Raw genomic sequence first — 72,089 nt, 5'->3', positions numbered from 1 at the left:
AACATGAAGGTGGACCCTGGGACCCAGACCTTGAGCTGTGTAAAGGGCCCCCAAAAAATGGAGCTGCTTCCCGTTCTCCCAGAACATTGTTTTTTGTGACCACAGTTACAAACAGCCTCCAGAGAGCCTGTTCTACACCAGACCAGTGGAGCCAGACTGCAGCTAGAGCCCATCATCATCCTTTTCTGGTTGTAAGTAGGCAATCTAGTATATTATTCGTGGCACTAATCTCTAATTTACCTCACATTAAAGAAACAATATAGTCCCCAGAAGCACTGCAGCTTAATGTAGTGGTTCTGGTGTCTATAGCCTGTCCCTGCAGGCCTTTTAATGTAAACACGGCGGCACTCCAGCACTGGCGTTAGTTAACATGGCAGAAAAATAATTGGAAAGGATTAGGGGGGCTACTAATATGGATAGGGGGAGAGGGGTAGGTAGAAAAATAATTGGAAGGGTTTAGGGGGGCTACTAATATGGATGGGAGGAGGGGGAGGTAGAAAAATTATTGGAAGCGGTTAGGGGGTACTAATATGAATGGAAGGGGTAGGGTGGGTTCTAATATGCATGGAAGGGGTTAGGGGGTACTAATATGAATGGAAGGGGTAGGGTGGGTTCTAATATGCATGGAAGGGGTTAGGGGGTACTAATATGAATGGAAGGGGTAGGGGATTAAAATGCGTGGAAGGGGTAGGTGGGGTTCTTTTGTGCATGGAAGGGGTAGGGGTGGTTCTAATATTCATGGGAAGGGTAGTTCTAATCAGGAGGATCCCGGCGCTGTATCCGGGTAAGTAAAACCCCTTCCTTGTAGTGACCCTTTAATGTTATTATTTAATCATTTATATAGCGACTGCAAATTCCGTAGCGCTGTACAATGGGATAAACAACTCCTAGTTTACGGAATAAGAATATACCCGGCGAGTAAAAATGCTATCCCCCCCAGATTTTTTTTGGTTCCTACGCCCATGATAGATAGTGGACTTGAATAAGTGTGAAAGGCTGATGCTGGTAAGTGAGAACGGAGTGTTCAATTACAAGGCCGAATTGCGTATGATGATTAGCAAGAAAAAACAACTTCCACTCTGATCGGTTACGCTGAACAAGGCTTTCACAAGGAGTGTTGCACTTCCTGCTTTAAATACGCTTCGGTACCAAAGTATGGTCATCATGGATTCCTTAAAGATGATACAAAAGTATGTATGTGTTAGGACGAATCCGTGTCACTGGCTGATCGTTCATTTTTATGAACGTTCATCTTCTTTAAAATGAAATTAAAGGGACACTATAGTAACCAGAACAACTACAGCTTAATGTAGTTGTTCTGGTGAGTATAATCATTGCCTTCAGACATCTTAATGCAAACATGGCCTTTTCATAGAAATATTGCCCCCTAGGGACACCTCCAAGTGGCCACTCCTCAGATGGTCACTGAAGATGCTTCATGGGGCAGTGCTGCACATGTTCAGCGTCTCCACGCTCTGCATGGGGACGCTGAATTTTGCTGATTGCCTAAAACAGCATTTGGCCGTGCCCCCGCCCCCTTGCCAATTTCAGCCAATCCAATGCTTTCCCTAAGGAAATAAGGTGAGTTTTCACTTTTTCTACAGTGGAGCAAGCCCAATTACCAATTCACTTACAGTTGTAGTCAAAATTATTCAACCCCCATTAAAAATCAGGTTTATTGTCAAAATTTACAGATTTTCAGCTGTATGCAATGAACAAATCAAACAAAAGCAATTGAAATAGCTCAACACAACAAATTATTCAAGTGGTATCCCCTAATTCAACTGAAAATGCAACGTATAATGACTTCTCCAGCCTCAAAATTATTCAACCCCCTGAATAGAATCCCTTATAAACAGCACAAATATGCAAAACAGGTGTTGTCTCAATCACACTTGATGCAACTAATCAAGGGCTTTATTAGTTGCATAGGTGTGCTTGAGCTGGAACACTTGAAATACTTGAACTGGCTATGAGTTTGTTGAGTGTTACACAGTGCCATACACACGATCCATGAGGCCCCGGTGCGAAAATTGATCTGTGCCCCCCCACGCGCTTACTCTGCGTGGGCCGGGGCTGCAACACATGGCGGCAGGCACCTGGTCGCAGGGCTGCGACCCCTGCGATCGCAGTATGTGCGCCACTGCATGCAGATACAAACACTTAAAGGACCACTATAGGCACTCAGATCACTCACTCCGCTCAATTAAGTGGTCTGGGTGCCAGGTCCCTCTAGTTTTAACCCTGCAGCTGAAAACACAGCAGTTTCAGAGGAACTGCTATGTTTCACTGAGGGTTAATCCAGCCTCTAGTAGCTGTCTCACTGACAGCCGCTAGAGGCGCTTCACAGTGAGAAGACGCTGGACGTCCATAGGAAAGCATTGAGTAATGCTTTCCTATGGACGGTTTTAATGCGCGCCGGCTCTAGCCGCGCATGCGCATTCGGAGCTGAGAGGCATATCAGGGCGGAGAGATCCCCAGCGCCAAGGGAGCCCAGCGTTGGAGGAAGGTAACTGCTGAAGGGGTTTTAACCACACACACTCTCACGAACAGATGCATACATACTAGCTAACAGACACACAGATTTACTGACAGACACACACTCACTGACAGACAGACTTACACACTCACTTACAAAACATACACTCTCACTGACAAACACACACTTACTAACAGACACCAAACAGACTCACTAACAGACACACACACTGACACACAAAAATTAACACACACACACACTAACACACATATACACACATTTTTTTTTATTTAATCCCCTGCCTCCCTACCTTTGGGAGTGCTGAGGGGATTCCCTGGGTTCCAGTGGGGCTGCTGGCTGGCCGGCCGGTCATATGCCGGCTACAGCATCACTGCGGTGCATGCGAGGGAGCTGGGCAGAGAGTGCTCAGGGGAGAATGCTCCCTTGTGCGCCCGCCATTTAACGCCACTGCCAGCCTTGGGGGGGCCTGAGGTGGCCAGCTCCTGGGCCCCCTAGGAGAAGAGGCTGGCAAACTGGTGTACATACCCGGTCGCAGGGCGGCCGGGCCCCCTGGTGGGCTGGGCCCGGTCACAGCTGCGACCCCTGCGACCCTGGTATGTACGCCAGTGGTGTCACAGTTGACTGCATGTAAGAAATATGGCTAAGTCAAAAGAATGGTCCACAAAGTTAAGAGAAGAGATCATTGCCCTCCACAACAAGTAACAGGATACAAAAAGATAGCGAAGGCACTGAATATTCCTACAGACATCGTTGGAAGCATAGTTTGCAAGTTCAAGTGGAAGGAACAGTGGTTACACTACCTGGACAGGGCAGAAAATGGAAGCTATCATTGGCTGCAACCAGATTTCTGAGAAGGCAGGCTGTGAAAACCCTTTAGTGACTGCAAAAGATCTGCAGCAAGATTTGGCACACAAGGTTTCGATGAGCACATTAATGCGCATACTAAACACAGAAGGTTTCCATGCCAGAACAAGATGTACACTACTGCTGACCCAAAAGTACAAGAAAAGTCAGCTCCAATATGCTCAAAATCATATAAATAAGCCACAGATGTTTTGGGATTCTGTTCTGTGAAGTGATGAAACAAAACTGGAACTTTTCGTCCCAGTGGGTCAGTGGTATGTCTGGAGGAAGAAGAATGAAGCATGTTCTAAAAAGAACACAGTTAAGCGTGGTGGTGGCTCGTGATGCTCAGGGGAAGCTTTACATACTCTGGCACTGGAAAGCTGCAGAGTGTGGAAGGCAAGATGGATTCATTGCAGGGGCGGACTGAGAACCCTCAGGGCCCCCGGGCAAAATAAATCAAGGGCCCCCTTACAGGCCCCACCCATACTCCGCAGCAAGCGCCACCCATGTCCCGCCTCCATGCACCGCCTCCAGCCACACCCTACACAATCTTTAGACACAAGGAACAAAAGTGCAATAATCCCTTCAAGGCCCCAGTAGAGACTACAATTGAGGGCTAATGGGCCATGGAGGGGGGTCTTTCTAGCAGAAGCTATCTCAGTGTCCTTTAGAGAGTGTGTTAGAAAGAATCCCCTCCAGGCCCTATTAGATACTACAATGGAGTCTAACAGGCTTGGAAGGGGGTCTTTCTAACAGAGGCCATCTCAGTGTCCCTGCTGGAAACAGTCGCCTCCAGGCCCCAGTAGAGACTACAATTGAGGGCTAATGGGCCATGGAGGGGGGGAGCATTCTAGCAGAGGCTATCTCAGTGTCCTTTAGAGAGTGTGTTAGAAAGAATTTCCTCCAGGTCCCATTAGAGACTACAATGGAGTCTAATGGGGCCTGGAGGGGGTCTCTCCAACACTCTGGTTCCTATTCACAATATAGCAACACAACATAGCTGATACCTAGGCCAAGTTGGCTCCTCTTACCTTAATTACTGTTGCTGGCTGGCAGTCTGTGGGCTTGCTGGAAGGCTGTGGGCTTACTGGCTGCGGCTGGCAGGCTGTGGGCTTGCTGGCAGGCTGTGGGCTTGCTGGCTACTGCCGGCAGGCTGTGGGCTTGCTGGCTGCGGCTGGCAGGCTGTGGGCTTGCTGGAAGGCTGTGGGCTTACTGGCTGCGGCTGGCAGGCTGTGGGCTTGCTGGCAGGCTGTGGGCTTACTGGCTACTGCCGGCAGGCTGTGGGCTTACTGGCTACTGCCGGCAGGCTGTGGGCTTGCTGGCTGCGGCTGGCAGGCTGTGGGCTTGCTGGCTGCGGCTGGCAGGCTGTGGCTTGCTGGCTGGCAGGCTGTGGCTTGCTGGCTGCGGTTGGCAGGCTGTGGGGTTGCTGGCTTTAAGCCTAACTGGTGGCCTGTAGACTGGCTGGCTGTCTACTGGCCAGCCTGTGGGCTGGCTGGCCTGTGGGTTGGCTGGCTTGCTGGCTACTGGGGCACTCGTAGATTATTTAAAGAAATAATCCATGCACAATAACCACTACTACTCTGTGTAGTCGTTATGGTGCCAGGAGGGCCGGGCCCCCCTCCCAGAGTAAGTAGTCAAACCGTTTAAGAACAGTTTGACAACTTACCTGGGGTCTGCTGGGATATGAGGCTGTAGTAGGGTATAGGAGCAGTGGTGCAATGTGTAAGGGGTGCAGTCTGTGTGAAAGGTTCAGTGTGTGTGAGGGGGTGTAGTGTGTGAATGTGTAGGGTGTGTGGGGCAATGTGTGTACGAGGGGGCTGTGTATGTGTGTGGCAATGTTAGTATGGGGGGCTGTGTGTGTATGGGTGGGCAGTGTATGTGTGTGTGTGTGAGGCAATGTGTGTAAATGTGTATGGTGTGTGTGGGGGCAGTGTGTGTGTATGGTGTGTGTGGGGGCAGTGTGTGTGTATGGGGGGCAGTGTGTGAATGTGTATGGTGTGGGGGCAGTGTGTTTATGGGGCTAAAGTTCACTCTCACCACTGCGACCACCAGGAATACCTGGTGATCACAGTGTTGAGAGTGAACTCTAGCCCGTAGCTCCAGGGCTAGAGTTTACTCTTGCAAGAGCCGTAACGTTGCCGTGGTAACCGCGGCAACGATCTGTGCTCGCGCAAGAAGGACCCAGAGGAGCTGCAGGCTGAGCTCCCGGGTCCTCTCTTCCACCCTCCCCTGCCGGCTGCCTGCACGGTGCCTGCGGACAGGGGAGGGGGCAATTGCCCTCCTCTTACTCCTCCCTCCCCCTCTTCTTACCCCCTTCTTACTCCCACTCTCTTCTTACCCCCATTCTTACTCTCCCCTCTTCTTACTCCCCCCTCCCCCTCTCCTTACCCCCCCTTCTTACTCTCCCCATCTTCTTACTCCCCCTCCCCCTCTTCTTACTCCCACCTCTTCTTACTCCTCCCTCTTCTTACTCCTCCCTCTTCTTACTCCCCCCTCTTCTTACCCCCCTCCCCCCTCTTCTTACTCCCCCTTCCTCTTTTTACTCCCCCCTCCCCTCTTCTTACCCCCTTTACTCCCCCCTCTCTTCTTAATCTCCCCCCTTCTTACCCCCTCCCCCCTCTTCTTACTCTCCCCTCTTCTTACTCCCCCCTTCCTCTTTTACTCCCCCTCCCCCTCTTCTTACTCCCCCCTCCCTTCTTACCCCCTCTCTCTTCTTACCCCCTCCCTCTTCTTACCCCCCCTCCCTCTTCTTACCCCCCTCTCTTCTTACCCCCTCCCTCTCTCTTCTTACCCCCCTCCCTCTCTCTTTTTACCCCCCCTACTCCCCTCTCTCTTTTTACCCCCCTCCCTCTCTCTTTTTACCCTCCCTCTCTCTTTTTACCCCCTCCCTCTCTCTTTTAACCCCCCCTCTCTCTTTTAACCTCCCCTCCCTCTCTCTTTTAACCCCCCTCCCTCTTTTAACCCCCCCTCCCTCTCTCTTTTAAACCCCCCTCCCTCTCTCTTTTAACCCATCTCTTTTAACAACCCCCCACCTTTTAACCCCCCCCCTCTCTCTTTTTACCCCCCCTCCCTCTCTCTTTTAACCCCCCCTCCCTCTCTCTTTTAACCCCCCCCCTCCTCTCTCTTTTAACCCCCCCTCCCTCTCTCTTTTAACCCCTCCTCCCTCTCTCTTTTAACCCCCCCTCCCTCTCTCTTTTAACCCCCCCTCTCTCTTTTAACCCCCCCTCCCCCTCTCTTTTAACCCCCCCTCCCTCTCTCTTTTAACCCCCCCTCCCTCTCTCTTTTAACCCCCCCTCCCTCTCTCTTTTAACCCCCCCTCCCTCTCTCTTTTAACCCCCCCTCCCTCTCTCTTTTAACCCCCCCTCTTTTAACCCCCCCTCCCCCTCTCTCTTTTAACTCCCCCCCTCTCTCTTTTAACTCCCCCCCCCTCTCTCTTTTAACTCCCCCCCCTCTCTCTTTTAACTCCCCACCCCCTCTCTCTTTTAACTCCCCCCCCTCCCCTCTCCCCTCCCTCCCTCTCTCTTTTTACCCCCTCCCCGTAGCGTGGCCGAGAGGCTCTGCGTCCGCGGTGCCGGCCGGATTGATAGGAAGGTGCACACACACTGAGTGTGCACCTTCCTGTCAGTCCGGCCGGGTACAGGAAACAGAAACTCCTGTTCCGCGCGGAACAGGAGTTTCTGTTTCCTGTACCCGGCCGGACTGACAGGAAGGTGCACACTCAGTGTGTGTGCACCTTCCTATAACTCCGGCCGGCACCGCGGACGCAGAGCAGCTCGGCCACGCTACGGGGAGGGGAGGTGAGAAGCTGCAGCCGCCTGAGGCTCTTAAGATAGCGCTCAGGCGGCTGCAGCATTCAAAGGGGCGGCCGGGCCCCCTGATGGCGGGCCCCCCTCCTGGCCGGGCCCTCGGACCATGTCCGAAATGCCCGACCGGTCAGTCCGCCCCTGATTCATTGAAGTATCAGGAAATCCTAGGAGAAAATGTCATGCCTTCTGTGAGGAAGTTGAAGCTTGGGTGTCATTGGACCTTCCAACAAGACAATGATCCCATGCATACCTCAAATTCCACCAAAGCTTGGTTGCAGAAGTAGTTCTGGAAAATTCTACAGTGGCCTTTATAGTCACCTGACTTGAACCCCATAGAAAATCTCTGGTGGGATTTGAAGAGGGCGGTTGCATCACGTAAACCCAAGAATATTACTGAAATGGAGGCCATTGCTCATGAGCATTGAGCTAAGATTCCTCAGTAATGCTGACAGAAACTAGTGTCTGGCTATATATATCATTTGCAGCATATCATAACAGCAAAAGAGTGCTCTACTAAGTACTGAAGAAGATGCTTGCCGTGAAAGATTTTAATAATTTTGAGACTCGAGAAGTCTTTGCCTCCCCTAGGTTATTCCTTGTTACATGGCCTAAATTGTGTTGAGTCCACATCCATGTCACATTAGCATGGATTTGGGCATACCAAAATCTAGGCAATGTGGCAAGAGGTGGGCATAACACAATTGTAAAGCGTTGCAGAATTTGACGGCGCTCTATAAATATCATAATAATAATAATAATAATAGAGGCAAACTGAAATATATAGGCCATGTGGGTATAATAAAGAGGATGCAAACAAAATTATCAGGGATGTGGGCAATATTTCAAAATGAAAGCATAATAAAAGGAGACAAACTAAAATAAATGTTGGCAGCATGGCATATGGGCAATGTGGCATTATATGGGCATAATAAAAAAAATTGGCAAACTGAAATAAATGCAGGAAGTGTGACATATGGGCAATGTGGCATGATATGGGCATAATAAAAGGAGGCAAACTAAAATAAATGCAGGCAGTGTGGCATAATATGGGCATAATAAAATAGAGGCATGCTGAAATAATTGTGGGCAGTGTGGTATGTGCTCAATGTGGAATGGATGGCGTAATAAAACATAGTAATAGATAGTTACACACACACCCAATCACTCAGGGTCTGTTCATTGGTTGTCATTAGTGACGAATGTAACGCAGGTAATTATTCACAGAGCACCTAATGTTTGCCACAGTTGCAAACAACAGTGAAAATTCATTTTCCTGATATAACATAATGGATGTTGGCGTGTTTTTGGTAGGGGGCAGCATTTCATCCTTGGACCCAGGCAGCACAATGTCTTGGGCCAGTTCTAAGCATGAGACATCTGGACAGAATGACATCAGTATCAATTACTCCATTCCTGTACTCCCTAGCGAGTGGTAGCAGTGTTAGTTAGGGTTACCATAGTAACCACAGAGCACTCTCTATTGTTGCAATGCATGGAGAACAGGACCACAGTGGTCCTTCTGCTCTCGTTTATCAATCAATTCTTCAGCGTAGAGTCTATGCTAATGAATTGATTAACATTTTAAATAGGTTTTTCTCCCAATCTATACATTTGAAAGCAAAAAACTGCTAGCACAATGTAGAGATGAAATTTGATGTTCCTTAAAATGAAGAAAAGTAGTCTTCTTTGGCATAACAGGTTCCCTTTAAAGCAGCACTGCCACCATCTGGGGACTTTGCGTTATTTGTGACTTTTCCGTTGGGGTTTGGGAGGACCAGTAGCCAGGGGCCCAGGCAAAAGTGAGTTTAACTAACCTGTACCTTGCGGGCACCGTCATTTTCTTCTAACCGGTCGTCTTCTGAAACACCAGGAGCTGACGTCACTGCTGTACTCTTGCGTATGTGTGAGAGTACAGCATTAAGGGCTGTGAAGGATCCTGCGAGATCCTCCATAGATAGAGCCAATTCCCTGCAGCTGTCAATGTGACGGATGGGGGAATGACACTTCTAGAAGGCGGTAACTCCGACCACTGTCTTGATGCCCATAGAACAGCAAAGCTAGGTGGAATGGGCCTTGACATAGCTGGCGGGCAGGTATATGGAAATTTGAATCTTGTCAATTAGTTAGTCTAAGGGGGCGGGGCTTAGGGGTGATATATATAGCAGACATTATAGGTAATAAGCCATTTTAATTGAAAATGTTCACCTACTTGTTTCTGCCCCCCCCTCCCTAATTTGTAATTGTGGATGTTGTGTTCCAGTTTCTTCCCCCGCTTGGTCACAGCGGCAGGGGATGGACAGAAATTGGGGGGTATGCCAATGGCTCAGCAGGTGGAAAATATTTTAAGTTCAGGATCAATAGTATGTTTGAATTGGTTTTGGTAAGTTCCAGCTCACCGGTAGCACGGAACCTTGGTGTGTAGGGGTATCTCGGTATACCTCTACAAGTGGAAATGGATGCCCTTGGTGGCTGTGTTAACTCTTCGTGTTATATTAATGTTATTCGGTTATATATTGATGTTATTTATGGTGGGGTCATTGTCTGTTGATAAAGTTATATGTAAAAGTTACAGTGCTGTGATGTCATTGTGAAATGTTATTGACAATTACCTTTATTTCATTGTTAAATTAAATTTCAAAAGAATTCTAATAAAGCTGTGCTCATTTTAACCCAACTTCAAGTGTGCCTGTGTTTTACGGGTAAAGGGTTTTTTAATAAGGGTTAATGTTATTAATATGCAAGGGGACGACTATGCTCATGTCAAGAAGTATCAGGTGTAGGAAAAATACTAGTCTCTACTCTGTCTCAGTATATCTTTTGACTGGATGGGAATTTCTGTGAAATTCCAACACAGTCATTAGTCGTATTTCTTGGAGATTTGGTGACAGTGCTGTTTTTTTTTTTTTTTTTTTTTTTTTTTTAAATTCTTTATTTTTGCAGTGCTTAGATTTAACACACACGCTTGTATCGCCACAATAGCGGGTACAAGCCGATGAAATTAATACATATTTTACAGTATCATGGCATCATTAACAGCACTTATTTTTTTTTATGTGAAAAAAACATGGTTACACAGAAGGTCTACATATAATGTTTAAGAAGACAGTAACTGGTTAATCCTAGAACCTTTGGAATTAACATGCTAGGTGAACGTATCTAGCTCTTGCTTATAGAGTAAAGTATCATTGCTGTTCTATCTAGACAGAGAAATGATTATGCTTAACAAGATATTAAGCTTGTCCAAGATTATTACAACAATTCACAGGTATGGCATTTAAATACTAGCACTTTTTTTTTTTTTTTTTTAAATGAGAGGTAAACAGGCAATACATAAACGTCGAATGTTTATACACAGAAGTTAAAGAAAAGCGTGTATACAAATCGTAATGGGTAAGAAAAATAGTAAAATAATAGCAAGGGCAGCTATCATAATGCTCAGGTACAGTGTAGGTGGATGATAGGAGTTATACCCTGTGGAACATCCGAATTCAGGTAGACAGACGTGCTGTCAATGCTAATGTTGCTGTACCCTGTCTGGGAGAGTGAGGAAGAGGGTAGATGACATGTCAAGCATGTTAGTAAAACAGGCGTATGTGTTACCGGATGGTCTTTGATAGTGGAACAGCTGCATGAGAAGCTTTATGTGTTTATATGTCATGAGCAGGCTGACGTTTAACTGGGCTATGACGTCCGGGGATCGGTCAGCTAGGCCAGTAATGTAGTGAGAGATATTTACAGTTTGCTTGTGAGAGGCGTTGGCCTAGGACGGGATAAGCCATAACCAGATTATAGCGTGTAGGGATTGGGCCTGCAGTGTTAGGTGCATGAGGTACATTTGGCCTCTCAAGCAAGGGGGTAATGTGAGATGTGTGATGGCAGGCTGTCCTACCGCTAGGACAAATATAAGGGTACATAACCATCGCTAGGTATGCAGCGTATAAAGACTACATATGCACTTAATAAGTCCCGCTCTCACCCAGATGGGCGCTGGCACAATAATAATAATAAAAATAATAATAAAAGGAGCCGCAAGCCGTCCCCTGACGCCATCCGCTCACTTAGGCAGATAGGTCAGTCCATGGCTCAACGTGGTGGGTGTCGTGTTTGGGAGCACCGGGTATTGTTAGCCAACTGTCCTGAAGTGCAATATATATGATGGGGCAGTAATTGCCCTGGTAGTGGTCGTACATAGGAAGCCACATAAACATTCGGGACCGGGAACATAAGAGTCTCGGAAATGCAGGTAGTTGATCAGGCAAAAGTTCTTGTCGGTATGGGCAGGAGCCCTGGGCTATGGGACCTTCAGTCTTCATTAAAGTTCAGGTTTTGGCCGCATCTGCCGGTGAACCCGATGGCCGCCTGGGGACAAATTCCGGGGCGTTAGCTGTTGCCCAGCGTGGAGGTTGTGTGAGACTCGTCGGAGGCTTAGACAAGTTAGGCATGTCCAGGGGTAAGCCTAGATGCCTCAGGGCCATCGTTGCTTCCTGCAGGGACCTAATGGTGTGCGTAGATTCGCCTTTGTTAACCTGCAGGGTGTGCGCAGGGCCCCAGCGGTACTTCACGTGGTGGGTGCGCAAGTGGGCAGTAAATGGCCGTAGGGCTCTCCTCCAAGCCAGGGTGGCCACAGAGAGATCCGCATAGAACTCAAGGTTCATGTCTTCAAAAAGGTAAGTTGGGTGTTCTCTGGCAGCTGTCTGGACTGCGGTTCTGTCCCTCTGGGTTTGGAATTGAAGGATCACATCTTTAGTAGCTGTGGTCGGGGCTGTTGCAGGCTTTGGGATGCGGAATAAGCCTTCCAGCGTCACTGCCTTAGCAGACTTCGGGGTCAGCAGTGCTGTAAGGAGCCTGCGTGCGAAGTGGGGCAGTTCAGCATCAGGTATATCATCCTTAACGCCTCTGATCTTCAAGTGTTTCAGGCGGCGGTTGTTTTCCATCGTGGCGAGTTTCAGCTCAGTCTTTTCGTTTTGCTGTTTAAGCTCTGTAATAGCTTGCTGCAGCTCCTTAATTTGGCCGCCGTGGGTTTCTAAGGTTGTGTCCACCACCCTTAGCCTGCCGTCTAGGCCCTGCAAGGCTTCCCTGAGTGACGCCACATCGGCCGAGATTTTTTGGTGGTGTTCCGCCATCAGCTCTCTGATTGCCTCCATGCTTACCGGCGTGGGTTTTACCGCGGTTGGCTGGGGCTGTCTCCGATCCGGTGGCCGTTGTGGCTGGGCCGGAGGGGTCATTTCCTCTGCTTCATCGGATGTTTCCTCGTAAAAATCTGAGCATCCTCCATGCATGGACGCCATTTTGGAGCTAGTTGCGCCCTGGGCCTTCCGCCAGAGTTCGTCGATCTGTAAGTCCAGTCTGGGTTTGTCTGGTTTAAGTTTTTTTGTTTTCCTCCCCATTTTGGAGCCGGTATGCTTTAAGGTCACTACGGGGATAGATTAACCCGTTAATAAGGGCTGAAAGCGCAGTTTTTGGTTGTTGTGGCCTGGAGCTCTTCCGACAGTGCTGTTTTAAGTGTTTTTTTTTTTGTTGTTGTTGTTGTTTTTTTTGCTTTTATGTGCATTACAAATGTATCACGCAAATGATTTTTTTTTTTTTTATGCCATTAAAGGTGCAGCCTGTCAGATTTGGTCAGACCTTTATTGAGCAATTTGACAAACACAGAATCCTCCTGGCATTAAAATCTAGCCCCGCTTCTTCAGCCAATTAGGCAAGTAATGCTCTGCAGGGCTTAGTTTAGGATAACCATAAGCACTAGCGTAAGCTGTAGTGGTTATGGTGATTGGAGTTTACCTTTATATTGTGCATAAAAGCTGCAAGAAAGGCAGACAAAAATGTATAAAGTGGAAGGGGGTAAATTTAAGGGACATTAATTGTTGAGATAGACCTCTATAGACAAAGATAACTAAGAAAGGTACATGCATACTACACATAGCATCATACATACACAGACAAAAAAAAAAGAAAAGAGACAGAATTGAGAAAGGGCGGAAGAAAAACCACAAGAAGATAAACCCAGACAAAGAAAGGAGGGAGGAGATGCTAGCAAGATGTGGGGGTCAAAAAGGAAAACTCAGAAACCCACAGAGAACATGTTGGGGAAGTGAGGCAGCTGTGAGCTTTAAACATCGCACACAACTCCTAACACGAAAACACTGGGGTCTTTATTGCACTATCCAACACAGACAGGTGACACGCTGCGGGGAGGTAAGGGTTAATGAGGGACGCCGCCAAGTGCCGCCCTTTCCTGCAGAGGTGCTGCTGAGACTACTCCCGCCTCTTTCGTTCAAACCCGCCAATCGGCTCTGCGCTCTCGTCATGAGTGCCAGCCAGGCCAGCCAATGCGGGGACTCCTCTGGTCCTAGTGCAGGCAGCTGCATCCTGAGCTGACAGCAGTGTGTGTTTGTGCCCCTGTCACTGGAACACGCAGTGAGGGATCGCAGAAAGGAACCCTGCTGATGTCATCGCCTGCATTTATCGCCACAACCTCGCCTGGGCAGTTCAGTATTTTTGTGCATTGCTCACTTTCTTCTCCCACGCTTCATAATTCCTCCTAAAAGCTGGTATTGTTCTGGTTAACCCTTGCCTCACTGTCATATTGTTTCTTTGTCTGCTTTCTCTTTTATTTTTACCCCCTTAAAGGCGGTATACTGCATTTTACATCCTCTTGGTAACACCCACTCTCACTTTTTTCACTTCGTTACATTTTTATTTTCCCACAGTGCAAAAACAACTTTTTTTTTTTTTTGTATATTTTTGCTCCTTTCTATTTATTTAATATATTTATTGGAGCTGTACCTCTTCTCTGCCCTGCTTATTCTCTTTTCTCAATTAACCCCCCCACCCTCCCCTTCTCTACACACTCACACTGCACATTGTTGTCACTACACTTAATGGTGATAGCAACAACTGCTTCTCTTACACCAGCCTTGGTTGCATACTTTTTAGACCATAAGAAAAAAAAAATTTAAAGAAGCTATTGGCAAAATATTGTATGGTCGTTGGACAAAAGACTACCTAGAAGAGACTAAGAGGCCCATTTTACCACGCGGAGAGCTGATAATTGTAACAGACAAGGTAAACATTCTGAAGCATTGCTGCTGTTCATTTCAACAAACTAACCTTTGGCATTCCATCATTGCAACATAACCAAAACTGCTTTTTAAGGGACACACTGAGCACCAGAACCACTTTCTCTTAATGTAGTGGTTTTGGTTCACAGACACTGTCCCTTTTTCTCTGCTAATGTAAAACATTGCCATTTCTGTGAAACAGTGATGTTATGATGGTCCTTCATTTGTCATTTCTTGTTATTTTACTGAGAAATTGCAGTTTAATGAATAACCCTGGTTTGCAAAACATACGATAGTTTCTTATTTGCAAATATGAACTCTTTCTAGTGACAGCTTGCCTTTTTTTTTTTTTTTTTAAATTCTGAAATTACATTGTAAATTTCCCTATAATTTATGTTAACTACATAAACTCCCTATTTAGGACTAGATTTTGCTATTTCCTTGTCAGTTATCCACAGTTGTCCTGGGTTATAGAATAAACCCATTAATGTTTTTTTTTTTTTTTGTTTTTTTTTTAGTTTTCTTTTTTTATAATGGACAACTGGCATGCCCAGAATTCTTACTTTATGAATAATGCAAAAAGTTATGTGTTGGATAAATTACCATCCATATTAAAATCAGCAATTTATAGCTTTAGTTTTTAGGGGGGTTTTGAAGCGACGACCTCTACATTAAAGGAAGACTATAGTGTTCGTAATACAAACCTTGCTTTTGTTCCCATCACCGAGATCGATAAAGTAATATCGGGGATGAAAATCGCGTGCAAGGCAGGCCTACACTCCTGTTGGAGGTTAGCTGTGAAAACCGACTTTTACTCTTTTCTCGCAGTGGAAGTGTATGTTGCCCTGCAATGTAAGCATTGCTATATCCACTAAATGGCAATGCTTTACATCTCAGTGTTAAAAATAAAGGACCATTGAGATGATGTGGTCTGAGTGCCTTTGGTGGTCCTTTAAGATCTTTAGTATACAGGAATGTTGCATCTGTGTAAATGGAACCTTCTGTGGATCATTATATTTATTGTTTTAAAGTGAGTTTTAGTATGGCTTTTAAATCCAGGCAGGAGTTGCCAGCCATGCTATCTCTTGTTAGTAATTATGTAACGGCGCTTTGTGAAGGATTAGCTGTAAAGTGCACAGAAAGCATCTTTTGTTAAACCATAAAAGTTTTTATGAATGTCATTGTGTTAACCACTTCCCTATTGAGTTCTTCCATTTCAGTAAACAAAATGTGCTAATAAACTGTAATATTTGTTTGAACGGATGGTTTGTTTTTCTAAAGACCTCCATTGTGTAGTTTCATTTCCCGTCCCTCCATTCAAAGTTGATTTTTTTTTTTTGATCTAATAATGTTGTAGAAGATCTCATGACTTGGGTTTCTGGTAGTTGTAGTTCAGCTTTTGGCTTTCTACTGTGTAAAGCTGGCAGTTAAGTTAGAACACCTAAGCATTGCTCATGGGATAAGCTTAACTGCACTACAGAGTAATGTGGGTAGCATGACTGTCTGACTCACTTCCTGGTTTTGGCAGAGATTACTGAAGAAGCTGTAAATCTTGGGGATTTGTTTGTGTGTAAAGAAGCATGCTTGTGTAAATGAAAATATGTAACGTGCAGATGACATATTCCTAGTGCTTTGTCGATCTATTTAAATTTACATATATTTTCTCTTTCTATATATTACTAATGCTATTCTCTCATACCCAGTCCATGTTATAACTATAAATATTGTGCAGTAACCTGGGTGTCTTTGTTTTTAAAATAAATCAATAAAATGGACATTGCTTTCACAGGTAAAGGAGGACAAGATGTCACGTCGCAGTAAACGACTGGGGACTGTTGAGCAGGATGATGACCGCATCAGCAACAGCAGTGTAGAGAGCCATTTGTTATACAGGGAGAGTCCAGCAAGGTGAATTTATGAGACGTTATTCTGTATCTGTATTTTTTCAGTGTCTGTCTGTTATTCCATCTAACGTGGTGGTTTAGGTGACTTATTTTCCACCACATCCTTTTGTGTATAAGAAGCAATAAAGTATTCATATTGTCATATCCTGCTCTTCACAAAGCGGAAATCACATTTACACAGGAAGCTTTGTGGTCCCTAGTTACATACACAGCCCCACCTCTACATTGCCCAGATGAACAATCTTTTTCCCCTATGGGATCACATCGGCAAGACTTTGTACCACATTACAGCCATGCTGCAACAAGTGTCTGTTGCGTTCATTATTCCCTGTTTATCTATCAGTAATCAGCAGATCATGTGTTGGCATAACTCACCAGATGTACACAAGGAGAATGTACCTTTCGCTAGGATGTATGTAAAGCAGTGGAACTAATCTAACAAGTCGTAAGAAAGACTTGCTTCATGCAAATAAAAAATGATATTAAATGCAATTTCTTTTAAAAATGTATATGATGGTGGCAGGAGAAAACTCCCAGAATAAATGATTTATTGAAAATGTGTTTCACTTGGGAATTTTACTTGTTTTTTTGCCATCATCAATGTGACACTGACTTGTACTTTTAAAAACAATATTAAGTGCCAGTTCATGGAATTTGGCCACTCCAGAAAAAAAATCCAGTTTATTACTTCCCGTTATGTCTATATCACAGCTCCTATGAAAGTCCCTCATCTCTCTCTACAGAAGTCTTTTTTTGTCATACACACCTTAATTTGTCTCTGCTACGAGTGATGGGAGTTGTATGTGCATATCACTGACACTGTGAGATGGGAGTTGGCAGTTGCATGGGTGTTATGTGGGGTATGTGTGTAATGGGAGTCATACGCGTGTGGCAGGTGTAATCCCTGGCTTTCCTTCCTTTTGGGTTATGCAGGTAAATTCATAAATGTGTCTATGGTAAGAGCAATTCGAGGTTCCAGCTCCAACATCTAGTGTAGAGGTATCAGGCCATACCATAAACTGTGAGTTGACAATGGAGGGAAGACCGTAAAAACCTAACATGTGTAACAAGAGCCTTTTTAAAATTCACTGTGGCACTGATTTCAGCTCAGGACCCAAGACAACCTGTCTGTGACTTTCATGCCTGCTACTGTGGTCTGGTTGTCTTTTAATTTATAAATATTTAAATTGGATAAAAAATTTACTTTGATTTGTGATACCATTAAAAGGAGGGGGGAGACGCGATACTGGTAACTCACTTTAACTTCTGTTATAGGAGCTTAAGAAGAACGATCACAACCATTAAACTGCCTAACCCACGAAAAACAACAGAACGCTCCTACTACAGTGAGACATCTAGCTACATTAGTAGAGACAAAGGAGATGTGGCTGCATCCTTACAAGACACAAGCTATGCTGGAACATACTGGGGTGAGAACTGAGATACTGTTTATATATCCTGCTTGAGTTTGAATTACTGTGTGCACTTGCATTGCTGTATATTGGTCGTTTTACAAACTAAGCAGATAAGCCATGTGAAACTGTTATCATTATCTAGTTAACCAGCATGTGTGAAGGCTGGGTCACTAAACATAACCTCTGTGTACCAGATTAGCAGCTTGTATGGAATTACTTAATTTTGAGTAATAAGAGACAACTGTCTAGGCAAGGAATCAACTGATATTAAGTTAAAGGGACACTATAGTCACCAGAACAACTACAGTTTCTTGTAGTTGTTCTGGTGAGTATAGTCAGTTCCTGCAAGCTTTTGTAAACACTGCCTTTTTAGAGGAAAAAGCTGTCTTTACATTGCAGTCTAGGGATACCTTTTGCTACTAGAGGTGCCTCCTGGGGCAGTACCCAGACGTTCAGTGTTTCCACGCTCTGCATGGAGACTCTGAACTTTCCCTCCTAGAGATGCATTTTTTTCAGTGCATCTCTTTGAGGAGATGCTGATTGGTCATGGTGGCGTTTGACTCTGCTGCCTCCTTGGCTGAGATCATTTGAATTGACAATCTCATCCAATTCAATGCATTCCTATGGGAAGGCATTGTGATTGGCTGAGATCATCAGTTCTGATGTCAGCCAAAGAGGCGGATCGGGGCAAAGCCAGCAATGGCGGACTGCAAAACAATTATTCTTTTAATACAAAAACTATGAAGATTTGAGCATGCAAAAAATAAAGCATATTAATGAGATCAAAACCTGTCAAATGCATTAAAATTGTATTAGTGCCCAGAGTGTCCCTTTAAGCTTTTGGATGCAGTAAAACATGCTGCTTTTCTGATTGATGTTCGACAGGCTAGTGAAACGTCTAGAACAATCCATTGGCATTTAGATATATAAACCACTCAGCCTGCCTTTTCAACAGACTGTGGGAATCTCTGGGATTTTCTCCAAGGGATTATGTGCTCTGAATGAAATACTTTTTGAAATGGGGTTTTCAGGCTCCTGGTAGCTGTTGTAATTACCTGCAATTCCACATCCCCCTAGATAAAATGTGCACTTCAGCCTTGAGCATATAATCATGTATGATTCTCTCAGAAAAGGTATACATTTCTCGTGAAAAACTGTGTCTTAAATGAAAATGCAAGACTTATCTGTGACTTGGATATCCATTCTTGTGATCCAGGAAAATTATGCAGGATGGTATATTTGTGCAAGAATGTGTATCTATGAAAACAATAAACAACTGGGTAGCTCTGATGTTATTTTTTTGAATTTTTTTTTCTTCAAACCAGCCGCTTCGAGCTATGAACTCAAGATCATAGTCTCTGTGTATAGAGTTGGAGATGTGGAGTGGAATTTTTTTTTAATTTTTTTTTTTTTTTCCCAGACAGGGAAATATACGTATTCCTACAGAGTGACTTTGCTCAGTCAAAGCGGCAGGTCTCAGAACAGAAACTAGTGGAATTTGGATTTGAAATGTCTATTTTGTGACCTTTTAGAGACCGTACATTATTTAGTAGTGTACTGTATTATAATTCCATATTAAACAATATATTTTTACAATGTTTAATTTGGCAAATATATGGACAAAATAATAGATTGGTTACTGGTGGCCCTGCTATTAAAAACCTCTTCTATTTTACTTATATTGTATGGTTAAATCTTGACTTTGTAGTTTTCTTGTATCACAAACCTTTTGGAGGTCTTTTTATATTTTGCAAAGTCCCCTGAAGGTGACATCTCTAGTTGGGGTCCAGTGGCAACAGGGTGCAATGGAAAGTAAGTTTACTTAGCTGAAGCTGTGCCTTGCAAGCATCGCTATCTGTTTCCTTGAGATCTTCTTCAGCTCTTGGCTCATGCTTTAATTGCATAATACATTAGAGAGAGTAAAACACTATGGAGGATCCCAAAAGATGTCTGTAACTTTCATAGATGCTTCACAATGAGTGAGACCTTGTCTGAATCCCACAGCAATCACTTGTGATGGCAGCTGGGATTGGACAAAAGTTGATGGTGGCCTTTTGTCAACTTTCTTGTATATTGATAAGAGGTGTTGTGGGTGCCAGATGTAACGAGGGTCAAAAGGTTGCCCTCAGTGTTAAAGAAGGTCTCATTATCCTCCATGTTGTCATATGCAAGAGCCTTGCTAGACATCGGAGCATCCCCCATGATGGATTACTTTTCATACTGTGAATTACCCTGAGGTCCATCTTTTTCCTGACCATCCTTGTCTGAGGCAGAGAATTCTGTCTGCCATTCCCTGATGGTCGATGGGTGGTAAGGGTCGTATAATTGGAAAGCAGTAGAGGTTGGACCTCCTAAACCTCTATCCGTTTAGGTAACTTGAGTGGTGCCTTGCCTTTAGGGTGGTGCTAAGCTGCAGCAGAGCCCTTCCAGAGGTGTGTTGCAGTGGTTGTGTGCTCACATACAGACAACCCAGTCGAGTGGTTCCTCAACTTCAGTATGCGCCACAGTTGTTCCACTAGGGAGCGGGGGTGGGGAGTGGTGGTCCAATGGGAAATGTGTAGCATTAAGCATACTTTGAAAATCCTGATGGTGGTGAATCACTCATGGCTGAAGCAATAGAATTTCTAACCTGTTGAGTATAAAGAAGAGTCAGGCAGGGGGGGAACTTGGGTCAGATGGGACAACTGGGTCTCTCCCATAAAAACTTCTCATTGCTGATCTATTATAAAAATCAATCAATAAGAGGCATGCTATTGGGGTTATCCCCTTTTCCGGCAACACACTGCTTCACCTAAATATATTGATATATTATATATTGTACTATATTTAGGTGACAGTGTGTTGCCGGAAAAGGGGATAACCCCAATAGCATGCCTCTTATTGATTGATTTTATTATAGATCAGCAATGCGAAGTTTATCGGGGGGGCTCACCCCTGCATACAGTGCATATTAACATAAGTAAACAGCCAGGCATGAATTAATGCTAACCACATATAATATGTATAATGTACCAAAAGGGGGCTCACCCCTATGTGCCACAGAGTCTTTGCTAAACCGAATGTAATGCACCAGGAGTAGGGCAAAGTAATGAGTGTGTCGCAAAAGTTCAGACCAATGTTGGAGTATTTCTAGCTTCATATAGACTGCTGTACCGAGGAAATGGCTGCTGAGAATCTTGTGCTTTTGCGAGATTCAGTATGGCCATGGTGTACGCAGACAGCAAAGAGAGGAAAGTAAAGAACATAAGTGAAAAGGCTACCCTGAGCCCCAGAGACCACAGGACAGCCCCAGAATGAGAGGGAGAGAAAGTGTAGCGCTCAGAGGGGGAGAGTGTCACTAATCTGTGACAGGTGAGGTGTAAAAGGGTGAACAAGCTACAGATAGTCTATAATGACCTGTGCCGGATTGGAGAAAGCAGTGTAAGGGAGCCATAACTACTACGAACAATAATACAATTCATATGAAGACAACTGTAAAATCAAGAAAATGTATAATACTCTGATATGTGCACTTGGCAAGGAGCGTGTTCCAGTCAGAGCTTGTATAGCCTCCTCATACTTGTTTTTGATAGTTTGTGTTATAAGATGTGCTGCTATTGGAGTACAGTAAAGAGAATTGCAAAATATGAAGCCTCCTGTCATATAATTAAATATATATTTGTATATCGCTTGTGCCTCATGCCACCTGCTGCTTTAGCCTGTGGCATAGATACAAGGAGATGTATTTATGGTAGATTTTGCTCATGGTGTTATGTTGTCTTGTAGTAATGTTTGTGATCCTACCAACAGCCCATAATAATTGGTTGGCAACCACTGAAGAACTTACAGAAACAGGTGGTGTAACTGGCACCAACTTGTGCATCATGCGATGTTAGCAGTTCTGTGTACATGGGTTTACTCCAGACAGCACTAAAATTCAATAGTTGCTTTTTTTTTTTTTTTTTTTTTCCCTCTGATGTTTGGTACATTTCTAAAAGTTCCTATCTGAGAGTGATCCTAAAATCAGATAATTGGGTTTCTCAACTGCACAATAGGATTTATTCTTTAAGTGTTAATGGATTGCAAAATTCAGATGTGCTGAAGTTTTGTATTAGAATTTATTTTTGTTAAAATAAGCAGATTTTTTTTTTTTTGGTCTGAATTCTGCCATTTAGGTTTATAGTTTACAGTTAAAATCTGGTCATGCACGATTAGAGCTCCATGATTGAACGAGTTTCTTGATGTGGTATTTTTGTGTGTGTTTCTTCTTTGCTCAGTTGCCTTATTCTGCTCAGCAATAAACAGATTCACAGGTTGCAGAAGCACCCGAAAAATAGGTTTTTGCTTTCGCATTTATTTATTTATGTATTTGGTTTTCCTGCTAATGTATTTGTTGTAAATGTTTAGCATTGCGATTTTTTTTTTTTTTTTTTTTTTTTTTTTTTTTTTTTTTTTTTTTAGAACAGGCATACATGTATTCACTGGTTGCAGTGAAATACAATGTTTTAATAAAGTTTACCTTGCCATACATCGCCTTATATATCTTAAATTGAGCATGTTTTGTTGGGACTAGCTTGAGACATTGCTAGGCAGGAAGGCATAACTATGAAACTGAGTTTCTGACCTATACTATTTACTCATCGTGTTGACATGTATTACTTGGCTTAAACAGAAAACCTTTTAAAAACAACTTCTGTTTATAGTAACAACCCCTGGATGTTGGGCTATGGTAACATCCACAGGACATACTTGAAAACCAGAGTAGTCTGAATGTACCTTTCCTGGTTAAATACGTTGTTGCTGTTGTTGTTTAGATAACAATGCAAGGAGGTTTCTATTCCCTTCCCTTTGCTCATAGGGGGAGATTTCAGTCTTTTGAAAGTGTGTTTATTTTTGGTTTTTAATCTGTTTGTATCTACAAAATTGTTCTCAAAATATCCTAAGGAGAAACGGTTCTTTTCTCTACCTAAATTGCACCATCAATCACCAAAATCTCCATTACGGACTAGACCTTTTTGTTGTTTACATGTTTATTCCCCACAGTGACTATTGCCAGGTATTCAAAGTAAATTAGACAATTTAGACCAAAACAGCCAAACTAGAGAAAAAAAAAATCTGAGTTTTCTACTTTCCTAGTTTGGCCTTAAAGGGACACTATAGTCACCTGAACAACTACAGCTTAATGTAGTTGTTCAGGTATTCTCTATAGCTCCCTGCAGGCAATCTAATGTAAACACTGTATTTTCAGAGAAAATACAGTGTTTACATTGATTGATAGGAATACCTCCAGTGGCCGTCACTCAGACGGCCACTAGAGGGACTTCCTATCACGCAGGGCCCTAAAAAGGCCCTGTACACGTCAGACGTATTAAAATACGTCTGACGTGTTCAGGAGAGAGAAGGCACTGTGTGCGCGCCTTCTCTCTCCAGCCTGTCAGCGGAGGAGGGGGGCGGGCAAAGACCGTGAGCTGAGCTGTTGCTCAGCTCGCGGCCGCGCTCAGCTCGCGACCGCGCGCATGCGCGGTAGTGCGCTCAGTACTTCAGATGGCGGCATGAATGCCGCCCTCTGAAGTGTGTGCGCATGTGCGGCGAAGCCGCGCATGCGCACAAGGGAGCAACGACGCTTCCAAATGGAAGCGTCTGATTGCTCCCTGCTCGCACCCGCCTATTTCGTCATTTTGACGAAATAGGGGGTGCGGCTTCACGAGGCTCCCAGCGCTGGAACGAGGTGAGTAAAATGTCCTCCCTGGAGAGTCCCTTTAAATTTAATGTTAGAGTTTCTTTACAAAAGAAAGTAACAACGTTGGAGCCTGTTGCCGTTCCAGGAAAAATGAGTGCATTAAAAATGTCAGGACACAAAAGAAGCAAAAAAAAAAAAATATAAAAAAAAAAGAAATTGTACTAAAATCTACACATCTTTATTCTGGAACTGGTCAAAATCTTAGTTTTTTGTCAGTCATTGTTATAAGCTGTGTTCTTTGTTCCTGATCGGCAGCATAGAGAAAAACAAAACAAAACATTGTTTCCTCCTCATTTACAATACGTGCGTTGCCTGTGCCTGGACTGCATTAGATTGTAATGATAAATATTTAATGTACATTTAAAAGAAATTGGAATGTTAAACTACCTGCTGTTGAGACCAGTAGTGGAGTAGCCTTCTCATGACAACCTGTTTATAGCTAAATTCACCATGGCTGCTTGGATGGTAGTATCTGAGGGATGGCCGTATCATAAACTTCCCAATTGCTTGGTAGTACCTTGCAAGTTGAGATAAATGTTTGATCTCACAGCGGGACACAGGGGCACTACAGCATTTTTCAAAAAGTTTGGTAACCCTGGTTAGACTTTGACCTTGGTGGAGAGATTATTCTCAGTCTGGCGGGCGAGGAGCATCAAATGGAGGGGGGAAAAAGGTTAACACAAGTTACAATTGAAATTGTGGTACGATGCACGGCAATGACTGTATCTTCCCATAATGCCATTAAATCCTTCTAGTTAATGGGGTTTGCATAATGAATTACAAGGTTTTTGCCAAAAATATAACTTTTCCGAAATTTGCTTGTAGCTCATCGACTCCTAAGGATGTAGTAATGTTAAACTCTGTTATAACTGCACATTAAAGTAACCCTTTCTAACTCAGGAGAGGGTGACCTTGTACGAAAGCGGATGGGTACAGATGTCCCGTATAACAGTAGCAGCAGCAGCAGCAGCAAGAATGGATTCTCCGAAACTCAGCTAACCTATGACAGATCTACCTCTTCATCAGGCTATTCTTCAGAAGAAGATAACACAGGTAAAAGCACAAATTAAAATACTCCTGTGCTGGAAACATAGGTTACGGTACAAAGGTCTTATGGTTTTCCTCTCTCCACTTGTGGTTTATTATAGTAGAACATTTTGCAAAAATATTACAGAAATAAGCCCTTCTGCCACTATCTCACAACACATGTGGAAACGACTGCTCCTCCATCCTATCCAAGATTCTGTGCTGAGAATTATTCCTAGCTGTGCTTGTGTTCTACCAACTGTAAGGGCTTTATCATTTGCATACTATTCGCTTTCTCAATTGAATACAATGGAATCCTGTGGGGAAGATGGATTGTGCGTGTGGCTCTTGCTGCGTATGTGAATCAGGTCACCGTTGCTTCTCTATGATTAGCATTGGATGGGACTACGACGCAGGACAGGTGAGAAGCACAGAAGATGTTTTGGGACTGGACAAAAGCAAATAGGAGGGACCTGTATTTAACTACAGACGAACACTATAGCATTGGGAATACAGGTTTGTATTCCTACTGCTATAATGTTCCTTTTAAGCGCATGCACTATTAATAATCGTTATATTCTTGTGATTAGCTAACCATTTTTAATAATCCTCCTACCCTGTATCCCCTTTGTCAGTAACTTTCTGGTCACAATTTCCTTGACAGTATTGTCTATCCTGTATAGACCGGTTTATTCCAGACAACTTTTCATGTCTCTCTTTAGCTAGTCCATATAAACAGGCTATTTATTGCCTGTCCTCCTAATTACCTCATCTTTGTCTACTATGCTAGCAGGTCATCCTGTTTGGATATGCTCTTGTCCATATCTAGTTGAATACTTTCAGATGAGTCTAAACGCCACAAACCTTGCTGTTCCATGTGTATTGACTATAGCAGCCACCAGGAATGTCAAGATATCAATCATAGTACATGGATTCAACTCAACTGCAAGGTGGTATCAGCAGACCCCAACTTAACTCGAGGGATCCAAGTTTTTAAAACTACTTTTGTTTATGGTTTATTTTATACATTTCTTAAATATTTCTTACATAATGAAATGTGGAGCATGTATCTGTCTTTCATTTTATTTAATAAAAAAATGTGTGTGTGTGTGTATATGTGTGTGTGTGTGTGTATATATGTATATATATGTGTGTGTGTGTGTATGTATGTATGTGTGTGTGTGTGTGTGTGTATATGTATATATATATATATATATATATATACCGCACTCAAATTTCTAAAAATAAATAAAAATTTCAGGTCAAAATTATTCTTTTGTACCTGTTGAGTTTAAGCTTGTAAATGGGCAATAGAGCGTGTTTGTTTTTAGTGTTCTTTTAAAATTAATTTGTGTCACTTTCTCTTTATTTCCCTTGTTTCGTAAATGGGCTATTTAAAGATGTAAATCTAATCAAAAAAGGGGGGGAAATTGCATTTGGTTTTATATGTGGTGATTTATTTTAAAAAATATTTATCTTAATGAGTTATAGAATTGTGTAACTTATTTATTATTCAAAACACTGTTTGATCAAAGTCACATGTCTATACATGTGATATATAATTTCATACTCTTTGTTAGATGCAATTTTCAAATGTTTGAGCTTTTTCTTTTCAAAACTCCCACAAAAACGTTGACAAAAATATTTAAACCACAAAAAATACAACTATTATTGAAATGTTGACCCTGTTTTACAATATAAAACACAAAAATGATTTTATATTTTTGTTTAGTTTGCAGTATCATTAATCATGTTGTGTATTTTTGTACATTTTTTTTTCTTGTCCTAGAGTCTAAATTTGAAATCTAATTGTGGATACCCCCTTCCACATTGAGAATAATATTATTCCCCTAGAGCTAGACCTTTTTTATTTTCCCATAAAATATAAAAAAAACTTTTCAATAAAAAAACATTTTGACAAGAATATTTATGAAGGAGGGGTCCCCAAGACCCTTGTCCCAATTGGTGTTTTACCTCTCTCCCGTAATAAAGGTCCAGGGTATAGCCTAGAACCAGAGATTCCAAAGTCCCTTGACACCAACACTGTGGCCCCCAAATAACATATACATATATAAAAAATGTCATTTTTAAAAATGCATTATTTATCTATTTTTGTCCCTCAGGTCAATATCATTCAGATGATTATTCCACCCAAGGCTCCTGGTGGAGAAGATGGACTAGGTGTGTGCGTGAGCTCCCTTGGCTTCTGCTTTCATATCCAGGTTAGTCAAACATAGAATAGAAGAATATTTGGCAATACACCTTTTTGATATAGTTTCTGTTTAGGGCAGAGCTCTTCCTTACTCCTATTGAACCTGTCATTACTTTAATGGAAATTGCCTCCATTGACTTCCAACATCTAATTTGCGATAGAGATTTTTTATTATGATTAATATTAGCACTTATATAGGAATAGAAAAAGAAGGAAATCAAAACAGAGAATACCTTAATCTTTAATACCCTAAATTTTCCCTATGACAAGCATTATTTAATAAGAGTTGTAAGGTTATTAAAGCTCTACTCTCTATTTATATTAATAAAGTATAACTTGCTCAGCTAATTTTCAAATTGGTGGGAATTTTTATATATCCATATTTGGGAGTACAAATATATAAGTCCTGGAAACTTTGATATTATATTATTTGCTCTGATTAAGGGATTCTCTGTTTTTGGTTCCCATTTAATCTTTAATTTTTTTATTTATTATTCCTATTCTCATACACATTTAGGGTTAGGCCCTGTTCCTGTGAGATTTCCCTATTTTAGATGACTTTTTTTTTTCTCTTTCCTAGTAGACTTTCTGTAATGCTAGCACTTAAATAGCCATAATCTGTTTCACAGTGTCTTTACTGTTATAAATTGGTGTTGATTACCCCAGATAGCACTATCTACAACAAATGTGCTGTGGTTGCTGTGCCTTACTCTCCTTTCTGGAAACCTCCTGACCAGTACAAGCAAAGGTTGAGCGGTATATAATCAAGGCATCACTGGATCTGACGGTGTATTGAGGCTATCGCCTTTGGTTTCAGCTTATACCTAGCAACTGTTTAAAGCTTTACTTCAGTCTGCCTAACTAGTGATCCCTCACATATTGTGTCTCACTGGTGGGGCGAACATCTAGAGCTAAGCAACCCTCGGGTGGTTTTCTCCTCCTGTGTTTTCTCTGTGGGGGTCGCTTGCCTAATTTAAAAAAGAAATAAAAAAAAATCTTTATTTAATGCAGACCTCACCCACACTTGTTTGCTTTGTTTTACTTTACGTTTTCAAAATGAGTGCAGTATCCCTTGACACTACATGTTCCCTTTGTAATCTGTCATACCGTACTTCCTTTTTTATAATGTTCATGCACGCCTGTATGTATAACCCCGCACTGCTAAAATAACGAATGTTAAAAAATAAAATAAATATATTCACTTGTATTTCTGCTAGCACTATGTATTGATATTTGAATTAACTATTAAATGAACAACATTTGGGTACCATGACAGGTACACTTTGACACTTTGAGGTGCAGAGTTAGTTTAATCTGGTGTTTTTTCTTTTTTTGTTTTTTTTCTCCTCTTTTTAACTTGGGTGTCTGTGTTTGTATTCATTAAGTTTTTAGTTTCCCGAAGGACTAGATTATATTATAAGAGATAAGCAAGCACATTTGTCATGAGTTAAGTTTATCTCTTGTAATTGAATTTATGCGTGCATTTTGTTTTCACTCTATTTTCTACAATGTATTTAGAGTGTGTGTGTGTGTGTGTGTTTTTTGGTTTTTTTTGTTTTTTTTCTGTATTGTCACCATTTTATTCTGTGTTCTCAACCCATGTTCCACTTTATCATGTGTTTCTCTAATTCCATATGTGTAGCGTCTCTGTATCCCCATACTATACCTTGAGCCTGCTCTACTCACACTTCCCTCTCTCCTTCATATTGTACAGGACGTTTGTTTGGTCTTCTCTATTGGTGGTTTGGTACAACATGGTATCGTTTAACTACCTCTGCCTCTCTCCTTGATGTTTTCATCTTAACCAGGTCTGTGAGTGCAAATAACTGGGGTTACTATAAATGTTTACTTGCTTACTTGAGACAATAAGGATGTATACTTGTTGAAACGCATGCATAGGCAAACAATATGAGCGCCTTTGTATCTGTTTTTATTTTCAAAGAAACCCTACACCTGCTAGGTTTAGAAAAATAGCAGATGTCTAGACAGATAGCTGGAGCAAACAATGCAAAGCTCTTTTGGATTTAAATTGACTCAATGACGTACAGGATTAAACCACTTAAATGATCAAGAAACGTAAGTCAAGTATAGGAGGCTAAGCTGTTCTGCAGTTCTACCTGTCAAAGTTCAATAGAAACCGCATAAGATTGTCTAAACTCTACTAAAACTATTACACGTGCTTCTACATACATTTTCCTAAATAAATAATACATTCAACCCCTTAATTAAGAGGTATTAGTCCGTTTATTCTGAGTAGCTTTGCAAAAGTCTCTTTCTAAGTCTCTCATGCTCTTACTACATGACATATTTTAACATTTTGAGTATATTGTGGTTTTCAATTTGAGCTGTCTTTGTCTAATAGCAAAGAGATCAGCAAATCTGGTATGTTGAACGTTGTTGTGTTTTTTTTTTTTTTAATATATTCTTTTCTCAGTGGTTTAAGAAGATTGTAATAGATAAATCTATAGATCTATTTTGTGTCCTGATGAATGAGACCATATGCCAAAAACAAAAATGGTTTTGACCACCAAAATTTAGGCCAAGCTATCAAAGTTGGAAACCATATTGACAAAAAAAAATTGGACATTAATTGTAGTTCTATTTTGGCATACCTGTTGCAAGCGGGTTGTTGACAAACTATATGGCATGAAATCCAAAATTGTTAAACTTTATAGAATGAGAATAAAGAGGAAAAAGCCTTGATTTGGTATGTTACTAAGAAAATTTGTTGCTATGCAGGTTATCTTCAGTGTTCTAAGAATGTTCGTATATAGTGCTGTTCAATATATACTGAAATCCATGTAAATAGCGTATTGGTGTTATTTGATATGAAATCATGATCAGTGGGACTTTTTTTTTTTACATTTATTTTGTCGATTTTTTTGTGTGTTGTTTTTACATATTCTAAATGTATTCCCTCCCCCTCCGTTTTTTTTCTTTCTTTCTTAGATATGTGCTATTAGCCCATACACATCCTGTTATTTATTTGCTTTGTATAAAAACTTCATAATGAAATAATGTGACTGTCTGTGTGTTTACTATTAATGATGTTTGTATCTGCAGGCATTATGGAGTTTTGAAGAAGGTGCTGATGATCCTCCTACTTCTGCTAATATTATCCCTGATTGCTACAGGTTAGTGGGATGTCCGCTTTTCTCTTATTTTGGCTAATTCCAAATTCTATTCCTGCCCAAGCCATAGTATAGTTTTTGTGTGGATGGGGCTAAGCAGAGCTATGGTGACTGACTGTTAAAGGAACACTTCAGACACCTAAAGCACTTCACCTTGTCTAGAGTCTGTCATATTTTGAGGGCTAATTTCAATAGAACTCTGCACTTTTAGAATGGTTTACAATGATTTATGCTACGTACATTAGCTCCACAGAGGTGGGAGAGGTGCTTGCCTTCAATTAACTTTTCTACAGCTCACTGAGGATCATTGGATAGCCACATGCGCTCTGACTGGTCAAATTGAAAGTTTCTCCTTGGAGTAGAGGCTGCAGATAGCAGATTTCCAACTTTTGGAAGCTATTTTTTCACATACCTCTAGGGAAAACATGCATGATAAAATACATGCTCAGTTAATAATTAAAAATAAAAAGTCCATGGAGTGTTCCTTTAAACTGAAAACATGTTGCAAGGGAACAGGGCCTGGCTGCTTGAGGAGCTTCTCTGATTCTAGGAGAATTTAAAGCCTGATTAGCAAGTTATCTTGACCTTTTCTTCAATTAACTGACCTTTAATCATATCAAAGACACCCTGCAACCTTTTTTTTTTTTTTTTTTTAATAATTCTTTATTTTATTGAGTTCGTTACAGAAAGGAAGAATAATATATCAGTGAGTTTACATACATATACAATAACCATTAACATTGATATACATTCTCAGATATGTCTGCTTCATTTTATTTTTTTAAATGTCGCTGTGTCTGATTAGTTAGGCACATTTGATTATAATAATATAGTACTAGGCATAGAGAATATTATGAGGATAAATTCAACATAACAGATCATTTAGACTGGCACAGTGTGTCATATAGCACAGAACTAGGGCTTTAGACGATAACTGCTTATTACTACGCTACACGACCCGCTGAGTTACTACAGCTTGGAAAATTGCTGCCACTGAAGCTTAATTTAAAGATTTGGCAACCACGCTTTCAACAGTACGGCTAAGGTGGGGACACTGTGTGGCTGGGTGACATAGGGGAGATTGCCGGCTAGTTAGCTAGGGTCGCTTAAAAGATGAACCGCTGTGGCCCCATACATTTATGGTAGTGAGCAATCTGAGGAGGCCTGTTAAGGGTGCCCATGGTTGTCAGTTAAGTGTGATGGCCAGGGATACGTATAGCGTGCTTATTATAGGTTTGACAGACGCATGCGCACAGTCCTGTCAGGCCGTCTCTCTGAGTGATTACAGCTAAAGATAAAACAATTAAGTATAGCATAAATCCATCTAAAAGATTCAAGCTAGGATTAGTGCATAATTGAGTGTTAATAGAATTAGCGGTACAGTGCAACCTTTTTGGACTGACCTTTTTTAGATTGGGATCGCTAGGGGGTAGACATGCAAGGCAGGTGTTCTAGGCAATTACTGCCTCTAGAGTTTAGCTCCCCTGAGCTAAGCAACCAGGAAGTAACCAGACCTGTTGTCTGACAGCTTGGGGGGTGTAACAAGGTTAATTTTATAAAATTGCTCATTTCTATTAAAGAGGACACCCTCTTTGCACATAAAGCATTTCAGTAAGCTAAAATGTTTTGGAATACCCTTCAGTTAGTGAAATCAAAAACAATTTAAAATAACTATATGAAACTATACCTTTTATTCCATTGCAGAGATATTACAAATATTATTTTTTTTTAATTTTTTTTTTTTTTTGTATCTCAAGGATTGTGGCATTTCTATCCATTTGGTCTTCAGAATTTGGCCTCTCTTCCTGTTTCTTCTTTTTTTTCCTGGAAGCAGAAACACATTGCAGATGACGTTGTGACAAAAGAAGACCCAGGACCACAAACACAACCTCCCTTCTCTCAGGTCTGTGATAGACCTTTATTTTTTATTAAAAATGTCACCTGAAGAATATCCGTAGTGGATAGTAAAAATGTAATCTATTGGCATATTGTAAAAAAAAAATGTAATTTAATGGGATTTGTATTCCGGAGCATAAGTACTTAAATGGAAAGTGAATAATCTGACAAATTAAGCCTTAGAGCAACCAATGTATGTGGATATATTGATGCATGTAAAACCTTATATATAATTATTTTTTTTTTTAAACTTGTATTTATTTCAGTTCTATTTAGGGATATTCCTTACTTGTGCCAGTTTAACCCCTTAAGGACACATGACATGTGTGACATGTCATGATTCCCTTTTATTCCAGAAGTTTGGGGTTAAAGGCCTTCCTGGTGTTTTGTTGTGCATGTGCACTTATCTCTTAATGCTTTTGTATGGGAAAGTGTTTAAATTGGCAGAGATCGCCGATCTCAATGATCTCGGACAAATAGGCAGAGCTTTATGGAGAAGAACGGTGCTGCAAGGTTTATTAACCATGACAACGCTGGCCCAGTCACCCAAACAGAGACCAGAGCACTATATCATGAGCAATACATATTTGTATCCCTAACACTATAGAGTTCCTTTAACTCCTGAAAGCATTTCAAAGTTATTTGTTAAAATGAGGATTGTAGGGAATTTAAAGTGAGTTTCAAATTAAATGCCAAAATAGCTGAAATGGAAACCTTTTTCTAGTCAGCTATGTTTTCAATTCGGTTACAGCAACACATTCACTTACTTATACAATTTCAAAAGGAATGAATAAGTAAATAAGGAGCTTGTCCTCTTACGTTCTCTCAAGCAGTTACACCATTTTACAGTAAACCCTCAGACATTAGATTTCATATCTATACATTCATCTGTGCCCAAGACAACATGTCTCGACTTGACCCAAATACAAGCATTGCACTACAGAGCATAAGGCACGTCTAAGACAATTTTGGCTATCAGCCGCCTGCATGACTTGCTGTAGTTGATATTGGAACCTCACATGCTCAGCAGAGCATGCCCTTCTGTTGGCTCCAATTCAATCACACCTCCATATGCCAGAGAATGGATTATCCTCCTAAAATAAGTTGCGACAGAGATAATAGAAAAAAAAATCTTTTAGGCTTGGGAGATGTCTACACTAATTGATCTATGTTCGCTTCGTTTGACAACTCCTTCCATATTTATTTCTCCTTGTCTTGTAGATGGAATTAATCTCCCGTTTAGATTCACTTGAAAAAAGGTTCCAGGGTCTTGAAAATCATCAAAAGAAGTTGAAGAATGGTGAAAAGAATAATGCAGTTGGGTCTGGACCTAGTCGAGATCAGATAGCCCAGATCTTTAAAGAACTATCAAGCCACAGAGATGCAAGCCTGAAAGAAAGTATTCTTGAGGAAGGATCAAACAAAGCTATGGTATGAGGGGTTGATTTACTACAAAAGTCATTTTGAAATGAATGCACTAGTACTGATCTATTGTTGACTGTAATTTTGTGTATATTAGAATGATTTGAAAATTCTGAGAGCAGAACAACAGGGAAACCTTCAGGAAATTCTCGAGAGAATGCGTCAATTGTCCAAGGTAATGAAATCAATACGAACAAATAACAGTGTTACCATACTTTACACCTACTGTAATATTTCATAGTATTTAAAAAAAAAAAAAAAAAAAAAAAACATTAAACATGTATCTATTTCTTTCTACTGGCTTGTCTGAAAAAATATGTATCATACATGGGGGGGATAATAAAGGAAAAAGAACACTGCATGTTTATTACAGTAATATAATGACCTAAGTAAAACAAATCGTGTGCTTCAATGTCTCTTTATCGTTATTTACATCTCTCACTCTTTAGCTTTATTTATATCTCTCTCCTTATCTTAATTGTATCCTCCTGTTAGTAACTAAAATGGCAGAGCTTGGCCGGCTGATAGGTAATCTCCAATCTACATGGAAGCTGAATAGTGTATGTTGTTATTATTTATAAAGCACCAACAAATTCCGCAGCGTTGTACAATGGGTGAACTAACAGACACTTATTTGTAACCAGACGAGTTGGATGCACAGGAACAGAGCGGGTTGAGGGCCCTACTCAAATGAGATTGCATGGTAGAGGGAATGGGGTATAGCGACACAAAAGATAAGGTTTAAGGATGTTAATGTGCAGATATAGACTTACAAAATATTACAGATACGTGAAAATCCCCAACATGATTTCTTCTGTTCACAGGAAGTCAATGGTCAGATTCTACAGCTCAAGAGAGAATTAAAAAGGTAATGTGGGTACACCTTTATTCAATATATCTTGAAATGATTGTACTTATTCTACTTATTATTTCTGTTGAGATGCTCCCAGATAATTGAATTCCATTAGTTCAGCTTGTTTATATATTCTTCCAGTTCTACTAAACTGGAAACTATGAAGTATTGGTAATTTTAGGTCAAAATAGCTGAAACGAAAATCAACTTGACATTTTCTTCTGTACAGTATTTTGGTGTCAAATCTACAGTTTTTTTGTTTTTTTTTGTCACTTCTTACTGAACCAATGTGACCCTTTATGGTTTTAAGTTGTAGTAAAGTAGTGCCTTGGCATACCTTGCCACAAACCACACAATATTACATGTTGTATTTAACGTATGCTATGTGAACTTGCTGGTCATATATATTTTAGAGATATATATATTTCACTTGTATGTTGCATTTGCATGCTCTTGGTCTGAGTCATTATGCTTTTGGATGTGTTCTGTTTTCTTGCAATTGCACTTTGCACGTCTATTACGTGATATTACATTTCAAAATAGGCAAATTAAACCGGAATAAGCCAGTCAGTAGGAGTGGAATATACAGAAAGCTTGGTCAATGACACTGCATCATACAGCAGCAACTTTGTCTAGACAGAAGATATGGTCATTAACAGTTAGGGTTGTATATATCAAACCCATAAAAAGACAAGCAGGAAAATAAATTGGCCATTTGTCATCATGTCTGGCAACAAAACTCTGAAGGCCGGCCATTGAAAAGGTGACTTCCAAGTGAGATTGCCTTGAATTTATATAGGGGTTTCTTTTTAAGGGTTTGGTACCATACCACCTTTAATCATTACATAACACCTGCTCATTCATTATAAGACAAGCCAGGAAATGATGAAGCTGTATGTCTACGTGCTCAGCCAGTTGGGTAATAAGGTGACCGGCCTGAGCAGTGCAGTGGTGGGATATTTCAGAATGATAAATTGGCCCCACTTGAGGTGTGGTGACACCTGTCAAGGTGTATGTAAATTATCCAGACAGCTCTTACACATGATCATCTAACTTACTATTAGACTGATAATGCTCATTGTATAAAAAGTTTTAGGCAATAGTGTAGAACATAAAACCGATGTTCACAAAACAAATCCAACTTAACATTAAAGAAATAATTACAAATGTGTTCATAATAAAGTGAAATTAATGTACAAAATGTAGAGATTAAACCCCAATACTAGGAAGTATTTGATATTGTACAAATTTTCTTCCCGGAAAAGAGATACATCTAGAATATTAATTTAGCAGTACTTACCTCATTTAAAGCACTTGACAAAATGTAATCATTAAATGTAGGTAGGGTTGCAGTAAGGATATGTAATTGCTGACATGCAAGGAGTAAGGGGCCTTACCTGTGGACTTTAATCTCAATTTGTAGTGCTTTTATAATGTTATGTGAGACCGTCAGAGATCTTTCAATCTAAATGTAAAATGAGTCTTGAGACAAAAAGTAGCATTGGAGAAAAGGCCGTTCTTGGCTTCTTCTAAAATGCCCTTGATGTTCTTATGTTTCTGGTGTAGGCAACGGAGGAGTTGGTGAGATGGTTACCAAGTAATTGATGGTGATTTCACACAGATGGAAAATTAAAGTGACGAAAGGATGGAATGAGAGGGTGAACAAATTGATGCAGAAGATATTGACCTTTTGTGGGGGTAGCAGATTAGTAGTTCGTCTGGGAGAGTGAGTGTGTGTAGTGGAAACTAGCTTTGGATGCAAGCTTGCCTCTGGATGAAGTAAAAAATATCTTTGTGGAGGCAGCAGGTGTTTTAATAATGATTACAGATAAAAATGAATGACCTGTATACCAACAAGAGCAATATTTCTAAATAAGAGGCCAAGTCTTGTGTACTTACCGGTATACTACGACTGAACTAGCAGTTATTGATTGTTTGCCTTAGTGAAAGTGTGTAAAAAGTCTGACAGCTTCTCTATCTCTTATTTGTAGAGATTGTTGGTAATTACCTCCTGAAGTATCTGTACTTTATTCCTAATAACATTTACTAGAAACTAATCCCAGTTCTTAAAGATTTCTCTGTTTTGGAGGGTTTTTTAAACAATCCCAACGGCAGTAAGGAAACCTTTTTTACTGCCTTCCTTAAGGCAAATGTGACATTTTTGTGACTATGATTCACGGACAATACACACTTTGCATTTAGAGAGTGTACCATGCTATTATTTGTCATATTGTTTGCTGTTTTGTATGTATTTAGTCCATCCCAGGAAGAGCTGAGAGGAACATTTATGCTGGAAATGAGAAGGTTGGAGAAGGGCCTAGTGGACCTTCAAGAACAGGTTGAGTCTGTGAAGAACACCCAGGGTAAGATGTCACAGGAGATGGAGGAAGTCCCGAGAAAAATTCAAGGAGTCAAAGATGAGGTGAGTTGATAACACTTTTTTTTCCATATTTGGCAAATTAAAAATAACCTACAAAGGCAGATTTTATTTTCAGTTTACTTTGTAACTTCATCTACACATCTGCACCAAGTTACCTTTCTGATAACTGCATTATTTTTTAATGAATTTTTTGCTACAGCACAAGCTCTCTAATACAAAGCTATAATGGTGACTGTCAAAGGAGCCTGGGACTTTTATGGTGAGCACCAATCTTGCAGGTGCACACCATATAATTACTTCTAGAACCAGGGAGGACGTGGAGTGAGGAGGCAAATCATAGCAGTGATGATAATAATAGTAACTATTATTATTAATAGTTTTGAGTGCCGATTTTGAATGTATCGCACTTATCCTCTGCTGCTCTCCTGGCAATTCAGCACATGAGTAGAGCACCTTTAACAGCACTCTGTGCATATACCGCCATCCGTGGCGCTGGCGTGCATGCATTTACATCTTACTGGCGCTTACAGTGTTCCTTTAAATGGTATCTCTTAACTTCTCTGCAAACTGAGAAAATCATCAAGCAGCTTATCCCTATTGCCAAGTTAAAGTAAAGCGAAAAATTCACATGGATAATATTATATCTAGAATATCTGAAAATGTAGTGCCACCTAGTGGATTTCAACAGCATTAGAGTATCATACATAATGTAAGGTTTGCTTTACTTTGCATTTGTTGGCTGTTGTGTAGCGATTTTATGATTTCAGATTTTATTATTGAAGTACCCAAGTGAATCTGTGAATTAGCTTTATTGACTTGGTTTTATGCAGTTTGTATTTTTGTTTGTGTGTAGTATGCAATTGAGAAATAAATTAAGATAATACTTAGGTTCTAACAACGGTGGTTAAGGATTTAGTGCTGTCTGGGTGTTTTTCTTTTCTTTTTTCTTTTTTTCCCTCTTGTCATCTTTTGCTTTGATTCCACAGCCAAGATTATATTGATTGAGGAACAAAGTCCTTCATTTACATGTTGAAGATGTTAGCTTGCAGTTTAATGCTATGCAGTCAATAATTATTTTTTTTAAAAGATTAGAAACTCCTTGTTTACTACGTGACTACTGTAAACCTCTCCTTGGCTGGCTAAAAGAAAAAAAATGGACACAACTCTAGTCTGTACAAAATGGACTGCCAAAGGCATTGAGCACTGTGAAAGAATATGTATGGTGGCAAGGAATTTAGGGGTGAGGCCATCACTAGGAAAGCTTTGTCTAGTTGAGTTGGATCTCTGGGCGAACTAAGTTTTTTAGGATTCTGGGTAAACTGAAGTTCGTATCTGCATGGATTTGGTGGCCAGGCTGTTGCTGAGGGACTGGGACTTGTCAGGGATTGGGCAAAGGTGTCATGAGCTGTAAATGGCACGATTCGAAATGTCCCTAGCACAGGCACACTTCTGTCACTGCTGCTGGACTTTTTAAGTATAGTTCTGCTCTGCCGGACCCCCAACCCTTCCCTGTTTGTATTATTATTGTCATGGTGTTGGTGGGTATTGAATGGGTAAAATCATCTTCTTGGTTAATAATAGAGGATTGACTTAATGGAGAATGGTTTTAATGGCTGTCAGGTTACCTGTGACTGACTGACACTTTGTGTTTTTATGAAAGTTAAGTAAAAAGGTTAACTATGTTTTATGTGTGGTAATATTCTTATTCAAGATTGGTAAGCCACCTATAATTCAATTTAATCAATACCACAGTCTAGCTCAACTAAAAGTTAAATAAGTTGTTTGTGTTTATTGTATGGTCTCTTAAGTCTTTATTTATAAATATTGCTTACCGTACATGTGCTTCCCGTTGGCTTCTCTTCTTTGTATATCATTGTCCCAGCCAGGGCTGCCATCAGAAATTTTGGGGCCCCTGACAAAGCACAAGGTCTGGGCCCACCCACGCCCTACCTAGTCCGCTGACAATGATGCAGGACTGAATGTGGTGTGTATAGTGGAAGTGAATTAGAATGTGTGTAATGGATGTAGTGTTTGTGTGTATCAGATACTGAAAATAGATTAGTGGTGGCACTTATGCAGAGGTCAGAATATTGACCGGTGGATTAGTGGCAAATTGCCCTATAATAACTCTCCCGGAAGGGAATAACCCTTAAATGTAATATAGATAAAGAGGAGGAGGTGGGACTGGAGAAAGTCCCTAAGGTGGAGAGTTATATAAAGTGAAAGATGGGGAGTCCCTACCTTTTAATAATCCTAAAGGGAAACAAAACAGGGAGGGAATAGGACAGGTTAAACAGGGGTTAGGAGTGTGCCAGCAGTCAAAGGACAAATAATGTCTCAGGTGCCCCCTTCAAATGGGAAGGCTACCTGACTATAAATGGAAAAACACATGAAATGCTCGGATGTTATCCCATAAAAAAGAGAGGGAAACTACCAAGCCGGCTGGTAAACAATGCAATTAGGCGTGCACATTAAATGTTATGCCAAATGAATCTTAGAGTCTGGAGTCCAGTAGATAGGAGAAAAATGGGGATGAGAGGCAGAGAGATGCTAAATATGATGAATACAGTGCGTGATAAGTATCTCTAAATCCACAAAAATATTCAGACTTTAATGTTCTATTAAAAAAAAGAGATACTATAGCAACTGTGTATCAATGCAAACTCTCTGATTCCTCTAATTACCTATAAAGTTAACCCTTGGTACGGAAAAAGCCAAATCCGTTGTTCGGAGTGCTATTGCCAAGGGGGTTATAGGTGATAGTCCCCTAAACAGCGTACTACCTTTAAACAAATCTAAAGTGTAATACATCCATAGCGAGATAAGTAACTCGATATATACACAGTGTAGAGTTATGAAGGGTATTAAACCAAAAGTTTAGATATAGCAGAGGGACAAATAGAGGTAGCAAGTATCTAAATAGATGAGGGAGACAGCTAAGTCGAAAAATAAAAGACTGACATAAAGTCAGAATATCACAGAACAATAAACAGTCTCTTATGCTATTGCTATTTCCCTTACTTCTGCTAATAAACACCTTCGTGGGTGTTCTAAACTAGATGGTTGTACTAAATGCTGTTGTACCTATCAAACAGAATAGGACTCCAGAGGGAGTAATAATGAGAAAACGGAAAGTTAGAAAAAATAATAATAAGTCATAACCAAAAGGTGAACAGAAGAGGGGAGGATTCCCTCAGTGCGTCGTGAGTGGTGCATAGTGCGATGTCCGAGTGCTGTGACTCGGGAATCCCCCCAGAGATAAGATCCGACGCGCGTTTCGGAGTAAGCAACTCCTTCGTCAGGGATCAGAATTGCCGCCCAGAAGTTCCCGGTATTTAAATCACTGTTGGCCAATCAGGGAGAGGTGCCTGACGTCATCATCACTGACGTAGCGCTATGATCCTGTCGACTCTATAGGGGAGGAGTTGACTTCCGTAACGTCAGAAGATTGACAGGCTGGGGGTCCCTTATGTAAAAGGGAAGAAATCTTCTAAGGTTAGAACTGTTCGAAGCCTCAGTCATAGTCATGCTGTATTGTTGTACTTATGTCCATATATATTGGACCATAAGTAGATATGTAACGTTATGTCCACGGATGTAAAGTTAGATAGTGGACTATATTGATCTAAGCAGACTGCAAAGATACGGAAAGTGGGGAAGGACGTATACTTTAGTGTGGAAGTACAGACCCACTAGTAATGATAAATCATAATGCTAAAGTAGACATAATTTAAATGAGAATATCTGTGTAGATAAAGTTACAGAACATCTTGTCCAGTGTGAAGTAACCACTCTTAGTATAGGAGTGGAGAGTCGTATTATGATTTATGTATTGTATTTGAAGTATACTATCCTTGAAACCCACAATAATAAGTGATGTTAGGAAATATCCTTAGTGGGTAGTTACATTTGTCAAGTTCTGAGCCCCTATATGGGTAAAGGACATAGCAGAAAGGCAGGAAAGGTGGGGATTTTGGTCGGGCGGCAGTATTGGGGACAGTAAGATGTCCCTCTGTGTGAAGACATAATAAAGTGAAGAGAATTCTCAAACAAAAAGTATATACACTTGGCTAAGATAAACAGGGAGGCTATTTACAAGTGCACTGAAGATCTATATTTTTATGGAGACTTCTAAATAAATGGGGAGTATGAAAAACCCTCATTAAGACCTTTGGGGGACAGGGTTTTGAGGCGGTAAATCCAGTAACATTCACGTCTCCTTAGACGTTGGTCCCAATTGCCCTTCCTCTGGTCCTGTTTAATTAATTCGATGCCCTGAAATTTAAGGACTTTTGGGTCCCCATTGTGAAAAGTTCTCACATGTCTGGAGACCGATGTTTCTATATGTCTGGCTGTTTTTATGGAATTTATATGTTCAAGGATGCGTTTCTTGAACGGTCTGAAAGTTTTGCCTACATACATAATGTGACATTGGCAGGTGATTAAGTAAATCACTCCTTTCGAGTTGCAGTTAAAAAAGGAAAGTGATTTAAAATTTTCCGTATTGGAACTGTTGTTGAAGTCCTTTGATTTGGTGTTAATGTACCCACATGCTTTGCACCTGCCGCACTTGTAGGTGCCTTTAATTTTTTCCGATAGCCAATGTGTAGGTGGTTTATGAGGCTGGAAGTGACTATGTACCAATAAATCTTTCAAATTGTTGCCCCTTCTAGCTGTGAGGGTTGCATGGGAGGGGAGGACGTCCCTGAGATGGATGTCTTGTTTTAGTAGAGGCCAGAAGCGATTCAGGATTGCCTTAACTTGGTCCCAGCCTGCGTCAAAGGTGACGATACACCTAAGTTGTTTTGGTTCTGTGTTTATTGGTGGGGTGGGGGAATTTGCCCTCTCTCTTAGTAAGTCTTCCTGCTCAGATAGGAGAGCCCTGTGGTATGCCATCTTCAGGCATTTATTGGGGTAACCTTTGGACCTGAACATGTGGCGCAATTCTCTTGCCTGTGTTTTAAAGTCTTCCAAATCAGAGCAATTGCGTCTTAGACGTAGATATTGGCCCGTCGGTATTCCCCATTTTTGCTGCGTTGGGTGATAGCGTTTCCAATTAAGGAGGTTGTTGGTGGCCGTGCTCTTTCTGAACAGGTTTGTTTTGATGATGCCTGGTTCTAGTGGGGACACCATCAAGTCGAGGAAGCTTAGGGACGGAGTGCCTATCTCAGCTGTAAATTTAAGGTTGAGTTCATTTATGTTCAGGCTAAGTGTGAATTGTCTGAACTGATCCCCTGACCCAGTCCAGATGATTATAATGTCATCTATATATCTTTTCCATAGATATATGTACTGGGTCAGGGGATTTTTTGGGGGGGATGTGAATACAACTTGTTCCTCCCACCATCCCAGGTGCAGGTTGGCATATGAGGGCGCACAAGACGTCCCCATAGCAGTCCCCTGCACCTGGTGATAGTATACTCCGTCAAACAAAAATAAATGATGTTTTAGAACAAAACTTAGAAGATCTAATACCAATACGCTATGTTTGTCTAGGGACGTCCCTCTCCTCCTTAGAAAGTGCTCTGTGTGTTTTAGACCCAGTGAGTGTGGAATAGAGCTGTATAATGATTCCACATCCAAGCTGCAGATAATGGAATTGGGTGGTAGTTTAGTTTTTGTCAGAACCGCTAAAGTTTGTTTCGTGTCTCTTAGATACGATGGGAGCTGTGTAACTAGCGGTTTTAAGATGTAGTCTAAGTAGACACTTACGTTCTGAGTCAAGTTATTATTGCCAGAGACAATGGGCCTGCCTGTCAGGATCTGCTGTTGCTTGTGAATTTTTGGCAGGCTATAGAAAGTCGAAATGCGGGGACTATTGATGGCCATAAAGTTGTACCTGACTATGTCTTTAACTTGAATAACTCCCCTTAACCGGAACCCTTGTAGAGGGATCTGATGTAGTAGGAAAAGCTTACTGCCAGTGGACAGAGGTGCAGAGAAGGGAGAAGCCTCTACAGGGGGACACACAGAGGTCCCAATATTAGCCTTAGCAGGAATGCTGAGTAGAGAGGACTGGCCCTAAGTACCTCGGCACTGTATGGAAGCCACTAGTGCCTACTATAACCAGAGTCCCTGCCTGTCCTAATAGCTTAAAAATAAATTAAATTAAATCAAATCCATTAGTGCTACCAAAAAAGTGCTAGTAAATAAATAAATAAAGAAGGAAGTCTAGCTCGACGCGTGTTTCGGCGTTTCAGCACGCCGTCGTCAGGAGCAATGAACTGTTTGGGTTCCCAGTAATGGTTTAAATACCTCTCTATGTAATCGTTCCGTAAGTGTTGTCGGCTGTGTATACCACGTGGTCCGCCGCGCTTCCTCGGTGCTCATTGGTCTATCCCTGTTGCTAGTACCTCCTCTCGATATTGATTGGTCTGACTCATTACCGGTCCCTCCTCTTGCTAGCCGCGGTTCTAGTCATACGGGGAGGTGTGGAGCTCCAATTCATTAGTGTCCACAAGTGCTCAGCCCGTCTGTCACATCTCTGACACGCCCTGTTAGCGGTTGCGTCATATGACGCGGTACCCGACATGGGCAGTGGGATGTGATGATGGGACATGGGCAAAGCCCATATGTGGGGAAGATGGAGGAGTAAATTAACCCCTACAGCATTATTGTGTAAGCTTAAATGATTGTGTGGTGTAGTCAGTATATACAATACATGAGAGGTACTGGGTATGTCACCATGACTGTGATATAACTGGTTATGGTGCTGAATGCATCCATCAGATAAAGCACCAGAGTAAGTGATTATAAGTTCTATAGATCATCTATAGAGATGGAACATAAAATAGTTACCTGTTAGATGGTAACGGAGGTATAACCATAAGAGGGAAGGCATATAGTTTCTTAGTGAAGATATGTACAAAGTATACATGTGGTATATATATTTACAGTGACAAATTTGTGTCCAACAACAGGACTGGTGGGAATCACAGATAGGTAAGGTGATTAAAGGAACTGCCAGAGCAGTCCGGGCCCCCCAGGGCCGCCGGGCCTGTGACAACCGTCATGGTTATCACCCCCTGATGGCGGCCCTAGGTCCCAGCCATCCACTGGTTCCCCAAATTAAATCTTCTTGCCTACATTCATAAAGCACTCCACAGCATCCTTCTTATTGTGACTCCAACTTTTCTTTTCTTACCCAGAGACTGTCATGTTTAGAACTCTTCCCAAGCTATTCCATATCCCTGGAACTCCTTATTATGTGATTTTTCTTTTGTGTTTATTTTTTGTTTGTTTTTCTGATCTATGTGTTCTCTCCTTTTTAAATTCCTTAATTATTCTTCACATCCATGTCCTTGCATTTATCAATAATCTATCCAATACAACACACCACAAGAATGTGTATCACCTAATACTTCCCTTTCTATTTGGAACCCATCAAAATCTACATGTATCAGTCTGTTTGAGCAGGTAAATAAATAGGTATAGCATTTACTCATTGTACCTTGTTTCACAGTCTGTCAGCACTATGTATATGAAGAATAATATTTTGTGCAATGTAGCTATATTCTGTTTCTTTATAATGTTCTTAACATGCTTACAGTACCACAGTGTCTAAATGCGTGATGAATGTACTTCTGTACAGACAATATTTATTTATTTATTTTTTCTCCACCCAAGCACTTTGCTGATGTGTCCTAGATAATCATGTTCATTTTTATAGGTAGAGTTGCTCTTTCATGAATGGCTTATGGTTCAGACTGACCCAAATAGCAGTTCTGGATCTCTTTCTAAGCATTTCCTGCGTCGAGATGAACTGCAGGAATATCTGTTGGACCTGGAGAAGAAGATATTATCTGGTTTGTCTGCAAACAAGCAGCAATGGGCAACACAAGCGCACCACACCATAGAAAGAGAATTACAGGCAGGAGGATTATCTGGAGTGTCAAAGGAGGTAATGAAAATGTTTTTGTTTTGTTTTTTCCTTCAATGTGTTTGTTTACCATCTATTTTGTCTTCTATACTATGTGAACAAGGACTCCCTTCTCATTTTCTTCCTCTCTCTGTATTTAACTATGTATAGTTGTGCTTTTACACTTTTAATTCTAGATTTCTTCATGTCCACGGTATTGATTTTCACCATATCTACAAAAGCCAATCCTATAATGTTTTGTCTTTACTAGGAAGTCCATGATATTGTGAATCGGGCCCTGCAGAGATACAGTGAGGATCGAATTGGCCTGGTAGATTATGCTCTGGAGTCTTCAGGTATGTTGTATACTAAAGTTTTATTTTATTTTTTACACAACTTGTAATGAAGCAATAATAACCAAAGAAAAAAGTTACTTGTGCACTATCCCAAATACCTGTGTATATTTAAAGAACTGAATTTTGTTTTAGTATCACTCTAATGACCGTTTAAGTGTGAGCTCACCACGTCAAGACAAAACCTCTTGGTATTTAGTTCTACACTAACATTTACCATATGGTGGAACTACCGTATATACTCGAGTATAAGCCGAGTTTTTCAGCCCATTTTTTGGGCTGAAAAACCCCAACTCGGCTTATACTCGAGTCACTGTCTGTATTATGGCAATTTGCATTGCCATAATACAGACCGGGGGAGAGGGGGGCTGGCAGAGCTGTAACTTACCTGTTCTGCAGCTCCTGTCAGCTCTCTCCTCCTCTGCGCCGTCCGTTCAGCACCTCGGTCAGCTCCCAGTGTAAGTCTCGCGAGAGCCGCGGCTCTCGCGAGACTTACAGTGTGAGCTGATAGAAGGAGCTGCACAGACCGCGCGGAGGAGGAGAGAGCTGACAGGAGCTGCAGAACAGGTAAGTTACAGCTCTGCCAGCCCCCCTCTCCCCCCCACTGAACTGCCAATGCCACTGGACCACCAGGGAAGGAGCCCCCCTCCCTGCCATATATCAAGCAGGGAGGGGGGACGAAAAAAAATAAATATATAAATAAAATTAAAAAAATAATAATAATAAAAAAAATTAATAACAAAAAAAAGGGGGATAAGGACCACTATGGGAGGGGGGGGGGGTTATAAGGACCACTATGGGAGGGAGGGGGGGGGATAAGGACCGCTATGGGAGGGAGGGGGGGTATAAGGACCACTATGGGAGGGAGGGGGGGTATAAGGACCACTATGGGAGGGAGGGGGGGTATAAGGACCACTATGGGAGGGGGTGGGATAAGGACCACTATGGGAGGGAGGGGGGTATACGGACCACTATGGGAGGGAGGGGTGGGGGGTATATGGACCACTATGGGAGGGAGGGGGGTATAAGGACCATTATGGGAGGGAGGGGGGGGGTATATGGACCACTATGGGAGGGATGGGGGGGGATAAGGAACATTATGGGAGGGAGAAGGGGGATAAGGGCCACTATGAGAGGGAGGGGGTGGGATAAGGACCACTATGGGAGGGGAGGGGAGGGTAAGGACCACTAGGGGAGGGGAGGGTAAGGACCACTAGGGGGGGGGGAGGGTAAGGACCACTAGGGGAGGGGTGAGTCAGGACCACTGGGGGGGGGGGTGAAGGAACACGGGGGTGGGGAGGTAAGGACCACTGAGGGAGGAGGAGGGGAAGTCAGGACATATGGGGGGGGGGAGGGGGCGGCAAAATTTTTTTTTGCCTACGGCGGCAAATATCCTTGCACCGGCCCTGCATACACACACACACACTGCATTCATATACACACACACTGCATTCATATACACACACACTGCATTCATATACACACACGCTGCACTCATACACACACACGCTGCACTCATACACACACACGCTGCACTCATACACATACGCACACACTGCATTCATTATACACACACTTTAAATAAATATTCAATTAATATATTTTTTTTAGGATCTAATTTTATTTAGAAATTTACCAGTAGCTGCTGCATTTCCCACCCTAGTCTTATACTCGAGTCAATAAGTTTTCCCAGTTTTTTTGGATAAAATTAGGGGCCTCGGCTTATATTCGGGTCGGCTTATACTCGAGTATATACGGTAAATCCCCATATGTGTTTGCTGAGAGAGGTGATTTTAAGTAGCCTTTTAAAATTTAGAACTGTATATGTGTGTGTGTGTGTGTGCGCTTTTCCTTAGTCTGTATTTTATATTCCTAATGAATGAACCTTTCTACATGTTATAGGAGCCAGCGTTATAAACACCAGATGTTCTGAAACCTATGAAACAAAGACTGCTCTCCTTAGTCTGTTTGGCATTCCGCTTTGGTATCAGTCTCAATCACCTCGAGTTATTCTTCAGGTATCCTAATATTTAATTAGAAAGCAAATCTTATGATTAAGTTATATATTTTCAATAATGTTGAAATAATTATTCATAACCAATTACTGACTAAATATATTCGCAATAAAATAAATACTGGCTACATAAGCAAAAAAATCAATCAATTATGCTGAACTAATATATCCCAGACGTGTTGCAATATGGGTTATCAATCATAACTACATTATTTTATCAAAGCATTTATATAGAAGATTTATATTGCATACATAATATTGTGAGTACTTTGTATTGCAGCCAGATTCAAATCCCGGTAACTGCTGGGCCTTTCGCGGGTCCCAGGGGTATGCTGTCATCCGTCTATCCAGCCGTATCAGGCCAACTGCAGTTACACTGGATCACATCCCTCGCTCATTGTCCCCAAAAGCCACAGTTTCCAGTGCACCCAAGAATTTCTCTATCTTCGTAAGTCTAGAAGGCTGATTTTATTCTGCACTTTTTGCTCTGTTTTATTTTGTATTTTTTGCCAGGTCATTGTTAATAGAACTGCTGTTGTAATGAGAATAATGCCCTATTGATATGATGCTTTAGATTCTGCTCCTTCCCCTACCCCCCCCCCCCCCCCCAAAAAAATAAACGTTAAAAATTACGTTTCGGCTCCCTGCATACAGCCTGCAAAATAAGACCTACTGAGGGAATATTACCTTTAGAGGTTGCCCACTGAACACTTACCTGTTCCTGAACACCAGGGAGCTCACACGATCAAGTTTGTAGTAGTTACATAGTTACATAGGCTGAAAAGAAAAGAAAGAAACCATCAAGTTCAGCCTTTCTTACATTTTTTTTTTGCTGTTGATCCAAAAGGCAAAAAAAAAACCAGTTTGAAGCACTTCCAATTTTGCAACAAACTAGGAAAAAAATTCCCTCTTGATCCCAGAATGGAAGTCAGATTACTCCTTGGATCAAGAAGCTATTACCCTACATTGAAAACTTATATCCTTGAATATTCTGTTTTTGCAAGTATGCATCTAGTTGCTGTTTGAACATCTGTATGAACTCTTAAAAAAAAAAATAAAAAAATAAAAAATCACTAAGCCTATGACCTCGGGCTGTCCTGCGGCCTATCTGCTCTGGGGGTTTTGTGGTGGGGAGAAGTGGCCGATCTCCCGGCCTGGAGCTATCATAGTGTGAACACCTCATATCTACAGCCCCGTTTCCTCTCCCCCCTCTGGACTGGTGGGAGTTATCCTGGTCCCAACCAGGGAAAAGCTAAAGTAACCCACAAGGCTAAATGGCCACTACTCACCCTGACAAGACGAGCCCTCGTGTCACACCTAAGATGGCCGCCACTCCAACAGAGCAATCAAGCCAAGAGTGGGAAGCTAAGTTCCATGCAGCCTTCTGGAGTGAGATTGAATCACTGCAGAGGGCTCTACTACTCGCCTTATCTAGGACAGAGGAGGTGGTCTGGGAGATCATCTGGTGCACTCGGGAGGTTGTGGATCCCCTACTAAGCTGCATATGTGAGCAGAGCCGATCACTCTCTGAAGCATGTCAGAGGAATTGGCTAAAACATCTCTGCTGCTGAGAATCTAAAATGCCCTTGTTATGTGGTGTAGTCGGTTGTCTAGCATTTTACAGCACTCCCTAATAGGATATTTAGTCTACTTAATTCTGGTTATGGTACTCTGATTCACAATTGTTTTATAACTGGTGGTGTTAATCCCCTTACCCCTCTTCAGTTAATCAAGCATGTTTATTCAAACTTACGACAACTCTGAACATGTCTGAAGTTTTCCCTATGCCATGCTTTTCACTTATATCAGTACATGTTTAGCTAGCATGATTATTATTTTATATTAAAAAAAATGTGCAGTTCCTCCTGACATTTTGTTTCCTAACTCTAAGCCTATATTCAAACGGTTTGCATTGCACCATATGTCGTGGTCACTACGTATATTTTCACTGCACTTCAAAAATAAAGAATAAAAAAAAAAAAAAAAATTAAATTAAATTAAGTTTCACTTACCTTGATTCCAGAAGTTGGCAAAGCCCCCCTTCTGAAGTCATGGATGGCTTGCCGAGGTTCAAATAAAGGCTGCTCTTAGAGAAGCCTTTGATTGGACCATTTTAACCGGCTAAGGGTGCATGCTCATTCCGAATCTGTTCTCCTTTTCTTAATTTCTGATCGTTTTTTCTTTGAAACGTAAGAAGAAAAAAAAAATAGTCTCTGTTTTTAATGAATGAAATGACAAACCAAGTGCACGTTGGACGGAATTTCATCCTTGCAATTCGTTCTTTCATGCATTTGTTTTAGTTACAAGGAGGGTGCTACCGGCTCACGGCTCCCACCTTTATAATTTAAAATTAAGACCACGTCCCATACTCAGGCAGGTGATGGCAGTGACATTATGTCACTGCAAGAATTGGAAAGATGGATGGAGAAGATATATAAATAAGGATCTGGCGCCGAAAATATTAGCAAATTCTAGATAAAGAGCGGGGATTTTGGAGCAAAACAATATGGAACGGGGGTTGAGAAGTAAGGGGGTTTAAAAAATAAAATTAAAAAAAGTTTGTGTGACAGGGCAGCTTTAATATTATCAGGTCTTCTTCCTATTTGCTTGAGTTTTTCCCTGTCACCTTAACACAAACCGTACACACCCATAAAGTGCAGTGCTCAAATGTAATAAAATAATTTTAACCTTTTGAGGTGTAGTAGATCACATATGGATTCCTCAAATTCTCGAATAAAACAAAAAGTAACGTAATGAAGCGCTTACCTGGTGTATGGTAAAATTCTGGGGATGAAGGTCCTGGTATTCTCAAATCTACATGTAGAAGAAATGGTGGAAAGACATAGTGCAACATTGTATATAAAAAAATATATATATATAAAAAAGGTCTAAAAGCACTGATCTGGGTTTGCTAGTGCATATGAGTTATTTGAATATCTAAAGTGAGAATTCCAAGCGGTTGTGAAATGTAAGGGCAAAATTGCTGAATTGGCTACATTTTCTGTCATTTTCAACATTTTATGCTTCTGGTTTGTCTACTTTGGCCTGAAATTTTAAATTCTCTTTGAATTCACCTCAAATTCTCACTTTAGTGAAGAACCCTGTTAGTTGAAATAGTAAATGTTCAGACTAAATTGCCTTTCAAACCTCATGGTCACAGGCTTCATTCCCATGAGGGTAGAGTTAGTTTTCCATAATTTGATCGTTTAAGGGATAACTATAAGTACCAACGCAACTTTTGCTTAATGAAGCAGTTTAGTTGTATAGATCATGCCACTGCAGTCTCTCTGCCCAATTCTCTGCTATTCAGGAGGTAAATAATTTTATTTCTGTTTATGCAGCCTTAGCCACACCTCCCCTGGCTGTGACCCACACAGCCTGCATAAAAAAAAATATTAACTTATTATTGCTTTAAACGTTTTTATCTCCTGCTCTGTAAATTTAACTGTAATCACACAGGCTCATGCAAGCCCTAGAAGACTATTAACAGAGCAGGAGATGAGAATCTAAATTAAACAGATTGTGCAAAAATGGAAGTTCTAAACATTAGATCTCTCTTTCCAGGAAGTGTTTTAGGAAGGCTGTGCAAGTCACAGGAAGGGAGATGTGACTAGGGCTGCATAAGCAAAGTGATTTAACTCCTAAATTGCAGAGAATCGAACAGTGAGACATGATCTGTATACCAAATCTGATTTTATTAAGCTGAAGTCGTTTTGGTGCCTGTAATTTTTTTTTTTTTTTTTATTTGTAGTATGATCAGATTAAAGTGTTCAAACTAGTCAATATGGTTTCTGTGCTTCAAAAACATAGAATTATTTATTTATTTTTTTGTTTGCCCTTTTAAAAGTAACTTTTATAAAAGGTTCTATAAATTTCATTTTACTTCATAGTGCTAGGTTTACTCTAAGAATTGTGTGTTATGTACAGTTTATTATATACAGTATTTTTTCACAATGATTTAAATTTTTTTCCCAGGGATTGGATGAAGAGACAGAGAAAGAGGGGCTTCTTCTGGGTAATTTCACTTACAATCAGAATGGAGACCCCATACAGACATTTGTCATAGAGGTAACCTATTATAAGCGGGTACATACAATAAAGGGGTTTATTCAGGAAAAGCAGACTATAAAGTGTTACTCCAACCAAAAACAGTATTTTAATTACCTTTGGCTGGAATAAGCCTTGCTGGCATGGCCCCCACCCCTATTGTATGAATAAAGGAAGTTCTCCATGCAATCTGATCCTCCAAGGATACCATAGAAACATAGAATGTAATGGCAGATAAGAACCAGTCTGCCCATCTAGTCTGCCCAATTTTTAAAATACTTTAATTAGTCCCTGGCCTTATCTTATAGTTAGGATAGCCTTATGCATATCCCACGCATGCTTAAACTCCTTTACTGTGTTAACCTCTACCACTTCAGCTGGAAGGCTATTCCATGCATCCACTACCCTCTCAGTAAAGTAATACTTCCTGATATTATTTTTAAACCTTTGTCCTTCTAATTTAAGACTATGTCCTCTTGTTGTGGTAGTTTTTCTTCTTTTAAATATAGTCTCCTCCTTTACTGTGTTGATTCCCTTTATGTATTTAAATGTTTCTATCATATCCCCCCTGTCTCGTCTTTCCTCCAAGCTATACATGTTAAGTTCCTTTAACCTTTCCTGGTAAGTTTTATCCTGCAATCCATGAACCAGTTTAGTAGCCCTTCTCTGAACTCTCTCTAAGGTATCAATATCCGTCTGAAGATACGGTCTCCAGTACTGCGTACAATACTCCAAGTGAGGTCTCACCAGTGTTCTGTACAATGGCATGAGCACTTCCCTCTTTCTACTGCTAATACCTCTCCCTATACAACCAAGCATTCTGCTAGCATTTCCTGCTGCTCTATTACATTGTCTGCCTACCTTTAAGTTATCAGAAATAATCACCCCTAAATCCCTTTCCTCAGATGTTGAGGTTAGGACTCTCAAATATTTTGTACTCTGCCCTTGGGTTTTTACGTCCAAGATGCATTATCTTGCACTTATCCACAGCTCTGACCATTTTCTAGTTTACCTAGATCATTTGCCATTTGGCTTATCCTTCCTGGAACATCAACCCTGTTACATATCTTAGTATCATCAGCAAAAAGACATACCTTACCATCAAGACCTTCTGCAATATCACTAATAAAAATATTAAAGAGAATGGGTCCAAGTACAGATGAGGTACCCCACTGGTGACAAGCCCTTGCTTCGAATATACTCTATTGACTACAACCCTCTGTTGCCTGTCACTCAGCCACTGCCTTACCCATTCAACAATATTGGAATCCAAACTTAAAGATTGCAGTTTATTGATAATCCGTCTATGTGCAACAGTGTCAAAAGCCTTACTGAAATCTAGGTAAGCAATGTCTACTGCACTACTCTGATCTATTATTTTAGTTACGCAATCAAAAAAATCAATAAGATTAGTTTGGCATGATCTCCCTGAAGTGTTTTACCACTCCTCCTTTGTCATTTAGGGAAGATGTGTGCAGCATGAAAGGAGTGGGTTTACACACACACACACACACCTCCATCGGTTATCGCTAGCACGCGAGATTGCCTTTTATGCACAAAATTTACATTGGTTAAAGATGATGCTGGAGGTGGAGTTACTCATCAGCAGCAAATTGCTGTCTCTCTGTATGTAAATAAAAAAAATATTGACTGGACATCTATGACTTTCCAGTCATTAAAGCACCAACTCCAAAGTGGTAGGATAGGACCTGTGACTAAATAGACTGGTTCCTGCCACCAGTCCCTTTTCCCTGCCACCACCAATGATCAACTTCTAGAGCTCTTGTACCCACCCTGCCCATGAGCTTACGTTGCGGGTACACCAATAATAGGGGGGTGGACATACCAAGTGGGGGGGTGGACATTATGGTTTGATAGTCTCTGCCTGACCGATGGCTAGTGGTGGGGCCTATATTGAAGCTAAAGGTAGGAAAATGCCAGCTTTAGTGGTTAAAGAATAACTACTGTGTGTATTACCTTATTTTATATATTTTGCTTATCTCGTATGATGTTTCACTTGTCCTGCATCTTGACTCAAAGTATTTTTTTTAATTAGGATAAAAACAAAAACCTGAAGTGATCCAAAGAATTCTTTCACTACAATAAGCTGAATTATTGTAGTTCTTTGATTGCAATTTTAGTTAAATAGAACAATTCTTTTTGGCCTCACAAATCATTTATTTGTTTTTTGTTTTCTAAGGGAGACAAGACATCTACCTACCAACTGATCGAGCTAAGAATCCAGAGCAACTGGGGACATCCAGAATACACCTGTATCTATCGTTTCCGTGTGCACGGAGAGACAGAAATGTAGGAATGTGCAATGGAATAATTTTTGCTTGACTGCCTCATTCATAGAGGCCTTCTGAAGATGTATGAATGCACATTAGATGAGATGTGCTTCATGTGAAGGCACTTTCTGTTTATTACCTTTGGCTCTCGTGACTGGTTGCAGTATTAATTGAAAGAAAGAAAATAAACACACCCACCGCATCGCTACACATTGTAAATAAAATTACTTTGATCAAAGGCTGGTCCAAAGAAGACTTAATATATTACAATTTGTTTCCACTTCAAGTAAAAACCCACCTGTATTATACAGAATCTGGGAGCTTTACAAAACCTATCTTTAAAATCCTTCAAGGAAAATCTGCAACAACCTTCTCAAGAATCAGGCAGAGAATGTAGAACAATACATGCACTTATTTGTACTTATTTTGTATAAATATGGACTGCAGCTGTATTAGTCCAGTGATGTAGATGCAAAATAAGATACCACAGTACATTATTTTTTTTCTTGAACAGCACTAGCAGTATTTTTAAATAACATGGTTTGGAAAGATCCACCCTTGTAATCAAAGGATAAAGTATTTTAGATTTAATAAACTGAGGATCTCCCAAAAGATGAGCTGTCCAAAATTGGTTACCTAACTAAAAAGATATTAGGAGATGCTCTGATAATCTGCATGTTGCATCTGTATATTTATGTATAACATATGGATCCAGTTGACATTAATCTGACACAGTAGTGGCTCATCAGAAGTTCATTGCATAAAAGAGTGAAAATGAAGAGTTTATGTACGTAATTATGTACGTACATTGTGGAATGTATCCAACTTTTGATTGGTCCAAGAGGTTGTCCTGCATTTTACAGCACACAAGAAGATGTCCTTACTTCTTTTAGCATCTGAGTATTTTGTAGTCACTGACCATGATTGAATGTAAACTGCTGTCTAGTTAGTGGGTTGGTGTTTTTGGCTCATCAAACACGGCTTTAGTTTTAAAACATGGTGTTCTATTTATATTTATATTTTTTTGTCTCCAATACCAATTTCCAGCTCTGACTGCCCTTTCTAATATTCAGGTCCTCTCTGAACTGTAAAATGCATAATATCACTCTGACATATGAACACACATTGAACAGTTTTAAATGTGAGCTATATATTAAATGTTATTTCAACGGCTGAAGTACTACCCCCATGAGCGTTGATTTGTGCATTGAATAACATGTAACTTAATCATGGTGCTAGACAAACGACCGGTAAAATGTATACTTTGCTAAATATTTCTTTAACCGTGATGGCTAGTACATGTAGGATTATCATCATGAAGAGCAGTTCAGAATTGCAGACAGTTTTAAGGCTGTTTGTATGCGAAACACTGAATCATGTATTAGTAAACACAAAACCTGTCTAGCCTTTTGATTGCTTGCTTGCTTGATGTATGATTCTAAAAATGGCACCATGATTTAAATACTTTTAAAAAACAATTCTATGTCGTTTTGGTGGCTCTGAAAAGGCTTCCTCATTTGAACAAAAGATAATTTGTTTGCTACTTTATCACTTTTATTGCCAGTGCTCAAATGGGGAAATATATCAAATTTGCATTGTTGGAGTTACATGACCAACTAATCCTAAACTTTACTGGATACAATTACACATACACATCAATAAGTGTATATAGAATTTATTTCACAATGTTTTTAACATCAATGGAGTTTAGCATTTTTAATAAGGATATTCTGAAAACCATTTGTATATATCCAGTTTTACACAAATGCATATTGGAAGTTTTTGTTTTTTTTGTTTGTTTTAGGGAGCAGTAGAGATTTGGTATATTCATGTAAAGAATGTGTAATATGCTTAGTAATTTTATGTTTCTGAACTTATGGTTTTCCACTGGTGTCTTCGTCATAATAATTTACTCTGCTGGCAGATCTCGATACAGAATACTCTTATGTATGAACAGCTTTTGTAATGTTGATATACTCCTGGTTCTTTACTAGTGTGAACTGTCAGAAATGCAAGGTGAATATCAAAATTTTAGGCCAAAATGGTAACATTGGAGGAAAAAAAAATCTTTAAATCTGTTTTGGATTTGGCTATTTCGGACTAAAATTTGAAATTAATTTTGAATTCCCAATAATTCACATGTTAGTGAATAACCGTGCAGGAGGTTAGACCTGTGCTAGAATAAGATTTTATAGTGATGATATGTATAGTTAGATATATTTGTTTCCACCACCTATTGGTACAGTTTGTACATTGAACCTTTTTGTTCTTGGCAACTAGTTTGTGTGTTGTCTTTTTTTTTTTTTGTTTTTGTTAGAACTTTAGAGTCGTCGTAGCGCTACTTGCCAATTATTTAACATATATACTTTTTTACAACAAAGTGATATATTGCATTGAACACTTAAAAAGTGTAGGTATGCCTTTTATGAGCAGCCGTACATGTATAATATATATTAATAACGGTTTACAGACGGAATTAAGAAAAATTAGCCATTTTAATTCCCTCATGCTGAAAGCATGTAAACAAAGTGGAAATATAACCTTTCCAGAAATTGTATGTATATAGACATCGTGTCCACAGTCTACTTTGATGCTGGAACAATAATTAGAGTTTCCAAACTAAAACACATTTAGGAGTTTTGTTACTGGTTCTAGCTCTGCATTGTCACCAGAAAGCTACTAAATTCATGGGGGTGCTACAGATGACCACAAAACATTGCAATACAGATGGCAAATGGCATAGTATCTGGACATCTGTTAACTTTCTGTATAAATAAGCATCCTGACCTTAACATGGCTTTTTAAAAAAAAAAATATATATATATATATATTAAGTAAATGTTAAATACAAAAATAATTATCCTAAAGCATTATATATGTAATACTATATATAGTATGAATTTTAGAATTGTACCATTTAAGACAAAAGTAATTGAGCTAGAAAGGTAGAGTTTGGAACCTCCCCGGTTTGCACTAACGTATGCTGTTCTCTTGTCAAAACTCCACCCACTCTGGGTTAGTGAACAAACCGCTTACTGGCCCTTAAAGATAAATGGAGGTATTTTAGCATCTCTGAATATTTTATCTTTCATTCATAGGTGTTTCATCGAGACCTCTATTGGAATTCAGAGAATGGAGCCAGGTGTAGTTTGAGACTAGTACAGAGTAATGTTCTTTAACTGTCAGTGCTTCCAAACTCACACTTGGCATGGTTGAATTGATTAAAATGTTTAACCCCTTAAGGACACCTGACATGTCATGATTCCCTTTTATTCCAGAAGTTTGGTCCTTAAGGGGTTAAACTGCAGCATACATGATCCATAATTGTAAAACCTGTAAAAGGAAGTCCTACTATTATAAAAGAACCAACAATGAGTGTTCCAAACCCAACTTGCAATTTATACATAATTCAGTATTGAACAATTCTTTTGAAAGGTTAAGATATGATTGTATATATTATTGTTTTTAATTTAATTTGCACTTCACTGCCTGACTTTATGCACTGATGTCCAACGAGATCCAAATTAATTGACCTCTTAAAGGCAGTATTAATCTTTTTGCCCGATCTGGTCTGCTGGTGTGCCACTTGTATTAATGAATAACTTATTAAACTATATTTAGCAATGATAAAGAAAGGGAAACGTAGCGATGTATTGCTTATAGAAAGGTACTGATTTGACTTTGCTGTTGATAAAATGATATTGTCTATATGTGTATCACACAATATATTTGTATTCTCCTTATGTTCCCTTGGGAATTGAGGCAATCCAAATCCCAAAAAGAGCATGGGGCATACCCACAGGGAACAAAAAGCCCAGACCTGAGATTTCATATTCTCAGAAATAAATGTATTCATATAGGGTCTTGGGTTAAAATGCCACGTTATTCAAATAACTACTGAGAAACTGTTCTTATAACAAAAGGCAAACCATAAACATGACACACTATGTATGAACTGGCTAACATTTTAATGAGCCTTTTAGAATCGCAGACTAGCAATTTGACAGCTTCAGGAAGAAACTTATTTAGAATTGTGGCAACATGAATACATATCAAACTGGTTTATAATGTATTTGTTTTGCTCCATTGTGTTGAAACAGATGTGCACATTTTGATATAGTTTACATTATGCATTTAAAGAAACAATTTAGTGTTAGGAATGCACCTTTGTATTCCGAACCCTAAAGTTTTCTTCTGCATTCGGGCTTCCCATAGAAAAGCATCGCGTTGATGCTACTTGAGCAAGAGACTAAGAGGAAATCTTTAGACTTGTTAACAAAACCAGGGATGTGGCTGACTTCTGACAACTGCATATGTTCTGACATTTAACATGTCTCCTCTGTAAAAATACAGGATTACATTTATGCAGTAGACCAGAGTGTGCACATTTTGTAGTAAAACAAGCCTCCCTTAATGTCGTAATGTTTGCGGCTACAGCCAATAGAAGTGTACTTCTCACATTATATTCTGTTACTAAATGCTTGCATCTAACTAAATCAAAGGCTTGCAGTGGCTTGTCAGCATTGTTTGTAATTACTAAATGTACACATTTTGTTTGAATTGACCATGCGGCATTCATTCAATTCGCTTAAAAAAAACAAAAAAAGTATTGTTAATGGGTTGCCCTGATATTTGACTTTGACTTGTTACCTCCTCCCCTTCACTCACAGCACAAAGTCAAATATCAGGGCACCTCTCTTAGAGTTTGCCAAACCAAAAACAAGGTATCTGAAAGGTCATGAAATTTACATAGAGCTATAGAGACATTACCATATTTTAAAAATGTATTTTCATTAGTGGCTATGGTTGTCTTCTATTTACTTAAGAAAAGTTCATTTGTGCATCTTGAAACCAGGCCATGGTCCAGAGTTGTTACAGATACACTTTATGTGGCTGTAATCTGAGGTTGCTGGGTGGAATGTCCCATAGATTAGACTTCTCTCCATGTGTCCAGTTCAGACACAAGTTATCTGACAACCCATGACTTCATATAAAATGCTGACTCTGTAGGTATCAAGTTGCATGGGATCTAAGCGTGCTAGACTGTTTAGATGTTATTATTTTAGGGTATATCTTGGGTCAGTGTATTGATACTCCATACTCCTCCTGTTTAGCTCTAAGTAATTTAATTTCAGATAGTTACATTGGATGTACCAGAGCGCTGGAATTGTGTATTCTCCTTAATTTTAAATAATTTAATATTTACGTTTTTTTTTTCTCGTTCAAAAGCTTGTACATTTCTCATAATGCTAATTCTAAATAAAGTGTTTGTATTGTAATGGCATTTGTCTTCTTGATTTATAAATATATATTTTCTTTTTGCTTTATTGCATTAACTTGACTCACCCCAAGTTAAAAGGGTAATCCAGACGTGGACCACGTGCTCACTGTGCCTAGAGAGGTATCCGCTACACCTCACTGACGAGTCCCAAAACTATCTTCTGGGGTTGCAGTATCTCTTGTGCAGAGAGAATTTGCTTGCATTACGGATCTGGACTTCCTGTACAGGTGGGACCAGTCTGATTATGCTTCAGATATGTTCTCTCTGTAATGGCACACGTGAGCAAAAACAATTTGGAGACCTGAGTGGGGTTTTACCAAAGGGCAAGCTATTGAGTCTCTAAGCTTTTGTCAGTTCTCAGACTTCCCACATTCTTTATTTTCTAATTTATAAATATACCCCCATTAAAAAAAAAAAAAAATCTATGGTTGGTGCATTGCTAATCGACCTTGTAGATAAACAAAGTGTACCTGCAAAAGTAGATTATAAATTTCCTAGCCTTTCAGATGGCACAATATAGAGGAAATTTAGATTTAGGAGAAAAGCCAATTTAAAAAATATTCTTTGCCCCACCTGTCAAGTCTGACTGACAAGGAAAATTCGATTTCCCACAGGTGGTTGTCCTGCTCTCCAAGCATAGCAACCACTGGATATGTGCTGTGATAGCTTTTGGTTACACACTACTGATGTCTCTCCATTCAGACACCAGCATACTGGCAACAAAAGCAGCCCTTATGGAGGAAGACTGGCACTGCTTAGGGATACATGTCCATGCAGGCCAATGTGTGGACCGGTTGGAACTTTAGTAATGAAATTAACTGGTGCAAAAAGCGCAGCCAAACACTGCTTCCCAAAGATGTTAAGAGACCTGATGGAGGACTTGATGAAGACCAGACTGCTGGTAATATGTCAAACAAAGGAATGCGTGGGTCTCTGACAAACCACTCTTTCAGGACTGTTTTTGCCAAGGTGGGCCATGGGTGCATGAGTATTTAGATAAGGAGATCTTAACCTTTTTAGTCTCACACCTCCCCCGAAAGTAAACATAAAATTCAATCTATTCAATTAAAAATGCAATCTAACAATAATGGTAGAGTGCGGAGTTATCGTGTGACTGCTCTTCTACTGTTCTTGCAATTGTTGTAAGCAAGTGTTGAGTAATTTCCGGCACAGGAGTTTGGTACAAGAGTAAACTAGACAGTCTTCATTTTACTAAATACAACCCGCACACAACAGCATCAGTCTTCATTTTACCAAACATTTTGATTACAGGTACTCCTCACTTTGCGACTTGCCTGCCTAACGATGGCTTGGACGTCCGACCAGCTCTCTACTGCCGGGATTTGAGGGATTTCTCACGTTGATGAGCTGGCCTAGATTCGAGCAATTACCTGCTCTGGTGCACTTGTCTGTTTGGGAAAATGTTTCCCAAAATATAGCTTTGATGGATTCCCTACGCTAGTGAGCTGGTCTCTGTTTGGGGGAATTGCCCTGAACATTCACCTGCTCTCTAGCCAATTTAAGACTTGATTTTCTCGGCATCCTCACTTATTTGTTTTATGACCGAGTCGCAGGAGCGGAACTTGGTTTGTAAGTGAGGATAGCCTGTTTCTCCTATATTGGAAGATATTTCACATTTTTGGTAGACTTGGCCACCAACCGCCATGAATTTAAAATTTTAGGCCAACACAGCTGAACATGAAAATTTCTAATTGAACTGTATTTCCAGTTTGGACACTTTGGCTTGAAATTTGACACACTTTAGTGAATAACCATGTTAAGTGCGTCTTACAGTCTAGACTTCAAATTAATTTTGACCTGCCGTGAGCCTCAAACTTTTGCTTAATGAAGTGCTTTATGCACTGTGTGGGTAGGGCTACATAAACAAAGCTATCTCAATGGTGGTTTAAACACTATACATACATGATAGTAAGGGCTGAGACAGGATCTGCAACAGAGCACACCTGATATCAGTCCTATTAACCGGGTAGCGATGACTGAATTGAAATAATTGGCATAAGAGTGCCTTACTCATATAAAGCACAAAAGTACTCTAAGATTAAAAAAAAAAAAAAAAATAGGATACAATGGAAAAAACTTTATTGCACTAACCGGGTACACACATATGAATATAATGACACAAAAAGTGAAAAAAATAATAAAGTATTAAAATAGGACCAACTACTGGAGCTAATAAGTACAAGTTGTACTTGTTACAAAATAGCCAACAAACGATATTGATCTAGATTAACCCCTTAAGGACACATGACGTGTGTGACACGTCATTATTCCATTTTATTCCAGAAGTTTGGTCCTTAAGGGGTTAAACATAGATCTAGTATCCATGGAGAGATATACAATCTATATAATGAGTAGATAAAATGAATTAACCCTATCAATAATTGCCAGGTGGCATAGGAATATGGGTATATCCTAAAATATAAATCAAAAGAAAAATATATCGAGCCTATTTGTAAGACACCTTTAGGTAGAATGCAGAAAAAAGGGGGATAACCGCTAAACGCTGAATTTCAATAAACAAAAAAAAAACAAAGTAAAACAATGCATTTCTACCTACATGATGTATCATTTCTTAGTGAGAAGGGAGTTTAAATTTTAACTTTTATTCAATCCTTTTAAAAGAGAACAAGTGAGTAATTGGGTAAGGATATATACGTAAAAATAATAAAAATACTGATGTTAACCTGTGCTAAAGATAGTCCAAACCCTAGCGACGACACTCACGGTGTTCACCGCTGAATGACCTAACGACACTTTCCTCCCCCCAGACATCCCCTATGGTTGGGCACTATGCAAAAGCCTATGCACACTGGAACACACTCTAATGCCTTTACACTCTGACAGCAACCCTTGCATACTGCCAGTGGATATAGGTTTTGGGTTCCCACGCATTCACTATGTCTCTCTAAATACATACATACCCCACAGCAGTATAAGTAGACCATAGGGGACACACTGGCCCTAAACAGACCGGTCTAGCTCCCAACAACCGACTATAACACCCCCTCGAGGGCACTACACCTAGACGCCATACAACCACGGGAGCCCTTCACGCTAGACTTTAATTTCGGTAAACAATTTGACTGTTAGTCCAACAGTTAGATACTCCTGACTCCTCTATTACGCCTAATTACCATATAAAAATGTGCAATGTTTATACAAGCCATGCTTTATTCTACTACGTATGTCAATAATTAACTTGCCCGTGCTGTCGTGGCATTGCAAGTGCCCATGTTACTGAGTTGATGCACAAAAAAATAAAGAATTTAAAAAAAAATAAAAAAAATACTGATATTATTAGTACTTTACGAACAGCTGTGTTCTATTATTATTTATTCACAATCAGGTGTTACCAGAGGATACTGGAATAGGGGATTTAACTTCAATTCTAATTTCATCCACTGCCGTTTTTTCCGGACCATTGTTTAATCACGTCTGGGGTATGCTTTGGACTTCCCCAAGTATTCTCTGATGATTTATACACCTATATTTCTACCCGTATTTAGACCTATACAGGCAATATTTTTTTGAGCTTGATCACATATTTTAGGATATACCCATATTCCTATTCCACTCGGCAATTATTGACAGGGTTACCTAATTATATCTACTCATTATATACATTGTATATCTCTCCAAGGATACTATTTCTATGTTTAATCTAGATTAGTATCGTTTGTTGGCTATTTTGTAACAAGTACAACTTGTACTTATTAGCTCCAGTAGTTGGTCCGATTTTAATACTTTATTTTCTTTTTTGCATTTATTTTTTTTTTCACTTTTTGGTGTCTTGTTATATTCAGATGTGTGTACCCGGTTAGGGCAAACGTTTTTTCATTTTATCCTAAAGTACTTTTGTGCTTTATATGAGTAAGGCACTCTATGCCAATTATTTCAATCCAGTCATCGCCACCAGGGTAATATTACTATAAGGTGTGTTCTGTTGCAGATCCTGTCTCAGCCCTTCCTATCACCTCCTCCTTTACCCTACAACCTTGGTGAGAGTCGTTCTCTCTCCAACGCTGTATATTCCACTATACATACATGTATGTGTTCCCAACCCTATAGTGTTCCTTCAAGATAGTTTGGTGTCTAGTGTCCCTTATCTTATATGTACAGTGAGGGGGAAAGAAATATGCGATTCCCTGCTGATTTTTAACGTTTGCCCACTGATCAACCTATAATTTTAATGGTAGGTGAGAAACAGAATAACAAAAAAATTCTGTTAGTCCAACGGTTAGATACTCCTGACTCCTCTATTACGCCTAATTACCATTTAAAAATGTGCAATGTTTATACAAGCCATGCTTTATTCTACTACGTATGTCAATAATTAACTTTCCAGAAAAACGCATGTCAAAAAAGTTGTAAATTAATTTGCAAGTCAATGAGTGAAACAAGTATTTGACCTTTTCGACTTAGTACTTGGTGGCAAAACGCTTGTTGGCAATCACAGAGGTTTCTTGTATTGGCCACCAGGTTTGCCCACATCTCAGGAGGGATTTTGTCCCACTCCTCTTTGCAGATCCTCTCCAAGTCATTAAGGTTTCAATGCTGACGTTTGGCAACTTGAACCTTCAGCTACATCCACAGATTGTCAATGGGATTAAAGGGAAACTCCAGTGCCAGGAAAACGAGCCGTTTTCCTGGCACTGGAGGGTCCCTCTCCCTCCCACCCACCAATCCCCAGTTACTGAAGGGGTGAAAACCCCTTCAGTCACTTACCTGAGGCAGCGACGATGTCCCTCGTCGCTGCCGCCTCCTCCGCCTGTCTCCTTTGGCCGGTTGGCGAGACTGATCCCGCCCACTGGCCGGGGAGACCTAATGCGCATGCGTGGCAATGCTGCGCATGTGCATTAGCGCTCCCCATAGGAAAGCATTGAAAAATAATTTCAATGCTTTCCTATGGGGAAATGAGCGACGCTGGAGGTCCTCACACAGCGTGAGGACGTCCAGCGCCGCTCTAGCACAGGTTTCCTGTGCTATGAAGGAGGAAGTTCCCTCTAGTGGCTGTCTAGTAGACAGCCACTAAAGGTGGAGTTAACCCTGCAAGGTAATTATTGCAGTAATTACAGTTGCAGGGTTAGGAGTAGTAGGAGTTGGCACCCAGACCACTCCAATGGGCAGAAGTGGTCTGGGTGCCTGGAGTGTCCCTTTAAGGTCTGGCGACTAACTTGGCCACTCCAAGAGCTTAATGTGCTTCTTCTTGAGCCACTCCTTTGTTGCCTTGGCTGTGTATTTTGGGTCATTGTCATGCTTGAGTACCCATCCACGACCCATTTTCACTGCCCTGGCCGAGGAGCATGGCCCTGTGCAGTTGTTCTGTCCCCTTAGCAGAAAAATACCCCCAAAGCATAATGTTTCCACCTCCATGTTTGATGGTGTTCTTGGGGTCATAAGCCGCATTCCTCCTCCTCCTCCAAACACGGCGAGTGGAGTTGATGCCAAAGAGCTAGATTTTGGTCTCATTTGACCACAACACTTATACCCAGTTCTCCTCTGAATTATTGATGTTCATTGGCAAACTTCAGACAGGCCTGTAAATGTGCTTTCTTGAGCAGGGAAACTTGCGGGCGCTGCAGGATTTCAGTCCTTCACAGCACAATTGTTTTATTGGTGACTTGGTCCCACCCAGCTGCCTTTAGATCATTAACAAGATCCTCCTGTGTAGTTCTGGGCTGATTCCTCACTGTTCTCATGATCATTGAAACTCCACGAGGTGAGATCTTGCATGGAGCACCAGACAGAGGTAGACTGACAGTTATTGTGTTTCTTCCATTTATGAATAATCACACCAACTGCTGTCACCTTCTCACCAAGCTGTTTGGCAATGGTCTTGTAGCCCATTTCAGCATCAATGTAACTTGATAATACAAATATTAGAACCCTCTCAAGGAACAGTAACCCTCATACTAAAATTTTAAATAGAGGTGCAATGTTAGACATTTGCATGTAATGCATCAAAAGATCTCAATGGTCATAGGGTGGACAGGATAAATAGTAAGTGGGCAGATGGCCTTTGAAGAAGAATGGGTTCCACTTGTGAACACAGTCTAGCAATGTTCTAGACAGCATGCCACCAGCCTCAGTTGCAGGGGGACATCAAGGCACTTATATCTTGTGATTTACATACAGAGATTTTCGGGTAGGTGATGCTCACAGTGATCTTAGTGATGTGATGCCAATGTCACCAGAACCATATGCCAGGGAGACTAATAAGAGGTGAAGTAAATGTAGGGAACTGGGACATTTTACTTTATTTAATAGGAGAGGTCTAGGTCAGGGGTGGGGAACTTTCGGCTCTTCAGCTGTTTTGGACTACACCTCCCCTGATGATTTGCCAGCATTATGTGTGTAAGAGCATTATGAGGGATGTAGTCCACATCTGGAGAGCCGAAGGTTGCCTATCCCTGGGATGATCTGCATGGAGGAGAATAACACGAAGCAGGATAGTCTGGCTTGCAGGTAGGCACAGATCTGAGCTGGGGTTACAGAGGACTTTTTTTCCCTCTCCTATTGTGAATCACAGGGAAAGTTCACCTTTCTTTTTCCTACATGTATGAACGAGAGAAAATCTTACTATTTCTCTGCAATGCTGTATGCATAAATACATTCACAACCACACAAGTTCGTTTAAATCTCACAGAAAACACTCTCTATAGCTAGGGTTAAAAACCTCAGTATAATGTCAGCCAGGTACTCACTGTGACCTCAGTCCAAAGTGGCAGCATAACCTAACAAAATTGCAGATATAGTACTGGTGAGGAAAAAGTCTGTGTTTTGTGCAAGTTACTTTATCAAGTAAATGGAGGGTAGAGCAATAAAAACCACAACCACCACCCAGTGAAACATTTCCACCCATTTCCAGGGCTGCCCAGGTTCAGGTAAGTTAAAATACCTGTACATATGCAGGAATAAAAGGAAAATCTACAATATCTGAATATTACAATCCTATTCTATTATCTACCCTTATGTGCAACAGTAATTTAATGCAAACAGAAGCTATTTAGTACTCTTGTCAACTAAATGGAACTGAAAAAAGGTACTAAATCTAAAAGAAGTTAGGGGTGACAGACAATAGATACCCTGATTAAGACATCGATAAAGAAACAGAATACTTATGCGTAGGGCACATTAACTAAATCAATTTAATCTAAATGTAGACATACAACAACCCCTTATGGTGACAATCGCACTCACCCTTTACCAATTCATGTTGTTAAGAGTTTATAATACTAAATACCATAAGCAAAATAATATACTGAAGGGAAAGAAAAAAAAAAAACTGCTAATATACAATAACACTATTACAATTAAATGTAGCAAAATGATTACTATGGGCTAAACAGGACAAATATCAAACGTATTACTATATGTAAAGATGAAAACAAAACACTGGAGATACAAAGGGGAGGGAAGCCTTAGAGTAACTGACCACCACTCCTATTGGCATCTATACCAGAACCAATTCTGGTCAACCTAAACGGGGCTACACGTACCCCCTCACCCAACCTCCACCCCTCCTTTTTTTTTTTTTCCCTTTCTTCTTCTACTCCTCTCTTTCTACCCCCTCCCCCCCCACCCTTGGGTATACCCTCACCTTCCCCACGTTATCCCCCTGCTGCCCCAAGTTTAAAACGTTAAAGATGGTTCAACAACATGTGACACAACACCGTTAGAGACTAGCACATTGGACGACCCAACGCTCATACAGTCCAGGCAGAGACCAGGCTCAGGGGTCTGTGACGTAAAGCTCCTCCGTAATGCCCTTGAACAGGCACCAACCTTATACAACACATGACTGGGAATTACAAACGATTGTAGCAATGTTAACTACACCTAGCAGAGTATTGGGAAGTTACCCCAGATATGCCCCTCATTAACCTTCTGAAGACATCTGTACCAAACGGTCCTCCGCTGTAGGCACAGGTGGTCACTGTATTTTTCATGGTTATGTATTCGCTAGGCTTGTACAACCACATACTTAACCCGAACTTTGTTATAGCGAAACCGTTATGTAACCAATGGATAAGCAATGTGAAGTATTTCATGACTACAATAAAACAACAAAAAAAACAAGAAAACAAAAATTCATAAACCAATATATTAACAGAAAAAAAAAATCCCATACTACATTTAAATCATAAGGTGTTCTAGTTTTCAATATGAAGATCCACCACATATTGTGAGTGTATATATTACAGCAGGGCTGCCCAAAAGGCAGATCCCCAGATGGTTTAAAACTACAGTTTCCATGATATGTTGTCATTTTAAAGACATACAAAGCATCAAGGGAGTTTTAGTTATACAACATCTGGAAATCTACATTTTGGGCACCCCCTGTATTATAGACTATGGGAAAGATCTCCATCATGAATATCAGACATGGATGGACTTAAGCCAACAAGCACATTGTATTGTACATGTGGTCTTGGCAGCAAGATGCACCACGTCACAAAAAGACAAAAAGGCCACTTTAATAAATTCAAGAACCTTTTCTGAGTGGCTAATCTCATTAGCAGACAGCTGAGAGAGATGGGAAGCAATGTCAGTGTTCAATGCAAAGGAAGCAAATCAAAATGGCTGAAACCAAGGACTGGCAATGATCACCATGACTGAATAGGCTATAGCAAAAGTTCAAATCTTGACGCTATCCTACAGACATCAAAGACATAACACTTAATTTGACTTGTGGACAAGGATAAAACCTGGACACATTCTTGTCTTTTAGTATCAATTCCATTTGACATATTGGCATGACTATCAAAACTGTAGTTATTTAATAGTCACATTTTGATTAACCTTTTAATTTTACTTATTTGATGAAGCTAAAATCATTTTAGAGCGCCCTTCGAATATATACAAATTTGAGCTCAACACAGTATGTTGTATCTGTGTAGTAATGGTTTGCTTGGTAAAGTTTCCTGGTTTCTGATTTTAGATGCAGAAGCCAGAGAACTGAACTGTATCGAGTAATCCAAAGTCATACTTGAGTAATGCATGCTAAAAAAAATTGCTAAGTACTTTAAGCTATAAACATGTGCAACTCCCAAATCTAAGCCGAATTATTTTCTTTGCTTCAAAACCACTTATTCCTACACTTCACTTTCCAAGAAAGTCAGGTCTACTTGACCTCTCCCACTACAAGAAGGGTTGATCAATAAAAAAAAAATAAAAAAAAATTATATATATATATATATATATATATATATATATATATATTCCTGTAATAACTAAAAATGTTTAAAAGACATTACAATGAAAAACAAACAGGAGAAAGAGTACAACCCTCCAGGGGGGAGCTCAGGTGCTGATATATTAGTGTCAATGGAACAAAAATGAAAAGAATGTTTAACAGCTAAAGATATTGCCTCTGGGTAAACTGCTGTATAGGAGGTCTAGCGTTCCACAAATCCAGATACTGTCTCATGTATCCAAAGGAACCAGTAACTTTATTATTTCTATGCAATAAGATACAATGTGACTTACATCTGGAAACAAACACAATTAAATTACCGGTACATAAAGAAAACCCTTATCCACTCATTTCCCATCAGAAGGTCTCAGACAACCAAAGTCCTTAGTGCATGGTAACTTATAAATGCCGCTGAGATCCAACATCTGAGGGAACTTGTGTGTATGGTAGGGTAGATACGCTAAACAGAGAATCTAGACTAAATCCTCCTATGACTGTATACAAAATGGAGCAGCAGCGTAAGTAGTCAAAATTAATATTAGGAGTTACTGTAACAAGGATATATGCAGTGTAGGAGCTAGTACGTAACTGTTTCTATAGTCAGCTCTCCTGCCCCTTCGAGAGGAGGTTAAATTGGCTGCCCAAGTTCATACCTATAACGGGGGTATCTATAGAAAAGTCCCCTCTATCAGTGTAGGTAGAAGGTGGCAAAAAGATGAGAGAGACAGTAAGGGTGGCTAGCATACAAATAACCCTAAATACTGCTTTAAAAACCTTGAATCGGGGCGGGGCCGGACAGCCAAGATGGCAGGTCGCACACTCTAGGAGCTCCTGCAACGACAGGCAAAGGAGAGCTGCTAGCAAGCGATCCCAGAGAGCCAGCGACAAACGGTGTCCGGGTACAAGCACAGCACGACTTGAGCAACAGAATGGTACCGGTCCGACACCGGTGTGCCGCAGAAAAACCTGTTCCGACCTTGCGGCCTAACCCAGGGAGAAGCCTGGGGCCCAAGGAAAGCGGCCGATCTCCCGACACGGGACGAGCTCCCAGGAGAGAGCAAGCCACAGCCCTGCTACCCCCCCCTCTGGACCGGCGGGGGATATCCCGGTCCTCGCAGGGGACAAATAGCTCTGCAAATCTAACTGCCCAGGCGACACAATCTCTGCCCAAACGGGACCACCAGGGCCCAGCTAAAATGGCGGCGCAGAAGACGAACAAAACAAGGCGCACGATTTCCAAGCCACCTAAACACACACTGGTGTTCCTCGACCAGCTCTGCGCCTACCTCTGGACAAAGTGTGGGGCCAGGAGACAGCCCTTCAAACTGGAGATGAAAGCGGTGATGGCGTGGATCCGCCCAACAGTCCGGCGCTGCCTACGGGGATATCCCCCATGGGGCCCCAGAACAGCCTCCCGACAGCAACGAAGCCAGGGAGCTGAATGGCGGGAGAAGGCGCAAAGTCCCTCGGATGACAGTCCACACGCCCTCACGATCCAGAGCGGGACCTACCGGAATGCCCGACCTGCCCACCGTCCAGCAGTCCCAGCATCAGTCGCACTGCAAAGCTCATCACAGCATGGAGGTACCGGCAGGACCCACAGCGACATTAAGCACACTGCAACGGGGTCGGGAACCGACGGACGCAACCAGCGAAGAGCCTATCTACCACTATGCAGAGTGAGAGTATGGAGGGGGCAACTGCCATGCCGCAACAGCAAAGTCACCATTACCTTTCCGAACAAACGGGCTCCCACCGGGCAGGACTCCCCCGAGCTGGACAATTCTATACACCCGGTGGGCATAGGCTGAAAGGGACATCCTAAAAAGTGAGTGGTGCTGGACTCTGGCCCCTACAATACGCACCCCCAGGGACATTGTCACAGCTGGCAAAGACCTGCAGCTCAGGTTACCCCCCTTTCAGTAGGCACCCTTATACAGCAGGAGCCATCCTAACCCCGGTTACCACCAGACGGTACCTCTAAGCATTGCCTCCCCAACATGAGCGATCGTTTTATTTTCTGTGTTCAACATTTAGTTAATTATGCCACTAAACTGGTTTACTGTCTTGTTATGTCAAAAAAAACGATGTTTTCTTTACATGCCTTTATGTGTATGCAATCCATGACACATGTAGATAGCCCAAGGGGTTGCTTGACTGATATCAGTGTAGTAGCCACCTTGAAAACGATCCTTATAATATGTTTTTTATATACCTGTGATATACCATTTTGATTCAACTGTGTCATACATTTGCCCATACTGATGAACAGCCATGCAGGAAACCATTTAAAAGCTTGTAACCAGCTAGGATAACATAAGCTACTAACGTGTAATATTATCTTGTATCATACATATATTAAGGAATTTCATTAGTTACCACAAGCCTGTTCATACCGTTATAGAACAACTATCTTACAATCTACAGTATGCCTTAACATGATGTAAGCTCGTTTAAAATTATAAAATTAGTGCATTGTACTACAATACCCTAATGCTTTCTATGTCACTCTCTCTCTGTTTTGAATGTGCATGCGGATTGCCTTTGGGGTACCACGTGCCTGATTGTTATCACCATATGCACTGCAAAAATAAAGAATTAAAAAAAAAAAAAACCTTGAATCTCCTGAAAAAACACCTTCAAGGGTGCTCTATAATGATACTACCACTATTGTCTATAGCTCCTAGTATGCTCAGCCATACAGTCTAAAGACTACCCGAAGAGGAGTAGAACAGAAAAGATAAAGACTCTAATAGAGGGTATCATTGGTGCTCCATAAGTTAACATGTTAAAATCAAGGAGACAGAAGGAATAACCCTTAAAAGACATTGTAGTCATCAGGACCACTAGGGTATAGTTTAGTAATCCAGATGTGCAACATCTGGCTGACATCAGCAGCTGTGGTGCTTGGCCATATTGTTGTAGCATGGCATAATAATACATATTTATATTCCCAACTCTATATTGTTAAAGTTTGGAATACATAGATGGGTATAATAGTAATTGTTTTAAATAATGTGATAACTCTAATGACAGGTTCAGCTAAAATCTAAGAGCCACCAAAGCAACAAATATTTAATGAAAAGGGATGTATTTGCTTTAGCAGTTATACACTTCCCTTCTGTCCAGCCTTGCCATTCTTAGATGCACACAAGTGTTACACTAATATTACACAACCTTTCCGATTTCACTCTTCTGTAATGTGATTGACCCAGCTTATTATACTTTCAATAAAAGTAGAATTCTTCCGTGCAACACCAACACAATGGCTTTGCTGCAAGCATATATGTGGCATTACAGTGACATAAGTCACTGTTATGAGGGTAGTCCTGGTCATAGGCTCCTTTAGCTCAGTCCTATGCAAAAAGGTCTATTCTAACAAACAAAAGAAAAAAAATGAACAAAAGCATTCAAAACCCTTTCCAAAATTATGCTTACGCAAAAACAGAAAATGTTTACGCGTCTGGTGTGTGTAGTTAAATATTCAGTATGCCTGAACAAAACAAAAACACTGAGTTTTTTGTGTGTGATTTCTTGCTTTGACATTGAGAATTGATAACTTCCTCAATAAGCAATTCCATAATATGAGATGAGGAAAGAAAAAAAATCAGCCTGGTATTTACTTTAAAATGGTTTATTTGTATTTACAAAAACAAGGCAATCAATACCAAAACTACAATTTACAAAAACAAAAAAAAGAGAGAGAAAGGGGTGGGCAGAAACAAGATACATGCCAAAACTGTAACATAAATCAAGGTAACCTGAAAATTACCTGTTTCTGCAATGGAATCTTTAAGTCCTGAGTAAAAGGGTTAGTGTATTGAAGGGAGGGGGAAAAAAAACTATAAAAAAAAATATCGTATGTGACAATGCCACATAGTTTGAGATCAACTCACTGAATTAAGTGAACGAACTCTTAAGATCCACAACCCCTTTATTATTCCCAGAGTTTAGAAAGATGATGGGGGAGAAAATAAATGTCTGTTTGGCAGTGACTCACAGCAGTCCAATGCTCCATTGTTACACAGCTGCAGGGGCTGCCCAATGATAGCGTAAAATGTACAACACAAAATGATAAATACTGACCATTTCAGAATTTAGAGCAGCTAAAAACCTATACTGTGCTTTAATTTTACCTACCTGGAGCAGAAAAAAAAAAAACCCTGAAAAGATAAAAATAAGGAAAGTAAAAATAAGGGGTGGGTGGAGGTTTATGTGAGTGCATATATATATATATCTATATGAGCATATGTAAATATAGTTATATATACACACACACACAGATTTCAGCAGTCTACCAGCTACGGTCACCACCAACACAAACAGGCATTTCCTAGTTTTAGTTATATGGAAAAGAATTGACTTCAGAATATTCAGTTTCAAATGTTTCAGCTTTCCAGAATACAAAAATGAGGGAGCACAGGATTTGAACATTAAAAAAATAACAAACTCTTTCAAAGTAAAGTTTGGTCCGAAGGAAAACTAAAAGGATCACTTGCGAGTAGGAGGGGGAGGTGGTGGAGGCGGAGGTGGGTACTGGTAGTTGGGAGCCTGATTCATATAGTTTAGTAAGCCGGGTGTACCGGGCGGGGCGAACTGCTGGGACATCAGCGGCTGTGGTGCTTGCCCATATGTTGTGGCACCATAGCTGCTGGCTGCCCCTGCTGTGAAGGCGCCCTGCCCGTAGCCATATTGGCTGGGTTGGAAGTTAGAGCTCTGGTTTGCGTAGGAGTAATTCTGCCTGCCCTGGTCTCTACCAGACCCATTGCTCGTTACACCACCATCACGATTGCCGTTTCTTCCATCACGTCTTCCACCATCTTTACCACGCATTCTTCGGTCACATTCTTCCTGATA

General features: G+C 40.6%; 2 protein-coding genes across 2 annotated transcripts in view; one reads left to right on the top strand and one right to left on the bottom strand.

The window, feature by feature from the left end:
- Positions 1–13,516: 13,516 nt before the first annotated feature.
- Positions 13,517–57,202, top strand: SUN2 (Sad1 and UNC84 domain containing 2). Its single transcript, XM_063426379.1, has 18 exons — positions 13,517–14,217; positions 16,003–16,121; positions 17,393–17,547; positions 24,152–24,304; positions 26,401–26,499; positions 28,204–28,297; positions 29,553–29,623; positions 31,378–31,523; positions 32,738–32,947; positions 33,036–33,113; positions 33,763–33,806; positions 36,048–36,213; positions 43,841–44,071; positions 44,301–44,385; positions 46,285–46,400; positions 46,677–46,844; positions 50,372–50,464; positions 52,644–57,202. The coding sequence occupies exons 2-18, from the start codon at positions 16,018–16,020 to the stop codon at positions 52,755–52,757; spliced, it is 2,127 nt and encodes a 708-aa protein (XP_063282449.1). The 5' UTR covers positions 13,517–14,217; positions 16,003–16,017; the 3' UTR covers positions 52,758–57,202.
- A 13,648-nt stretch (positions 57,203–70,850) lies between these two features.
- Positions 70,851–72,089, bottom strand: part of DDX17 (DEAD-box helicase 17) — a 20,101-nt gene continuing 18,862 nt past the window's right edge. The window contains exon 14 of the mRNA XM_063426377.1: positions 70,851–72,089. This exon is cut by the window's right edge and continues 53 nt beyond it. Within this exon, the coding sequence (XP_063282447.1) occupies positions 71,724–72,089 (366 nt within the window). The 3' untranslated portion in view covers positions 70,851–71,723.

This window comes from Pelobates fuscus, chromosome 7 (genome assembly GCF_036172605.1).
Source record: "Pelobates fuscus isolate aPelFus1 chromosome 7, aPelFus1.pri, whole genome shotgun sequence".
Classification (NCBI taxonomy): domain Eukaryota; kingdom Metazoa; phylum Chordata; class Amphibia; order Anura; family Pelobatidae; genus Pelobates; species Pelobates fuscus.
The sequence above is the reverse complement of the archived record's forward strand: the minus strand, read 5'-3'. Positions and strand labels throughout refer to the sequence as shown.

Coding starts and splice junctions, on each gene's coding strand:
- SUN2 (XM_063426379.1), top strand. CDS start 16,018: ATGTCACGTCGCAGTAAACGACTGGGGACTGTTGAGCAGGATGATGAC. Junction 31,524..32,737: donor CACAACCTCCCTTCTCTCAG/GTCTGTGATAGA, acceptor CTTGTCTTGTAG/ATGGAATTAATCTCCCGTTT. Junction 33,807..36,047: donor CTCAAGAGAGAATTAAAAAG/GTAATGTGGGTA, acceptor GTATGTATTTAG/TCCATCCCAGGAAGAGCTGA.